We start from the raw sequence: 71,622 nt of genomic DNA on the forward strand, positions 1-71,622 counted from the left end.
TTAGGGCAAAAGTGTACAAAATACACTCGCGTCTCGCCATTTACATAAATCCCATGTAATAATTGGCGAGCCAAATGCCATGTATCGGGCACTTTACCATACTCCGGACTACTATTGAATATAATCCAATAGTATTTGCCCGACCCAGGAATCGAACCCGAGACCTCGTGGCCAATCATATACTCCCACCACAAAGGCAGTCAGAATCCAAAGTCCATATTACATTAAGATAACCGCACATTAAATAGATAATACAATGTTTACATACGCTTACATAATCGGCTATTCAAGGTTATGCAAAAATATTAAAGCCTGATTTATTCACCCGCACTTGGCCAGCGTGGTGGACTCAAGGCCTAACCCCTCCCTTAATACGGGAGGAGACCCTTGCCCAGCAGTGGGACAGTAATGGGTTAAATTTATAGCGCCATTTAACTTTGTGTCTCTGAATATAGGAACAAGTCGTTGCGCAGAATGTCAATGTAATAACATTATGCGTGAATAATCTCATTGTAGGTAATTGTCTTTTTGTTACAGTTAAGAAGATTATTGACCCTTAGTTTTTGCAGTCAATTTTGTTTGTAAGGGATAACGCTATGTAAACTATATAGTGCTGTCCTTTTCTCGCTTTCAGCATGCAATAATAGACACTGTACAAAAGATCTTTTCGAAATTACGTCGCGTATGCCAAAATGCTAGCGGGTCAGAATATATTATTAGTTATTTTTTAATTAATACAGATTACTACTAGTATTTCAAAATACTTATTTATAAAAATGATTCTATCATATTTAATGTGCGGTTAACTTTTAAAGCCAAAGTTTCGTTTATATTTGTAAACACGGTAACTCTAAGACAGACCTAAACAGTAGCTTTGTTCAGCAGTCTTTGTTCCCAGCCCTCTCGTTCAACGAACTTCAGGCGCAGACCACCAATAGGCTGGGTCACGAAGCCTCGGGGCTCCATCTTCACAGTCTTCGGCATACCCTCAGCAAGTTCCACTCGGTACTTCTTCAATAACGTGATGAAGCCAGCTGTTATCTGCATCTTCGCAAATCTCATACCTGGAAGGAAAAAGATTGGTGTTTTATTTTATTTGCATTTCTTATACTGTGATTTCAAAGGAGTAAATACTGTTCATATTTAGGCCGAAACAGCTGAATGAAATTGAATAAAATTTGCTCATAACTTAAAACCAGGAAAACATGGGATTTTTTCAAAGTCAAAGAGCAAGCAGGCATGGCTAGTAAAACTGAATTTGAAACATTTAAGTACCTTCAAAAATATTCTCACATGAGAATACGTTAGTAAAGTAGGGTATATACATATAGATATACCATGTAACGTAATGTATTCTATTTTAAAATGTATAACATTTTAATTAAACTGTCAAAATGGATTTAATTATCATTGGCAATTAAAAGTAAAAATATATATGTTTTTTTATAGACAACTACTGCGCCACTATTTTTTTGCGTGGAGACTCTTACAATAATACAAACAGCAAACACAAAACAGAAGTGAACCCAAAATAACAACTAGTAGATTGCAATTCTTTTTATCCATGTGAGAATCGAACTATCCTGACGCAATAGTTACACGAGAAAACCACGCTTTATCAAATCTATAGGCCGATTACAAAACGTCATTAAACTTTCTGCAATTCATAAGTGTCATGCTGACTTTATCACCCTGTCGTATATCGTAATAAATGAAATATTTTCGAGAATAACGTAAAAGTTGAATGATATTTCTGCATTCGTAAGCCTTATCAATTGTGGGACACTACAGACACGTTTTAAAACGTAGTAAATTTAAATGCCTACTACATACATACTACATTGACAGTTTGTCATGCGAGATATCGCGAAAGATGAGTTTGTTTTGACGTAGAAAAGGGTGTGTCCGTCTCATACCTATGCTGTGCTCATGCTATAGCGCGAATGACAACGGATTTACAACTATTATACGCGTTAGGGCCAGTTCTAGTGTCTTGATAAGTGTTGGATAAACTATTTGATAGTGTCAAAAAATGTATGAAAAATCATGTCGAAATTCCGCCTGTTAAACTAATTGATTATTATAAAGTTTAATCATCAATCTCGTAATAATAGATAGTAACTAATGTGGAATGCGTTTGTTTCCTTTGACGTCAAAACAGACAGTGAAAGCTTTGCAAAAAAATTAGCATTTGATTTACTATGAACTGGGAAGGACATACGTTACGTTTTTTCAGTAATAAAACTACGCACGTTAAGTCAGTTATTGTTTAAAACTATTCGATTCGTGACCTTCAACTACTTGTATGTACTTCACAAAAAAAATTACATTAGAACTACCCACATCCTGATTGGTTGACAACAATAGCGTATAATTTATTATGGTGATGTAACACGTCTCTCAATTTGGAGTTTGGACTACGCGAGCGCATGCCACAGAGTGGTAAACAGGAACATGACTCATTCAATGTTGTTGAAGGTCATCCTCTAACCGCATTAAAATATTGACACTAACTTATTTACATTAATGATCGAGACATGAATACTAAAATTGATCGCGTTATTATAGAATGTAGTAGAATATTCGACAAATTGTACAAAATTAAACCAACGCAATCATACATTCCCAAATGCTGAGTTCAAAAAATCTTTGAATGATGAATTTGTCTCATTATCCTTACACACAATTCGCAATTTTTTTGCACATTTTAAGCACACTGCTGTAACAACTTGGTCAGCGTGGTGGACTCAAGGCCTTACCCCTCCCTTATTCCGGGACGAAACCTTTGCCTAGCAATGGGACATTAATGGGTTAAACAACTAGGTACTACAAAATATAAAAAAATCATAAAAGATAACTTACCCAGGCACACTCTAGGTCCATCACCGAACGGCATGTATGTGTAAGGTCTGACATTGCGCTTGTTTTCTCCGTAGAATCTCTCCGGCTTGAACTTTTCGGGTTCAGGGAAGAATTCAGGGTTGTAATGCAAGTAATACACGGGAATGTGTACGCGAACACCTTTGTCTACTCGCACACCGTCTGGCATTGTATAATTTTCAGCCACCTCACGAGCCAACACTGACATCACAGGGTACAAGCGCAGAGCTTCATCGATACACGCTTCCAAGTACGGCATCTCCGCAACACACTCGTATTTCAACACATTGTCATTGCGACGCAAATACTCGTCCACCTCTTGCAGCACTCGTTCCTGTATCTCAGGGTGCTTAGCTAACTCGAACATCGTAAAGCTCAGAGTAGACGCTGAGGTCTCATACCCTGCACCAAAGAACACAAAACACTGTGCCACGAGGAGCCTGTCACTGACTTCCAAAGTCACTTTCTTTGCTGTCTCCGATTTTACGCTTGACAAAGCGTCTCCGGTAATGGTGTGACTGCTCTTCACCTTCAGCAACAGGTCCACGAAATCGTTCCTCGATGTCGGTTGGTAATGACGACCCTCGAAAATACCAGTCATTAATTGAGTAAAGAACGCCTCTATTTGCTTGGGGAACACCTCGAAACCCAAAGCGTAGAAGATTCCAGGCCAAATGATGCGTGTAACGTTCTTGTATGATCTGACTATATCAGTGTCAAACATTGTGTTGCCGATTGCTGTGAACATATTGCCTTCTGTTTGAACCATCGTATTTGTGTCAATACCAAATGCGCAAGAACCGATGCAGTCCATAGTGAACCGAGCCATGAAAGCTCTAGCTTCAATATGGTCGGAAATTTTGACCTCCTGGTCCACGAATTTTTCGAAAACGTGAGAGCACTTCTCGATCAGATGGAACATGTTCTTCATCTTGGCCGAGGAGAATAGCGGAGTGAGGTTCTGACGCAGCACTTTCCATTGATCACCGTAAGTGTTGAACAGGTTTGTCATGAGCATTTCGCGATGGATGTACTTGGACGTTTCGCGGCCACTGAAGTAGTAAAAGTCTTTGGTCATTACAGTCTTGATGAGTTCAGGGTCTTTGACGACTAAGGTAGGCTCTGTGCCGTAGTACGCGCCGAAGTACGGCACATCTGGGAACTTTTCACATAGTTCTTTGACGACTAGTCCGATGTATTTCTTGAATAGAAGATATTCTTTGAAGTTTCCTACGATGGGTAGTGGTTTGTCGTGTGGCACATTTTTTCTCTTCCAGTACTGCAGCCTCCAGTATGAAGCGCAGTAGACCGCGAGAACGATGAACGCGATCAAGGCGAGTATTAGTTGTAACGCCAACATGTTGGTAACTGTAATGATGTCATGTGGTGCGCGTACTGTTCATATATACGGCGCGTTATCAACGTCACGAATGTTATCAAGATTTAGTTCGGCGGAGATATGTTTAAATTTCGGTACTTATATGGTCATGTTTAATTAACTATTGTTACACAACATATTAATTATTGATAATCTTGCATCAGATGATAGAAAAATAGGCTACTCAGTGTTGGATTTTCCATCGTCACATTATTTTATTAGGTAATCAATTTGACTCTTGGCTCAGAAGAATGAATAAATGTTATATCTTACTCAAAAATAAAGTGTTTTGAGCGATATATCACGTTCTATTTATTGATAATATTTAAAAAAAAAAACTTTTATTACCAATCACAGAGTTTTTACAAGTTTGTTTATCTTAAGCCTAGTTAACATAAACACTATATAACACTAAACAGGTTTGTTTATTATTAGATTAAAAGTTAAATTAAGTCTAATATTTTTTTTCATTAGAAGTTTAGCATATTTTTTTCCATTATGAGATAACTTCATTATTGACATTTCCAAACGTGTCAAGAAAATTAAAAATAAATTATAAAATTCATTTCAGACCAATTGCGTAGCGAACCGAGCTCGCGTACCGAATGCCATCTAGCGACTAAAGTTTAAATACAATGTTGCCTTGGCATTGAATTAAAATTATGTAATAGAGGCGTAGAGCCGTTGGTCCTGCGCTTGACCTCTCGCCGCTCGTGTCGAATACCGTGCGTCGCATCAGGCCATGACAGTGATGTAATAATAATAGTTTTCTAGGCGATTTTCGGCTGCAGCGCTGTTTCATTGAACCCAGGCAACTGACCAGATTGAGGCGCCCATAGCCAGTTGCGCCCACCGGTCGGTAAACGATCTGAGGATTAAGCAACACTTAGCGCGGTCATTCCATAGATAGGTGACCGCATAGTGGTAATTGAGCTGGGCATCTCCGTGCTTCGGAGGGCACGTAAAAGCCGGTCCCGGCTGTTATCTACTAAAATAATAGTCGTTAAGCCACGTCAAAGGCCTCCCAGACGGCTTGAACAACTTTGACACTAGGTTGACCACTAAACATAGGACAAAAAAAAAAACTGAGCAGAAGTAGGTATCTATGGTGTCCAAGTGTGTGCACAATATACCCTTTATTCTATCACTATTATAGCCCACAGCCCGGATGACCGATACAACCTGCTAAGGGTTAGACAGAGACACGGAGGTCTATAATTTTACTGTTCTGACTCCGGACTACCTGTTTTTTCAACCAGGGGTACATTAGGGGACAAAAATCCTGCGACTTGTGTCGTCAGCAATATCAGGTTAATTAGTGCGACGTTATCAGACTTAGTTTGCCATGTCACGCCTCGGTCGTCGCCGAAAGTCAGACACGAGGCTTGCGATATCGCCATATACATATGAAGAGCGAAAATTCTAGACGAAATGTAGACCGTCGTGGGGCATCCGTCGGAATCTTTCTGGTGTAATAGTCCCTGCGACTTGAAATGATTCATATTGCATGAGTTTTCTTTGTCACTACTAACGACTATCAAAAATCGCCGAGCTATCGACAAAGTATGAACATCGGATCAGCGCCCCTTGCGAGTGTCGTAAGAACTAATTTTGAAGTACATTCTAACGTCACATTCTCGATAGTTTCTACTAGCGACTGTAGGAAAGCCCGCTACTGTAACCAGATAATTACTGCTTAACATACCTACTTCAAAATACACGGATAAAACTAGAAATTTATAAGTACAAAAAGTTTTCAAAGCGTAAAGCCACACAATTATTTATTTAATCATCATCTCGTAACGTCTCGCTTTGTGGTTTCACGGAACAGAGATAAATGTCTAGTTTACATAAGTTTTTATCTCCTTCTTATCTTTGTATATAAAAACACACCCCCCGCCATGACCACCAATGAGAATAAAACATAATAAACAAATCACTTTGTCGCTAAGGCAGCTATCTGCGACTGCTGATCACGAGGTCACAAGTTCGGTTCCCAGATTTCGCAAAGTGGTATTGGGTTTTTGTAATTCACATAAGTGAAATCACACCTTTTCCCCATAGGGAGCTTAGGACTAGTCGGGTTTTTCTGTAGCCCTACCATGAGTTGGCGTAGTTAAAAACTAGAGTAGTTAACGTGAGAACGCAACTACAACAGTGGGCTCAAATAGGGAAAGAATGAACGACAAAGCCAATCTACATTCACTGTTGTTTAATTTAACTACACGTTATTAAATATGGCGACCCATGGTAGCAATTTTGGTACCTTAACTATCCGCTAGAGGCGCTGTTCGAGTTTTACGAGAACTACAGTGTCTCCGGGAGACTATAGTTACCAACTCATGGTAGCGCTACTGATATATATTGGCATATTATTATTCTTATAAGTATCCTGGAGTTTGGTATCTTACCCCATAAAACTATAGGCTCGCTACTACATGGAACTATCATTATAAATGGCGGAACGTATATTTCATTCACTTCACCTTTCACGAATAATAGATAAAGAAATACGAAACACACACTCACACCTGAAACTATTATAAAATCGAAAATAGATCCGGCATTGTAAAGATTCAGTGCAATGACTTCGCAACACAGGTTACCGCACGTCAATGATATATGATTTAATGTTTTATATTATTACATCACTAAAAAAACGAAAGAACATCTGACTAAACAATTATTCTTTAAAATGCCAATCATCATTACTCGAGAACATTATTATCAAAGTACGATAAAGCAGTAATAAGTGTTTTGCTCCTCACCTTTGCATTAGGACTATGCAAAAACAGCATCGTTTTGATTCAATTCGTCTTCATGAGTGAAAAATATGCGAAGTCATGATTATAGTTTATAAATATGATTTATAAGCATGACTTGGCGTTTTTTTTCAATGCAGCTTTCATTGTTTAGTGTGGAATGTCAAGTGCTTTCAATTACGCTTAATACAATCTAGTAGCCTCTTCTATGTTATTGATAATATATATAATAGGCTTATATTATGCCAGTTAAACAGGTTTTTTGAATCTATATAACCAGTTTTATATTCATGCTAAGTTCGGAAAAAAATATGTCATTAATAACACTATGCAACAAATTTGAAAAAAAAACACCTGACTTACAGTATGTATAATTATGACTTATCACCTTAAAACTATTCGGTGTGTATAAATAAAGTTATTACAACACGTCAGATTTAGTAGTGATAGGCTTACTGATTTTGAAAAAATTGTATAAAGGAGAGACTAAAATTTTTATTATACATTAAAAAACATGTTTTTTTTAACGATTGGCTTTCCTCTTGTAACCAGTAGACACAGTATCCCTCTGGAGGCTCCAACAGTAGTCTGCAAGCATGGCTGGTTCCTATCTACCCTGATAACGCTTCTCATACTCTGCAATTTCTGGATGAAATCTTTCTCCATGTTCATCACTCACTGAACCCATGTCATTAATGAGTAATCTGAACGTTTGATGACTTGTGTACCCAGAAAACATATATTTTTATGACAATCCACAAAAAAGTGAAGCAGACAGTAAACAAATCAAGATTCTTCTTATCTCTCTTTTGTGACGTGATATATAAATATAAATGTGTTTTCTTTATTACACTAAGTATGCTTAATACGAATTACCATTCGGGATCAGTGAATTTTTTGGTGTTGCATAGTGTAATCACGGTTTGTAGATGTCCTTTGCCTTTTTTAAGCAAAAGAAGATATAATATATACTTTACATAAAAATTAAAGAAGATTTTACATAAAAAAATTATGTAAAATCTTCTTTATTCGTCTTGTTTTTATTACAGGCTGTGTACAATCGGCAAAAATATTTATAATATATGTAGGGACATTGCTTACGCCAAATGTAAATAATATATTTCAAAATATAAACTTTTACCGATAACCTGGGGTTTAGTCAACGGACCCTCCGGACGAAACGCATCGTGAGCCAACTAGATACATGCTTTGCTGTTAAGCTTTGCATAGATTTACCAATAACACTATAATTATAATAAAAACTATTTTACCTACCAATAATTATAATTATAATTATAACTTACTTGCAAATTAGCTATCCTTAGAGGTGCCCATAGCCGGTTACGCTCACCGGTCGGCAAACGATCTGTGGGTTAAGCAAACGTTGGCGCGGTCATACCATAGATGGGTAACCGCATAGTGGTACTTGAACTGGGCATCTCCGTGCTTCCAAAGTCGGTCCCGGTTGTTGTCAATTAAGATACGTCATAGGCCATGAGCGGCTTGAACAACTTTGACACTAGGTTGACCACTAACCACACGATAAGAAGAAGAAGAAGCTATCCTTACCCGGACAAAGTGAGCCAGTAGTCATTAACAATTATCAATGGCTTGAGATTAAAATCACAACCAGGTATCTGTTTCTACATACAGATGTTGACTAATTTACATTTTTTGTTGTAGTGGATTAAAAAGATATCGTAAATGTTTTTCTATAAGTACGTAAATCAACTCATGATGATATTTCAAAACTGATTCGTAGAAGTGATTATCGTGTAGAAACACCTGTAAAATAAGTTTTATTTTATACTGTAGACACGATTGACCAGAGTGTGTAAGAGACATTTATTTGCAAAGCTTCCAAAAAATTCAACAGGACGTTTATTTTTTGTATAGGAGTTATAAAAATAACTTCTTATATTTTTTTATATTACATACCTAATTATTTTACGTCATACTATTTATACCCGAAGTTCTTTAAGATACAACTCCGACATTTTAAATGTTTGAATTTTACAAACATACTTAACACGAACCCAAGAAAAGAAACTAGACTCAAATAAACAATTTGTTGACCAAACAAATATTAAATTTTGTTCCATGTGAGGTTCAAATCCATTGGGCATGTGTGTGTTGTTGTTGCGTAGAGATCGCTTTGGCGTCATGGCACACAGTTCAAATAGGAGAGTGGTCATCTCCGTATCGCCTTTTGCTTCGCTGCCACAGAGGTTTCAACCTAAAGGCGATTCGTGTCACTACATAGATAGAAGATAGAGACAAGACAACGACCGTAGACTGCAATCGAACTTGACTTAAGCGTACGAAACAGTTCGAAAGTGAGATCGAGATCGAGTAGTATTCATAGATCCGAGGTGAATAAGTTGCACTACAATTACAAATGGCGTACTTCACAGAAGGTAGTTTTAAACAAAGAATACTACCGACAACCCGCTAGCTATCGAGAAATTTTACACGAAATATCTGTTCAGCGCCTCTACCGGGCGCCGTCAAACTCTCTATACTCGACAGTACCGACTGAGAACTGCGCTACAGGTCGAGTTGATACGGTTACGATCTGTATCCGAGTTGATAAGTTGACTATGACCATTAATCTGGCACGTGTATACATCAAACGTAGGTAGGTGACGCGCAGAACGAGCCGTATAAATAAGAAGTGTTCGGACAATCAAGCATCACTGCAGCGTCCAACATGTTGACGTTACTACTAGTCGTTATCGCGCTCCCGCTTGTCATCCTCGCAGCCTACATCGCTAGAAGATCACAGTATTGGGCAAGAAAAAATGTGCCACACATCAAACCAGTGCCTATTTTAGGAAACTTCGCCGATTATATTCTATTCAGGAAGTCTTTAACCGATGTCGCTCGAGATATGTGTCAAAAGTTCCCAAATGTACCGTACTTTGGTTATTATTACGGCACAGAACCAGCTTTGGTCGTCCAAGATCCTGAGCTCCTCAAGACAGTCATGACGAAAGACTTTTACTTCTTCAGCAGCCGCGAAATATCCAAATATGTCCATAGAGAAATGCTTACGACTAACTTGTTCAACACTTACGGCGATGAATGGAAGGTGTTGAGACAGAACCTCACTCCTATGTTCACTTCTGCCAAGATGAAGAACATGTTCCATCTGATTCAGAAGTGCTCTCATGTGTTCGAAAGAATGCTGGACCAGGAGGTCAAAATAACCAATAAAATAGAAGCGAGGAGTTTCATGGCTCGTTTTACAATGGACTGCATCGGTTCCTGTGCGTTTGGCGTCGATACGAATACGATGGAGAAAGTAGAAGGCAATGTGTTTAGAGACATCGGTAATTCTATGTTTGAACTTGAGTCCAGTAGAGCGTTTAAGATGGTGGTACGCACTATTTGGCCTGCAGTCTTTTACGGCTTAGGATTAGACGCGCTGTCGCGTCAATTCGAGTCATTCTTTAAGCAACTAATGACCGGTATATTTGAGGAGCGGAAGTACAAGCCGACGTCGAGAAACGATTTCGTTGACTTGATACTGAATATGAAGACCAACAAGTCTGTTACTGGAGACAGTCTCACGAACAAGAAATCACCGACGGATAAGAAGATTACTTTGGAGATCAGTGATGATATTTTAGTGGCACAATGTTTTATATTCTTCGCTGCTGGATACGAAACGTCAGCCACTACTCTGAGCTTCACAATGTACGAGTTAGCTAAGCACCCTGAGATACAGGAACGAGTGCTGCAAGAGGTGGACGAGTATTTGCGTCGCAATGACAATGTGTTGAAATACGAGTGTATCACGGAGATGCCGTACCTTGACGCGTGTATCGATGAAGCACTGCGACTGTACCCTGTACTGGCAATATTAACCCGGGAAGTGGCTGAAGACTACACATTACCAGATGGTTTACGATTGGAGAAAGGTCTTCGAGTACATCTTCCCTTAAGTCACTTACATTACAACCCTGACTTCTTCCCTGAACCAGAAGAGTATAGGCCGGAGAGGTTCTACGGAGATAACAAGCGGGACATCAAGCCTTATACATACATGCCGTTCGGTGATGGACCCAGAGTGTGTATAGGTAAGCTATTTGTGCCATTAAAACTCTTTTGTGTCAATCTCTTTCAAAAAAGTCTCATATGAAACATTCATATCTTCTACCCTTGAAAGTGGTAAGATCCAAGTTGTACGCACCAAATTGGTTATCATTTTATTCAGTCAGTATGTATGTACCTTCGTTTTCAATTTATTATACATGTAATTAGCTATCTTAGCAGAATTTTATAACCGCCATATTAATACTAAAACCTTTAATGCCATCAATAAATAGATTAGAATAGATTAAAATTGAAAATAATGCCAATTTTTTTTTCAGGTATGAGATTCGCAAAAATGCAGATGATGGCTGGCTTCATCACTTTGTTCAAGAAGTACCGAGTGGAACTGGCTGATGGCATGGAGAGGAAGCTGACGATAGAACCCAAGAACTTTATAACACAAGCTAAGGGTGGAATAAATCTTAAACTCGTTGAACGTGACGGCTGGGAACAAAGACTATTTGCTAAAGCTAATTAGGTCCTGTTACTTATTTGCTGAACTGACTGAAAATAGGAACTGACGGAGACAAAAAGTCTACTCGCATTGTAATAAATTATTAAAAAATATTAAAATAACACTTCATTTCGGGAGAAGACCTGCCCAAAAGTAGATTGGAGTTGTTTATCAAATAAAAAAAATAAAGAAAAATCATTTTTTTTATTTCTTACTTTTTCACGTAATCATTTTTTTCATGTTAAATTTGAAAAAATATAATTAGCAGTGGAGAACTGAGGTCGTTTGAGGCTTGAAGAATGACTGTTATGTAGCCCCAGTCATAAGTTCTTATTCAGCTAACACACTACAAAAATAAAATAATGTGTATTGAATGTATATGTTACTGTAAAAGCCCGAACGGTGGTAAATCCTAAGATTTTCCGGTATAACCTAAGATTTACCAACTCGCAATGGTAAAAGTCCGAACAATTCTTTTATTTCGAACTTTTACCTATATTCACTTGATGATGTCGAGATGTCGCCGGAGCCCCTCCTACTACTACTAGGGCTCCTCCTACTGGGTGGTTAAAAAAAAATAACCACGAAGGCCTTCTAACCTAACCTACCCATGTCGCTGTGCCCAAAACTCCTTCTTTATAACTATGTCACAGTATATAATTATACCGTGAAATAGTTAGAAACATAGTTATGAAGGAGGATTTTTTTATATACCGTAACATAGTTTTTAAACTCCGGCTTGTTCGGACTTTTACCATTGAGAGTTGGTAAATCTTAGGTTTTACCGGCAAATCTTAGGATTTGCCACAGTTCGGGCTTTTACAGTAACATATACATCAAATTTTGGGGAAATTCAAGGAATCCTAATCAAGGAAGAAACTAATCTCAATAACTAACTTCGTTCAGATTCTCATTTACTCTAACCTTTAATACCCCTCTCCTCCTAACTAGGCGTCGACGCGCTGTCAAAGCTAAAAGTCCCACAGTTGCAAACCTTTCAGTAAACAAGTAAAGAAATATTTTTTTACGACTGTTTGAAATTTGTATTATCTCCTAGTCAATTGGAAATTCGGATATTTTCATTTTGTCGTACGTTGTCTATTGTCTACATTAATTGTTAAGAATGTTGTTTTGTCAATAGGATTTGTAGTTTTTATCTTGTTTATTTTCTCATTCAATAATGGCCCATGGGTTACAGTGAATCTTTTCTTATTGGGTCACAGTGAACTGCTACTTTTGTAGGTAAAAATACCTCGTAATCGGGTAAGAAAAATTAAAATCGGGCAAAACTTATATTTGATGACCAAAATCCTGAGCGGTTGATAGATCGACTGGTATGTATTCCATTTACAACGTCAACGTCTTCTAATCGTCATAATGTTGATAATAATAATGTTAAAATGTCTAGCTAGGCATGTTGACTGGAAATGGCACCAGAGTTTTGAATTTAGATAAAACTAATACTATAACAGGGCAAAAATGTGCTGAAGTATAGCAACCAAACGACAAAGATAATAGTATCCAAGTTCTCCTGTCTTGTGTATTTCTTTATAAATACTTTGTGCCACAGTGGATTCACTGACACCCAGGCATTAATTCACTGTGACCCATATCCGGGTCACAGTAGATCACTTACCATTTTTGAAATTTTATATAGTATATGTCGTCAAATGCCTTTTTTTAATAAACATTATATACCTATGTTATGATTTAAATACAGAGAGTCAAACTTTAGACCTAAACTTTAGAGATACATCGTTTCAAAAAAAAAGTGATCCACTGTTACCCACTCTCCCCTACATACATAAAATCGTGTCATTCTACTCATAAAATAACCCTTTAGTGTACCTACATGTATGTGGGCAAGGTTCTCCTCCCGGAATGAGGGAAGGGTTGGGCCTTGAGTTAACCGCGTGCGGTCGGGGACTTTGCATACAATTTCAAGAACTGTTCTAAAAAACTCATAGGCATGCAAGGTTGCATCACGATGTTTGTCTTCACCGTTGGATTAAGTAATATTCATTTCTAATACACACATAACTTCGAAAAGTCATTGGTTTGTGCCTCGGGTTCGAACCCTCGACCACTTGCGTGGGAGGTACAACATAAACCACTGGGCTATCACGTCTCAATGTAATAGTATGTTCGTACATACATTGAGTTTATTTATAGCCACAAGTATGTATTTGTTTGTCTCACAATCATTAATCTTTATTATTAGTTTTGAAGTAAATAATAATAATAAATTTAACCCATTAATGTCCCACTGCTGGGCAAGGGTCTCTTTCCGTAATGAGGGAGGGGTTAGGCCTTGAGTCCACCACGCTGGCCAAGTGCGGGTTGACTTAAAGATTATAAAGATATCACTTTTCTTTCTCATGATGACATTTCAAAACTGACCGTTAGTCGTAGAAATAAGCGCATTTGCACATAGTATTTAATTACTCTTTAGTTGTATTATACTTATATATTAACAATAACTCTCTTTTTCTTGTCCTTATCCTTCGTTACGTGGGGTCGACTCTAAAACCATGTTGCTAAGGGGATTTGGTTGATGTTTTATGACGAGACCTACTGGAAAGTGGAAGGGATTATTTTTTATTTCTAAACAATTAAAGAGATATATTGCTTTTATGTTTTTCTTAATTAAATATTATGATTGTGGGGTTTGAGGGCTCAGAAAATCTTTTGTGATATCTTACGACGACTTATCGATGCGACACATGACCAGATGGCTGGCCTTTTATTATCACAAAAAATAAAGTGATATTTAAAAACGATAATTATCTACCCATTTAAATATATTTGTTTGTGTTAAATATATTTTTCTTTCTCATGATGATATTTCAAAACTGACCCATAGTTGCAGAAATTAGCGCGCATGTACAATATGCTTAAGATACTTTCTAGACTTACTAGCTTTTCGCCCGTGTCTACCACCGTACGGAATTTCACTTCGGGGAGAAATTTCCAAAAATCTATCTGAAGATGGCTTAGTATGTGTAGAGGAGCACTAATAACACAACTTCAAACCAGATTTCGACTTTATACGGACAGAAGTTGCGGCTGTGCGTTGTCAGTCACACCATAAAGAAAGATTTTTTGATTATTTATGACACAATGCTTATGACCAGAAAAAGATGCTTTCCAGGTTTTTGTTCGTTTGAATTTATTCGAAAGAAGGAGATTGAATGAGTGAAGTATAAAGTTAGTCTTGCAGTTAGTTTTAGAAAAGTACAAACAAAATTCGAGAGTATGCTATTATTTTAACTACACAATAATTATAATTTAAATTTGTTGCAGTTGGAAAGCTCGTGGCTCGTAGCAACTACCGCATGGATCGATCTCTGACGTTAAGCTACGTTTGGTGAGGTTGTTCTATAGTTGACTCAACAGTGATCATCTTATACATATCGAGTTCCCCCACGTTTCGGATGGCACGTTAAATTGTGGGTCCCTGTTGTCATTTTGTGGAGGTCCGATAACCAGTCTCACCATATAAAATACTGGTATTCAGCTTCATCTGATGAGAATGGAAGCCGACTCCAACATAGTTGGTAAAAGGCGGGGCTGAATAACTACTTAAATGTTCGTATTATTTTCGTAGTTAATTAAGTTCATTGTATATTTGAAAGTTTCACCAATTATATTGTTTACCACAAATCCAAGAGCTAAATCATCAATTTACTTGTCATTTATACTAAAACAAGCTCTTCACAATTACTGAGAATACTCCCTACACAAATCAGAGAAATAAATCTGTTCTTACAAATGATTATAAAGTATAAGATTAAAAAAATAATCTAGGTTTTATCATTTACTGTCATAAGTGATTCTTTGTTACTGGCCAATTTAATGCTTTGAAATCGAGTCCTAGATTTTTAAAGATAAAATTCCCAGTTTCTGAATGTTGTTATCGTTATATCGCGAAGATTTTATATGCATACATAAAACGAATAAGAATTTACTTTCTAATTAATATTGATCCATGTAAGGGTCGAAGCTATACTGCATCCAGGAACTATTATACTGTGTAGAGACCGCTTTATCCAATCACGTGGAAGAAATGTAACATCACCGAACACGAAATAAAGATAATTTAAAATGACGCGCAGAACGAGCCGTATAAATAAGTAGTGTTCGGACATTCAAGCATCACTATAACAGCGTCCATCATGTTGACGTTACTACTAGTCGTTATCGCGCTCCCGCTTGTCATCCTCGCAGCCTACATCGCTAGAAGATCACAGTATTGGGCAAGAAAAAATGTACCACACATCAAACCAGTGCCTATTTTAGGAAACTTTGCTGATTATATTCTGTTCAGGAAGTCTTTAACCGATGTGATTCAAGAGCTCTGTCAAAACTTCCCAAATGTACCATACTTTGGTTATTATTACGGCACAGAACCAGCCTTGGTCGTCCAAGATCCTGAGCTCCTTAAGACAGTCATGACGAAAGACTTTTACTTCTTCAGCAGCCGCGAAACATCCAAATATGTGCACAGAGAAATGCTTATGACTAACTTGTTTAGTACTTACGGCGATGAATGGAAAGTGTTGAGACAGAACCTCACTCCTATGTTCACTTCTGCCAAGATGAAGAACATGTTCCACCTGATTCAGAAGTGCTCTCATGTGTTCGAAAGAACCCTGGACCAGGAGGTCAAAATGTCCAATCATACCATAGAAGCGAGAAGTTTCATGGCTCGTTTTACAATGGACTGCATCGGTTCCTGTGCGTTCGGCGTCGACACAAATACGATGGAAAAAGTAGAAGGCAACGTATTCACGAGCATCGGTAACTCTATATTTGATATTCAGTTCAGCAGAGCGTTTAAAACTATTGTACGCGTTATTTGGCCTGCAGTCTTTTACGCCCTCAGATTGGAGGTATTTCCGAAGAAATTGGAGTCATTTTTTAAGCAACTAATGACCGGTATTTTTGAGGGGCGACAGTACAAGCCGACGTCGAGAAATGATTTCGTTGACTTGATACTGAATATGAAGACCAACCAGTCTATTACTGGAGACAGTCTGACGAACACGAAATCACCGACGGATAAGAAGATTACTTTGGAGATCAGTGATGATATTTTAGTTGCGCAATGTTTTATATTCTTCGGTGCTGGATACGAAACGTCAGCCACTACTCTGAGTTTCACAATGTACGAGTTAGCTAAGCACCCTGAGATACAGGAACGAGTGCTGCAAGAGGTGGACGAGTATTTGCGTCGCAATGACAATGTGTTGAAATACGAGTGTATCACGGAGATGCCGTACCTTGACGCGTGTATCGATGAAACTCTGCGACTGTACCCTGTACTGTCGATGTTGACTCGTGAAATGGCTGAAGACTATACTTTACCAGACGGTTTGCGATTGGAGAAAGGTCTTCGAGTACATCTTCCTGTGATTCACTTACACAACAACCCTGACTTCTTCCCTGAACCAGAAGAGTATAAGCCGGAGAGGTTCTACGGAGATAACAAGCGGGACATCAAGCCTTATACATACATGCCGTTCGGTGATGGACCCAGAGTGTGTATAGGTAAGCTATTTGTGCCATTAAAATTCTTTTGTGTCAATCTCTTTCAAAAAAGTCTCATATGAAACATTCATATCTTCTACCCTTGAAAGTGGTAAGATCCAAGTTGTACGCACCAAATTGGTTATCATTTTATTCAGTCAGTATGTATGTACCTTCGTTTTCAATTTATTATACATGTAATTCCTACCAGAATTTTATAACCGCCATATTAATACTAAAACCTTTAATGCTATCAATAAATATATTAGATAAATAAATTAATCCTGGGGAAATTGTTCTGTAAAACTGAAAATAATGCCAATTATTTCTTTTCTCAGGTATGAGATTCGCAAAAATGCAGATGATGGCTGGCTTCATCACTTTGTTCAAGAAGTACCGAGTGGAACTGGCTGATGGCATGAAGAGGAAGCTGACGATGGAGCCCAAGAGTCTTATAACACAAGCTAAGGGTGGAATAAACCTCAAACTCGTTGAACGTGACGGCTGGGAACAAAGACTATTTGCTAAAGCTAATTAGGTCCTGTTACTTATTTGCTGAACTGACTGAAAATAAGAACTGAAGGAAACAAAATCTTTGCATACTTGCGTGGTAATAATATATTGAAATAACACTTAATTTCGGGAGAGGACCCACCCAAAAGGTGGGTCACAATTGGGTTACTAAATAATGTTAAAAAAATAAACAAGAATCATAATATAATTGTTGCGTATTCATTTATTAAATCATTATTCATTTATTTCTTTTTTATTTAAAAACTATAGCATATGATTGGGTATAATAAGTATTCTAACGAGTGTGTCATTGGACAAAGTTTTTTTATATTTAAGTAGTTGTAGTTTTAAACTTTGAATTGAAATAAAAATAATTCGGCAAAGTACAAATATGAAAACTATGGAATGTAAATAAATTGTTGCTTAGTTGGCTGGTGACACATGATAATAATATCATCGGAATTGCCCGTTATATTGAACATTAAATTCGTGACAACATATATAATTTAATATAATTGTATAATGCATATAACACCAGTAGAAATTAGAATTAATTCTAGTATTGAGACATATTGTAAGCGAAAACTTGTGCCTTAAAAATGTTATGAATTACTTTTTCTACTTATTGTAGTAGCCGCAAGTTTTCCAAAAATAATAAATAAAAATAAATAGCTCCCGGACTAAGAATTGCTAATATGTCGCGGGGACTTTAAAACGTATGAATTACGTGTATCGTATGTTTAGATAACAATTTGCAAGTGACAGATATAATTCGACTAACATACAAATCGAATGAGCAAAAATGTAGAAGGGAAGTTTACGGAAGTTCATCTTTGACTTCAGACTTGGTATATTGTTATTTAAAAAAGACCCTTACTATCCCACTGCCGGGCAAGGGTCTATTCCCAGCATGAAAGACAGGCCTTGAGTCCATCACGCCGGCCAAGTGCGGGTTGGGGACTTCGCATACCTTCAAAATTTCTGAAGTACATTTAGCGGTAGTTTATCTACTCAATAGCGTTTAAACTCATTAAAAAAACGCTATTGAATAGATAAACTACCGCTAAATGTGCTCAGAAACCGGGGGCTAGTAAGCTATTAAGTAGCCTTGGTAAGCTACAAGTTCATAAATAGCCACAAGTATATATTTGTTTTGTACTTAAATTGATTAATTTTATTTTTAGTTTTAAAGATTATAAAGATATCACTTTTCTTTTTCATGATGATATTTCAAAACTGACCGTTAGTCGTATAAATAAGCATGTTTGCACATAACACTTTATCTATACTAATCTATACTAATATTATAAAGCTGATCTATACTTACTAATATTATAAAGCTGAAGAGTTTGTTTGTTTGTTTGTTTGAACGCGTTAATCTCAGGAACTACTCGTCCGATTTGAAAAATTCTTTCAATATTAGATAGTCCATTTATCGAGAAAGGCTATAGGTTATATATCATCACGTTACGGCCAATAGGGGCAGAGCAGCAATAAAAAAAATTACAAAAACGGAGAAAAATTTGACCCATTCTCTCTAATGTGACGCAAACGAAGTTGCGCGGGTCAGCTAGTTTACTATAAAGTCCATTTATACGTATATAGAAACAATGATTATCTTTTTATTGTCCTTATTCATTGTTACGTGGGGTCGACTCTGAAAAACATGTTGCGAAGGGGATTTGGCAGACGTTTTATGACCGACAGTCTGATTTTAACCCTATCTGATTATTTTACGTTGAACTGGATAGTGGGAGCGAATTCTATTAGTAGTTGTAAGCTATCAAAAATATATCGTTAATATATTTTTCTCAATATGATATTCCGGCCATCTGTCCGTGGGGTTTGAGTGCTCAAAAATATTTTCGAGTTGGTAATGTTACGGCGTCTTATCGATGTTAAAAGTGCAACGTGGTTTTACAAATACTAAATATTTTAAAATAATAGTAAATATATTTGTGTTTATGAGTTCTAAGAGATAAAAAATGTATCGTTTATTTTTTCTTTCTCATGATGATTTTTCATAACTGACCCTTAGTTGCAGAAATTTGCATGCATGAAAATGTACTTAAGGTACTTTATTGTCTTGCTAGCTTTCGTCACGTGGCTTCGACCACGAGGAATTTCACCTCCTTCGCACGCTTGTGACTTCCATACCGCCCAAAAAATAAGCTATCCTGGTTTTTGTTCGTTTAAATTTATTAGAAAGAAGGAGATTGAACGATTGAAGTATAAATTTAACCTTGCAGCTCGTGGTTAAATAGCGACAACCGCAAGAATCTGAGATTAAGCTACGCTTGCCGAGGTTGATCTGTAGTTGGGTCACCACTGATCATCTTATATCGAGTTCCTTTATGTTTTGGAAGGCACGTTAAATTGTGGGTCCCTGTTGTCATTTTGTGGAGGTCCGATAACCAGTCTCACCATATAAAATACTGGTATTCAGCTTCATCTGATGAGAATGGAAGCCGACTCCAACATAGTTGGTAAAAAGGTGGGGCTGAGTAACTACTTAAATTTTCGTATTATTAGCGTAGGTAATTTAGTTCATTGCATAATATTATCTTAGATTTTTTAAACAAGGTTTTTTATCCGAAGGTGTAAGCTGAGTGTATAAACTATTTGAAAGTTTCGCCAATTATATTGTTTACCACAAATCCAAGAGCTAAATCATCAATCTATCTTGTCATTTATACTAAAACAAGCTCTTCACTATTACTGAGTAAAAACCCAACACAAATCAACCCTTAACAAATCATTATAAAGTATAAGATTAAAAAATAATCTGAGTAATAGTTTTATCATTTACTGTCATAAGTGATTCTTTGTTACTGGCCAATTTAATGCTTTGAAATCAAGTCCTAAATTTTTTTTAAGATACAATTCTCCGTTTCTGAATTTTGTTACCATTATATCGCGAAGATTTTATATGCATACAAAAAACGAACAATAATTTACTTTTTAATTAGCATTGATCTATTAGGACGGGGAAAAAGTATTTTCATATTATAATATGTATGAACTTGTAATAAAATCTTTTCTCTACACAAAATCCTCGATATTTGGGTACCTTACGAGCTCACTGAAAAAAAACAAATGAACCGTGTACTCATTTGCGATTCTTGAAGCCAAAGAGATTTTATTACAAGTTCATACATACTATATATAATGCAAAAGAAGACCTCCGTGCCTCGGAGAGCACGTAAAGCCGTCGGTCCTGCGCCTGACCTCTCACTGGTCGTGTCGGTTATCCGTCCCACCAAACTATGAGAGTGATGGAATAGAGAGTGTACCTGTGTATTGTGCACACACTTGGACACTATAAACAAAGTCCTGCATAGATGGCCAGTTTCAATGAAACTGACCGCCGTAGCCGTATATCGGCTAGGAGGACATTATAATGCAAAAAAACTTTTCCCCGACCTATTATGCAAGGGGCGAATCTATATTGCATCCAGGAACTATTATACTGTGTAGAGACCGCTTTATCCAATCACGTGAAAGAAATATAACATCACCGAACACGAAATGAAGATAATTTAAAGTGACGCGCAGAACGAGCCGTATAAATAAGTAGTGTTCGGGCAATCAACCATCACTACAGCGTCCATCATGTTGACGTTACTACTAGTCGTTATCGCGCTGCCACTCGTGATCCTCGCAGCCTACATCGCTAGAAGATCACAGTATTGGGAGAGGAAGAATGTGCCTCACATCAAACCAGTGCCAATTTTAGGAAACTTTGCTGATTTCCTTCTGTTCAGGAAGTCTTTAACCGATGTGATTCAAGAACTCTGTCAAAAGTTCCCAAATGTACCGTACTATGGTTATTATTACGGCACAGAACCAACCTTGGTCGTCCAAGATCCTGAGCTCCTTAAGACAGTCATGACGAAAGACTTTTACTTCTTCAGCAGCCGCGAAACATCTAAATATGTTCATAAAGAAATGCTTATGACCAACTTGTTCCACACTTACGGCGATGAATGGAAGGTGTTGAGACAGAACCTCACTCCTATGTTCACTTCTGCCAAGATGAAGAACATGTTCCATCTGATTCAGAAGTGCTCTCACGTGTTTGAAAGAACCCTGGACCAGGAGGTCAAAATGTCCAATCATACTATAGAAGTGAGAAATTTCATGGCTCGTTTTACAATGGACTGCATCGGTTCCTGTGCGTTCGGTGTCGACACAAACACGATGGAGAAAGTAGAAGACAACGTATTCATGAGCATCGGTAACTCTATATTTGATATTCAGTTCGGCAGAGCGTTTAGAACAAATATACGCATTATTTGGCCAGCAGTCTTTTACGCTCTCAGAATGGAGGCGTTCCCGAAGAAATTGGAGTCATTTTTTAAGCAACTAATGACTGGTATCTTTGAGGGGCGACAGTACAAGCCGACATCGAGAAATGATTTCGTTGACTTGATACTGAACATGAAGACCAACCAGTCTATTACTGGAGACAGTCTGACAAACACGAAATCGCTGACGGATAAGAAGATTAATTTGGAGATCAGTGATGATATTTTAGTGGCACAATGTTTTATATTCTTCGCTGCTGGATACGAAACGTCAGCCACTACTCTGAGTTTCACAATGTACGAGTTAGCTAAGCACCCTGAGATACAGGAACGAGTGCTGCAAGAGGTGGACGAGTATTTGCGTCGCAATGACAATGTGTTGAAATACGAGTGTATCACGGAGATGCCGTACCTTGACGCATGTATCGATGAAGCACTGCGACTGTACCCTGTACTGCCAATGATAACTCGGGAAGTGGCTGAAGACTACACATTACCAGACGGTTTGCGATTGGAGAAAGGTCTTCGAGTACATCTTCCCTTAAGTCACTTACATTACAACCCTGACTTCTTCCCTGAACCTGAAGAGTATAGGCCGGAGAGGTTCTACGGAGATAACAAGCGGGACATCAAGCCTTACACGTACATGCCGTTCGGTGATGGACCTAGAGTGTGTATAGGTAAGTTATTTGCGCCATCAAAACTCTCTGATGTCAAACTCTTAAAAAAATCTGACACTTCAGTTCTTCTACTTTTGAAAGTTGTGAGATTCAAACAGTAGCTACCAAGTTAATCGTCATTTTATTCTGCCAAGTTGTTACGTAATTAGCTAACCTAGCAAAATCTTATAACCACCATATCAGTAACAAAACCTTTAATGCACCAAAAAGATTAGATAAAGAAATTGTGCCATAGATTGAAAATAATGCCATTCTTCTTTCTCTCCAGGTATGAGATTTGCGAAAATGCAGATGATAGCTGGCTTCATCACTCTGTTCAAGAAGTACCGAGTGGAACTGGCTGACGGCATGGAGAAGAAGCTGACGATAGAACCCAGGAGTCTTATAACACAAGCTAAGGGTGGAATAAACGTCAAGCTCGTTGAACGAGACGGCTGGGAACAAAGACTGTTTGCTAAAGCTAATTAGGCCCTAGATCTTATATTTGGAAGCTGACTGAAAGGTTTACGTCCCAAATTTTCTCCTATATACTCATACTCTCAAACATCCAAGGTTTAAGTCACCTTCAGTTCCTATATTCAGTCAGTTTGTTCCCCCCACACTTGGCTAGCATGCTGGACTTCGGATCCAACAATATCTCTAATTTGGGGAGAACACCTTTGTTTTGCTGTTATATAATAAATATATGAAATAATCTTAACATGTTTAAATGTATTTTTTATTAGGTACATCAATAAGCACATTTGTAAAAAAAATAGGTTGGTAAAGATGATTTAGATTTTTTTCAAGTATGAAACTATCCCAAAAATTGTTTATAATAAGAAGTAAACAAAAAGGTGAAATAATTTTAAATTTTAGGTCATTGTCAAGTTTATGCTAAGTACTGGAATCACCTTTAGACAATTTCTTTCATATTTATTTAGTACATTAAAATTTCGAGCTGGAATAAAAAATAATATGACAAAGTACAAATATGAACAAGAATGATTAAATCAATAGTTCCATTAAAATTCGCCAACTGTGCAGGAGTTTGTTTATAGTGTCTATTTTTGTTTATACTGCGTTATACAAAAGTACACCCTCTATTGCTACACTTTAGTAACTTTGTAGAACAGTAACTAATACGACCGAGAAATTACAAAGCTCTCCGAGGCACAGAGGTCCATGACCTAAACTTTCTACCTCAAGAATAGCTTTTTTGCCCTAAGCGGATGCAAAGACCTCCACTGGTAGTGACGCATGAATCGAAATCATCATTATACTGAACTAGCTGACCCGCGCAACTTCGCTTGCGTCACAATTTTTTTCCCCGTTTTTGTAACATTTTGCACTGGTACTCTGCTCCTATTGGTCGTAGCGTGATGATATATAGCCTAAAACCTTCCTCGATAAATGGACCATCCAACACTGAAAGAATTTTTCAAATCGGACCAGTAGTTAATGAGATTAGCGCGTTCAAACAAACAAACAAACAAACTCTTCAGCTTTATAATATTAGTAGTATAGATATTAAAACCGGAGCAACGTACTTTTGAACTAAAACGTGCCGCTAGTAAAACATGCAGTAAGCTTAATGTAAATTAAATACGTATTTTTATAGTCTACTTACCCTCGGTTTCTGAGGTGCATTTAGCGGTAGTTTATATATTCAATAGCGTTTAAACTCATATGAAAAAAAACTTTATTGAATAGATAAACCACCGCTTAATATACTCAAAAACTGAGCATTAATCAGTTTCTTATAAAAAAAATTCGTAAGTAATCAGTTTGCAAAGATGATATCCTTCATCCGTTGAAATAAAAAAAAATGTTTACTTAATAATATTTTTGTACATGTTTACATCGACATAATAAGCGGTACATTATTATTATTATTATCAGCCCATATTGTCCCACTGCAGGGCAAAGGCCTCCCTTCCCTCTTTCCATCTATCTCTGTCTAAAGCTATTTGATGCCAATCTTTAGTATGAGAGTCCAACTCATCTCGCCATCTCTTTCTGGGCCTACCGCGTTGGCGGTACATTATGTTCGTAAAAAAATTGCTAGTGTTGTGATTTATACTTATAGTTAGAGATGCCTCTACGACCTACGTATGGATCCGTCTTTTATAGAATAAAGATATTCGGGCATGCAATCCTGGCCTATCTATCCAAGCCACTGTAATCTTCACCAACTACTTTTCCACAGTTGCAGCGTTCCACAGTCTCTCAACCTATATCCCAGACGCCTATGCCATTAACCCCCATCACTGCCCAAATTTTCTTTTTAAATTTCCCAATATAGCCGTGGGTGCGATTCCCGCACGGGACAATTATTTGTGCGATACACATATTATAATTGTTTGCATGTTTGTAAAAATCCCCGCGACCAAAAGTTGTGATTTAAGATTTAACAAACGAAATCTATGCGTGATACTACTACTTAATTTTACTATATTTACGTTGTACTTGTTGTGTGTAATTTGTCTGTGCAGTATGCAATTAGTTCTTAGTTACCATAGTATAAATTCCACTTAGTTTGGAATCAAATTACCGTGATTTAGTTGTCCAGTGTTATTTTTTTTATCTCAGGATGTTTATTGCAAAGAGAAAACGTGTAAGTAACTATAACTTTAAAAAAAACTTAGACAAATGCTTGATCATCATTATTATACTGTGCAAAGTTCGTTTTGCTTATCCGGGCACAGCCAGGCGGACTAAATCACTGATAAAATGACACCTAATCACAAGTAGGTATCTAATATCTATCTATTTTTTACATACGGTAGTTGACGAATTGTTATTTTTAGTTCCAGAAGATAAAATGATATTATTTATGTTGTTAGTGAACGTAATCAGTTATTACCTCACGATGACAATTCAAAACAGACTGCTCATTACGAAGATTAGTACATTCGTACAAAGAAACTAAAATAGCGAATCATTTTATTATGTACTATAGCGGATCCCGCAAACTTTGTATCGCCTAACAGACGATTTTGAATAAATCTATGCTAATATTATAAAGCTGAAGAGTTTGTTTGTTTGAACGCGCTAATCTCAGGAACTACTGGTCCGATTTGAAAATTTATTTCAGTGTTAGATAGTCCAGTTATTGAGGAAGGCTATAGGCAATATTTCATCACGCTACGACCAATAGGAGCGGAGTAGCAACGAAAAATGTTACAAAAACGGGGAAAATTTAGATACGAGTACATTCTCTCTTATGTGACGCAAGCGAAGTTGCGCGGGTCAGCTAGTAATTCATAATTCTCCTTAAATTTTCTTATTTTTATTCTTTACTTTATTCTCAGAAGGAGTCATCCCCGTACTTTAAAGAAAATTATAAAAAAAGAGTTAATGAAATCGGTCCCGCCGTTCATGCGTGTTGGAGTGACCAATTATTACTCGGGACTACCGACTCCTGGACATTTTGAAAGCGTGCGTGAGGTCGCAAACAACACGTAGAGGCATTTTTACACGGTTTCAATATTTCAAAAATGTCTGACTGATGTATAAATAATTGCTACGTGGTCTGGGTAGAATATGCGGCTGCTGATTATAAGGCTTTTTTATCCGAAGGTGTAGGCTGAAATGTATGAACGTAAATCCTTGAGAATATGAAATTAGAGAAATTTATCTGTACTTTTTTCGACCTAGGAAAGGAATCACAGACCTCATGCTGCGGTCAAAGAAATTTTGCTATATTTACGGGAAGATAAGAAAGTATACGATTCAGAAATAATCTAGATATTAGTTTCGGCATTCGTTATAATGATAAGCTCTATTTATATATGTAATTCCCGGCGACTGTTCAGTGTGAAGTTCGCACAAAAAAAATCTGTTGATGTTTACACAACATTTTTTTAAGACACGACACCTGCTCTAAGTATTAATCATACATTGCGGAACTGTTAAAAACATACAAAAACAAACACGAAGGAAAAACTAGACATGAAAAAACTATTTGTTGATAAATAGAATTTCAATTTTGTTCCGTGTGATGGTCGAATCCATGGCATTCGCGAGTTGTTGTTACGGCGTAGTGACCGCATAAACCTAGCACGTGTAAGAAACGTAGTATCACCGAACAAAACAAAATAAAGATAATATTTAAAGTGACGTTGATAACGTGCCGTATAAATAAGTAGTGTTCGGACATTCGAGCATCACTACAGCGTCCATCATGTTGACGTTACTACTAGTCGTTATCGCACTCCCGCTTGTCATCCTCGCAGCCTACATCGCTAGAAGATCACAGTATTGGGAGAGGAAAAATGTACCACACATCAAACCAGTGCCTATTTTAGGAAACTTTGCTGATTTCATTCTGTTCAGGAAGTCTTTAACCGATGTGATTCAAGAGCTCTGTCAAAAGTTCCCAAATGTACCGTACTTTGGTTATTATTACGGCACAGAACCAGCCTTGGTCGTCCAAGATCCTGAGCTCCTTAAGACAGTCATGACGAAAGACTTTTACTTCTTCAGCGGCCGCGAAGCATCCAAATATGTTCACAGAGAAATGCTTACGACTAACTTGTTTAGTACTTACGGCGATGAATGGAAGGTGTTGAGACAGAACCTCACTCCTATGTTCACTTCTGCCAAGATGAAGAACATGTTCCATCTGATTCAGAAGTGCTCTCATGTGTTCGAAAAATTGCTGGACCAGGAAGTCAAAATAACCAATAAAATAGAAGCGAGAAGTTTCATGGCTCGTTTTACAATGGACTGTATCGGTTCTTGTGCGTTCGGTGTCGACACAAATACGATGGAAAAAGTAAAAGATAACATCTTCACGAACATCGGTAACTCTATATTTGATATTCAGTTTAGCAGATCGTTTAAGATGGTTATGCGATCTATTTGGCCTGCAATATTTTACGCAATGGGATTCGAGTCGTTCCCAAAGAACGTGGAGTCATTCTTTAAGCAACTAATGACCGGTATCTTTGAGGGGCGACAGTACAAGCCGACGTCGAGGAATGATTTCGTTGACTTGATACTGAATATGAAGACCAACAAGACTATTACTGGAGACAGTCTGACGAACAAGAAATCACCGACGGATAAGAAAATTAATTTGGAAATCAGTGATGATATTTTAGTGGCACAATGTTTTATATTCTTCGCTGCAGGATACGAAACGTCAGCCACTACTCTGAGCTTCACAATGTACGAGTTAGCTAAGCACCCCGAGATACAGGAACGAGTGCTGCAAGAGGTGGACGAGTATTTGCGTCGCAATGACAATGTGTTGAAATACGAGTGTATCACGGAGATGCCGTACCTTGACGCGTGTATCGATGAAACTCTGCGACTGTACCCTGTACTGTCGATGTTGACTCGTGAAATGGCTGAAGACTATACTTTACCAGACGGTTTACGACTGGAGAAAGGTCTTCGAGTACATCTTCCTGTGATTCACTTACACAACAACCCTGACTTCTTCCCTGAACCTGAAGAGTATAAGCCGGAGAGGTTCTACGGAGATAACAAGCGAGACATCAAGCCTTATACATACATGCCGTTCGGTGATGGACCTAGAGTTTGTATAGGTAAGTTATTGTAAAATATTAGGCGTATGAAACTGAATGCTAGTGACAAAGACGAAGATTTTCGTTAGTATTGGGCTGACATTTGTAGTATAATATTTGATAAACGATAACCCACGACCTTTCATATGAAGATAAAAGAGAATACGTCACATATATTATCATTTATATTTAACACGTTTTTTTCCTCAGGTATGCGATTTGCAAAAATGCAGATGATGGCTGGCTTCATCACTCTGTTCAAGAAGTACCGAGTGGAACTGGCTGATGGCATGGAGAAGAAGCTGACGATAGAACCCAAGAGTCTTATAACACTCGCTAAGGGTGGAATAAACCTGAAGCTCGTTGAACGAGACGGCTGGGAACAAAGACTGTTTGCTAAAGCTAATTAAGTCTGTATAGTGATTTGTTGAAAGTAGATGAGTATGAAATTGTATGCCGGTTAGGTATGCTCTCTCTTTGTATATAAATTATGTTGGTTAAGCAATGCCATACAACGTGGCAATGCGGCCAGAATTCTGAGAACGTTCCCGATGGACAGCGACGTGGAGGAGTACTATGACGCGTTGCGCGCTATCTTTTGTTATTATTCTTTTTTATCTATTTGTACATAGTAGACTTAGTTTATATTGAATGTTGCGAATAATATAAATTGTAATTATATTTCCTTATACTTTTGAAATTATGTTAGTTGTGCGAATGTTTACCTGTTTTTGTATGTGTATGTTGTTGTATAGCATAATTATGGATATTTTAACTGTTCATCTCTAAATACTCTTAGGACTATTGTCATATTTTGAATTGTTGTATTCCTCTTGTTTTGCAACTGATGACGTATTATTACTATTTGTAATTTGATGGTCTGATGATAATACTAATTTAATTAAATAATAAATGATTTATTACAAATATGTTTTTCTTTTACATCGTGTTAAGGTCAGTGACCTATTACGCCTCAAAATGCCGATCGAAGTGTATGAAATACACTAGAGTTTAGCCATTAACAATGTTAGTCCCATGTAATAAGGGGCGAGTTTATTGCCATTTAAAGGGCACGTAACCAAACTGCGGTCTACTCTTTAGAAAAAATCTAGTTTAAATTAGGAACCGGTACTTTCCCCTCACCGAAAATCGTAGCGTACTAATTTATTGTGTCACATCTGCCGAAACTTTAGCGCCAAACCGTCGCTTACGTACAAGTCTTGCTGGAATTAATGGTAAGTTGGGTCACATATCGCAATAGAAAATATACGTACTTGATCAAGCGGGATTCTCCACACTCGGTTTTAATGATTATCGAGAATTTGACATTTAAAATGTAACTAACAATTGGTTGTCGGGCGACACTTGTTAGTAGCGCTGATCCGGTTGTCATACAAAATTATTAGATGGCCGGTTGATAATCTTCTTCTTATCGTATGGTTAGTGGTCAACCTAGTGTCAAAGTTGTTCAAGCCGCCCGAAGGCCTTTGACGTGGCTTAACGACTGTTATCTTAATTGACAACAACCGGGACCGACTTTTTACGTGCCCTCCGAAGCACGGAGACGCCCTGTTCAGATACCACTATGCGGTCACCCATCTGTGGAATGACCGCGGCAAGGTTTGCTTAACCCACAGATCGTTTACCGACCGGTGAGCGCAACTGGCTACGGGCGCCTCGCCGTTTGATAATAGGCCACAATTACGTCATTATAATTAAGATTGTTCTTATCTTTAATTCATTAAAATGTACTAATGTACATTTTAATGAATTACAAAGTAATCTTTGTACAAAAAACGAGCACTTTGCTTTATGTTTGTTGTGCAGATGTATTTACTAAGAAAAGATGATTTATTTTGGATTTATAAAAAAGATTTTCTGCCGTTTTTAGTTTTTAATAAATCGTTTTACGTCTTGGCTCGGGGCGAAAGCTTTTTGGCCAAAAGTTTCAAAAAGTTAAATAAATTATTTATGTCGATCGTATCCAGATTTCGAAAAAGCGTGAGTTATGCTCTTGCACATGGCAAGTTACAAAGGCCTTAAGCGATCTGCATGAATTTATACAAGCTCTTAGTCTCCTTCACAAAATACACTTGATTATTGCCACGGGTCAGGACTTCTTGAAGTAATTTCAGGTCTGCCCATCTGACCTCCACAACCTAGTTACTTGGGTTATAACACAATACCCTTCGGTAAGACTGGTTGTTAGACTTTCAAGCTTCTGATTACTGTTAACGACTGTTAAAGATCTTCATAATTGACATCCGGGACTCACAATTTAACGTGCTCTACACGGAGGAACTCGATATGTATGAGATGGTCACCAATCCAAGAACAACCTCGGCAAGCGTGGCTTAACCTCAGAGATCGATCCTCGCGGCTGTTGTTATCTAAGCCACGACCACCTCACAGTACAAATGTCACTAGTTTTCGTTAAAGATAAATGGTAATAAGTTAATCGTAATACATGAATGTATATTATTTCGGCCAGAACAACACTTTTGTCAACTGAAATTATTTCTTTAGATCCTTTATCAACCTTTTCGACACGAGAGAATGGCATTTAAAGTCGAAGAACAGGATACAGGACATTTCACTGCTTTGAATTTTCTTGAAGCAGGGTATCTGTTCTCTAGACTACAAAAATTGTATTATTAAAGTTACCGCGTATTTTATAATCGACACATAAATCATTTTATTTTTGTTTTTCAGTAACGTAACGATAATTTTCTCACAACAAATATGTAAGATTTCTCCCTTTTGTTGGTATCAAAGAAAGGTAAATTGCGATAGAAAGAAAAAACAATATCCAAACAAAATCGCTCATTAATATTATTTAATAATTCATAATTATTGCGTAGTTTGTAACTCAATATTACTGGTATTTAAATTTTATCTTTTTCATGATCACATCACTTCGAATCATGTGATATCCCTCCCCTTTTTCTTCATTATAGTTTGACTACAAATTAAGAGATTTTTTAATCAGATTAAATTATTAGAGTTCTGTATATACCCAATGTCAGCTGGGAACCTTTTTCTTTTTCTTTAACGTGGCTAATGCATAAATCTGCCCACCAGCACTCTGGGTTAAGTGCAAGGATAAGTGGGACTCTACCGCAACATACCGCCACGGTAATACCCACTAAACCACGACGTGTATCCTCACGGCCGTATGTGACATATCAGCGGCAAACCTGGCATCCTCTACTAAGTTTTTGGACACCAAAGGCCCTAACGAAATTGTGTAGGTAAAAAATGAATTATCTACCGATAGTAAGCTCTAGAGGAGCTTACTATCGGTAGATAATTTACGATTTAACAAAACAAGTGCTCTTCGATCATTGCACTTATTTAGAGTGGTGTTGATATGGAGCTGTATAAATATGTGGAGTTCCGGTATTCAAGCACCACTACAGTGTCCATCATGTTGACGTTACTACTAGTCGTTATCGCGCTCCCGCTGGTCATCCTCGCAGCCTACATCGCTAGAAGATCACAGTATTGGGAGAGGAAAAATGTACCACACATCAAACCAGTGCCTATTTTAGGAAACTTTGCTGATTTCATTCTGTTCAGGAAGTCTTTAACCGACGTGATTCAAGAACTCTGTCAAAAGTTTCCAAATGTACCGTACTTTGGTTATTATTACGGCACAGAACCTGCTTTGGTCGTCCAAGATCCTGAGCTCCTCAAGACAGTCATGACGAAAGACTTTTACTTCTTCAGCAGCCGCGAAACATCCAAATATGTTCACAGAGAAATGCTTTTGACTAACTTGTTCAACACTTACGGCGATGAATGGAAGGTGTTGAGACAGAACCTCACTCCTATGTTCACTTCTGCCAAGATGAAGAACATGTTCCATCTGATTCAGAAGTGCTCTCACGTGTTCGAAAAAATGTTGGACCAGGAGGTTAAAATGTCCAATCAAATAGAAGCAAGAACTTTCATGGCACGTTTTACAATGGACTGTATCGGTTCCTGTACGTTTGGTGTCGACACAAACACGATGGAAAAAGTAAAAGACAACGTATTCACGAACATCGGTAACTCTATATTTGATATTCAGTTTAGCAGATCGTTTAAGATGGTTATGCGCTCTATTTGGCCCGCAATATTTTACGCACTGGGATTCGAGTCGTTCCCTAAGAACGTGGAGTCATTCTTTAAGCAACTAATGACCGGTATCTTTGAGGGGCGAAACTACAAGCCGACGTCGAGAAATGATTTCGTTGACTTAATACTGAATATGAAGGCTAACAAGACTATTACTGGAGACAGTCTGACGAACAAGAAATCGCCGACGGATAAGAAGATTACTTTGGAGATAAGTGATGATATTTTAGTGGCACAATGTTTTGTATTCTTCGCTGCTGGATACGAAACGTCAGCCACTACTCTGAGTTTCACAATGTACGAGTTAGCTAAGCACCCTGAGATACAGGAACGAGTGCTGCAAGAGGTGGACGAGTATTTGCATCGCAATGACAATGTGTTGAAATACGAGTGTATCACGGAGATGCCGTACCTTGACGCGTGTATCGATGAAACTTTGCGAAAGTACCCTGTACTGTCGATGTTGACTCGTGAAATGGCTGAAGACTATACTTTACCAGACGGTTTGCGATTGGAGAAAGGACTTCGAGTACATCTTCCTGTGATTCACTTACATTACAATCCTGACTTCTTCCCTGAACCTGAAGAGTATAAGCCGGAGAGGTTCTACGGAGATAACAAGCGAGACATCAAGCCTTATACATACATGCCGTTCGGTGAAGGACCCAGAGTGTGTATAGGTAAGTTATTGTGTAACATTATGGATAATAAAATATTAAACTGAATGCCAGTGACAAAGGCGCAAATTTTCCTTAGTATTGGGTTGATGCTGATAGCATAATAGTTGAGAGACGGCGAGAAACCCACGGCCTCATAAATAAAATCTATGGCCGCTACAGTCGATACAATTTTCTAAAAAAGTAATTTTAACACGCTTTTCTCCCCAGGTCTGCGATTCGCAAAAATGCAGATGATGGCTGGCTTCATTACTCTGTTCAAGAAGTACCGAGTGGAACTGGCTGATGGCATGGAAAAGAAGCTGACGATGGAGCCCAAGAGTCTTATAACACAAGCTAAGGGAGGAATAAACCTGAAGCTCGTTGAACGAGACGGCTGGGAACAAAGATTGTTTGCTAAAGCTAATTAAGTTTGTATATAGATTTGTTAAAAGTGTGAGAGTATGAAAATTTGTATATAAATGATGTTCCCCAATTATTCGATGTTATGTTTATTGTGTGAATATTAGTACTTAGTTTTGTATGTGTATACTGTTATATAGTTAAGGATATTAAGTTGTTTAGAGCATATTTTTTTTTTCGTAATCGTCTTATTTTTAAGTCAATTAAATTTTGTATTTAAATTAATGCTCTTTTTAATTTTTTTCGAGTTACAGACAGTTGTTGGGCTGTGGTAGCTAAAATTATTTTTATAAAACATACATATAATCACGCTTGTTTTACTCGAAGTCATCTTCTTCTGTCGTGTCAACGACTCACCATAATACATAAATACATTAATTTGTATACATACTATACATATATATTTATTTATGTACTAACACAGTTGTTGACTAGAACTGGCGACTTCAATTGCGTTATCCGTCGCCAAGTTAAGGTCCTCAGTTGTGCAGGTTGTGGGACACAGAGGGCACTGGATCAAATGTGCCATGGTTTGTGATGGGGGGGTTTGGTGAGTCATTGTTTTTGGGAAGATTGGCCAGCATAGAACCTGCGTTACCGGTCTATCTGTTTCCAGGGCGCGCCGCGGGGAGGCTCGAAGTTGAAAGCAGAGATGTATGAAATTCACTCACGTTTTATTCATTTAATTTTAGTCCCATGTTAACATTGTTTAACATTAACAACGTTAGTCCCATGTAATAGGGAGGAGCCTATCGAGATTTTTTTTTATCCGTTAAAGTCCCACTGCAGGGCAAGGGTCTCCTCCCAAATAAGGGGGAGGGGTTAGGTCTAGAGTCCACCACGCTGGCCAAGTGCGGGTTGGAGACTGCATACCTTCAATAAATGTAATAAGCAAATATGTTTTCCTTCACCGTAAGAGCAAGTTATAATTATTTCTACTACACACAAAACTTCGAAAAGTAATTGGTGTGTTGCCTCGGATTCGAACCTGCAACCACTTGCGTGGGAGGTGCCAACTTAAACCAGTCGGCTTAGGTTTTACCCGATGTACACATATTCGGTTGTTGCGCCGATAAATGCCGAACCAGTAGCTCAATTCTCTACTACTATCGACTAGCGACAACCGGGTTGTCATCGAGAAATTTTGTATGAAAATCTGATCAGCGCCTCTGACGGGCGATGTAGGAATTATTTTGGCAGTACATTCTAATTATGTCAAACTTTCGATACTCGACAGTACCGGCTGTATAGAATCGCGCTACAGGTGTGTAGCAAGCCTGACGATTAATGTTGGATGATAAGACGAAACCGAAAGATACTAATTGCAGAATGTAATTTAATTTTGATAAGGCGTTCCGGTGTATTTTTGATTTCTTTACTTAAACCTTTCAAAGATAAAGATTTCAAACCATCTTCTAAAATCCCGAGGAGTTGTGGTGCGTTTTGATGCAGAGTTTTGATGTATGGAGCCAAAGTGTTTTTAGATAAAGCCAACGAATTGTCTGTACAGTTATTTGCATAAAAAACTTGTTTGTTTGAATAAATTTGTAGGTAAACTAAATCATTAAAAAGATTTTTTACAAAATAGTAGGTCCTGTAAAGAAACAATTAAAAAAACTGTTTGTCTGTTTGTACCCGTTAACCTCTAGAATTACTAAATCCGAACGAATCTTTGTTAGATAACTATTATATCTGAGCAACGAAACCGACTTATGAGCAAAAAAACGTAAAACAAATTTAATTTAGCAGTTATAAAACAATTGTTCCACGCATATATGTACGTGACGGTGGAACATTCAACTGCAAATATAAGTTTGTCGCAGGACAGATAAGATAGACATTCAATAAACTTTGGATTTGCGGAACCAATTTTAAATGGACTTTAATTGGAAGAAATTTCACAAAACAAAAAGTTGACGGTATTTTGCTAAACATTTGCTACTTTTTATCCCGGAAGTCCCGTGGGATCGGAATGCACGTAGAAAAAAATGGGATTTTATAAAAAACGTCTATGCAATCGAAGCTGCAAGCATCAGGTAGTACGAAGTAGACAGGTTTCATTTTAGGATACAATCTAAGTTTCATTCTAAGTCCTTTTATGGGTTCTATCTCAGAGTCTATTCCAGTGTCTCTTTTAGGCCTATTCCAGGTTCCATGGCTCCACCCAATACAGGATTTCCCTTTCTTGATTGCGTTCCAGATCAGGAGTGGTCACACACATACACTCACACACACATACATACACACAAAGCATACAAAACTATATCTCTGTACATCAATATCCTGTAAGTTTTATAGTGTTAAATCATTAGAAACGAATTCGGCCTAGACCGTCCTCTACGGATGATAGTTGCGCAAAGTAAAGCGCTTGAATAACAACCCTATTCAAAATCATGTACATTTTTCTCCCTGAAGATCTAAGCGTACAGATAGCGACCAACCTGCCAAATACCCTTGTCTAGTTGACTATTATGACGCCAAACTTCATAATAAGCTAGGTTCGCATATCCCTATTAAAAACATCACCAATGACCATATTTATTTTATTACAATTAAGTTTGTTCTTATCTTTATTTCTTAAAAAAATAACATAACTGTATTTAAAACTAGTCTTATTTCTTATTTCTTATCTGTTTCTGTTTCATCATCACTATAAGGCATATCGTATGCCTGCATATTTTCTATTAGCTGAAGCCAAAAGTCCTACCAGCCATTTCGGTACGAAACATGACTCAGGGACATACAGGAGCTTACTATCAGTTGTAAATTTACAATTTCACAAACACGTGCTCTTCGATCAAAACAAAATCACACTGGTGTTGATAAGGAGACGTATAAAAATGTTGTGTTCGGACATTCAAGCATCACTACAGCGTCCATCATGTTGACGTTACTACTAGTCGTTATCGCGCTCCCGCTTGTCATCCTTGCAGCCTACATCGCTAGAAGATCACAGTATTGGGCAAGAAAAAATGTACCACACATCAAACCAGTGCCTATTTTAGGAAACTTCGCCGATTATATTCTATTCAGGAAGTCTATGTACGATGTGATTCAAGAAATCTGTAAAAAGCTACCAAATGTACCATACTTTGGTTATTATTACGGCACAGAACCAGCCTTGGTCGTCCAAGATCCGGAGCTCCTCAAGACAGTCATGACAAAAGACTTTTACTTCTTCAGCGGCCGCGAAACATCCAAATATGTTCACAGAGAAATGCTTATGACCAACTTGTTCAACACTTACGGCGATGAATGGAAGGTGTTGAGACAGAACCTCACTCCTATGTTCACTTCTGCCAAGATGAAGAACATGTTCAATCTGATTCAGAAATGCTCTCAAGTGTTCGAAAAAATACTGGACCAGGAGGTCAAAATAACCAATAAAATAGAAGCGAGGAGTTTCATGGCTCGTTTCACAATGGACTGCATCGGTTCCTGTGCGTTCGGTGTCGACACAAACACGATGGAAATAGTAAAAGACAATATATTCACAGGCATCGGTAACTCTATTTTTGATATCCAGTTCAGCAGAGCGTTTAAAACAGTTATACGCAATATCTGGCCTGCAGTCTTTTATGCTCTCAGAATGGATGCGGTCCCGAAAAAAATAGAGTCTTTCTTTAAACAATTAATGACTGGTATCTTTGAGGGGCGACAGTACAAGCCGACGGCGAGAAATGATTTCGTTGACTTGATACTAAACATGAAGACTAACAAGTCTATTACTGGAGACAGTCTGACGAACAAGAAATCACCGACGGATAAGAAGATTACTTTGGAGATCAGCGATGATATTTTAGTGGCACAATGTTTTGTATTCTTCGCTGCTGGATACGAAACGTCAGCCACTACTCTGAGCTTCACAATGTACGAGTTAGCTAAGCACCCTGAGATTCAGGAACGAGTGCTGCAAGAGGTGGACGAGTATTTGCGTCGCAATGACAATGTGTTGAAATACGAGTGTATCACGGAGATGCCGTACCTTGACGCATGTATTGATGAAACTTTGCGAAAGTATCCTGTACTGTCGATGTTGACACGGGAAATGGCTGAAGACTATACTTTACCAGACGGTTTGCGACTGGAGAAAGGCCTACGAGTGCATATTCCTGTGATTCACTTACACAACAATCCTGACTTCTTCCCTGAACCTGAAGAGTATAAGCCGGAGAGGTTCTACGGAGATAATAAGCGAGACATAAAGCCTTATACATACATGCCGTTCGGTGATGGACCTAGAGTGTGTATCGGTAAGTTATTGTATTACATTATGGATAATAAAATATTAAACTGAATGCTAGTGACAAAGGCGCAAATTTTCGTTAGTATTGCGTTGATTTTGGTAGTATCATAATATACAGCGACCATGAATAAAATCTAAAGCCGCTACAGTTGAGACAATTTCCTTAAAAAAATATTTTTTAACATGTTTTCTCGCCAGGTATGCGATTCGCGAAAATGCAGATGATTGCTGGCTTAATCACTCTATTCAAGAAGTACCGAGTGGAACTGGCTGAAGGCATGGAGAAGAAGCTGACGATGGAGCCCAAGAGCCTTTTGCCACTCGCTAAGAGTGGAATAAACGTCAAACTGGTTGAACGAGACGGCTGGGAACAAAGACTGTTCGTCAAAGCAAACTGATCCCGTTTAGTAATTTGTTGAAAGTAGGAACTAGGCATTTCTTTGGTAGTATGTTCAAGTTGGTAACTCTTTTTGTTTTATAATCTTTTGGTCTGATAATATAATATTGTTATGTCTATCAAATATGTCTTTTGTTTGAATTGTTTTATTATATACATTTTTATAAATTAATTATTTAAGTATATTAAATTGGTTACATTTGTACTTTTGTTTTTTACTATGTCTCACTTGGCCTGTGTGGTGGACTAATGGTCTAGCCCCGGTGAACTCTTGCTTAATAGTGGAGCAAAAATCAGTAAATTCTTTAATTTAATTTTGTACATATCTGTCTTTGATATTTACACAAGAATATTTACAATTTCTAATGGATGTCTATACTAAACTATGTTATCTATACCAATATTATAAAATTGTATAATTTGTTTGTTTGGTTGGTCGAACGCGCTAATCTTTGGATGCGAACTTAACGCACTACTGGTGCGAATTATAAAAAAAAATACTGTTGGATAGCCTATTTATTAAGGAAGGCTACAGGCTATATAACAGGCTTAGACCAATATGAGCGGAACCAAAAATGGGGAAAATTGTGACCCATTTTATCAGTGATGCAAGAGAAGTTGCGCGTGTCAGCTAGACTATTGTATACAAAATATAAATTAAAAAAATAAATTTAGTTAGTAGATGCTCCTATCATCCTTCCAATACGCAAGATTTGTCTTTTTCGAAAAGAAGAAATTAAGAGAGAAGGTTAATGTTTGATATTCTGTTCACTAGCTCCTTAATACCTAATTATGGTTTGACAAAAGTGCATTCGGTAGTGGTGGCAGCAGCTTCATACACCGTCGATGATTTGCAATAAAAATATGGTAAAAACCAATCGGCGATTAAAAAGAGTCACCAGGTGTTCCTTGCGAGCTTTTCTCATTGGCCCTACTTTTCGAACTGGCGGTGAATTCGCTTTCTGTATATTTCACTAATATAATATAAATAATAAATCTAACCCATTAATATCCCACTGCTGGGCAAAGGTAATGAGGGCTCCTCCCGTAATGAGGGAGTGGTTAGGCCTTGAGTCCACCACGCTGGCCAAGTGCGGGTTGCGAGGTTTCCTCATGATGTTTTCCTTCACCGTTAGTGCATGTGATAATTATTTCTAATACATACATAATTTCGAAAAATCATTGGTGTGTTGCCTCGGGTTCAAACTAACTGTAAAATTTTTATTTGCTGGGAACAAAAATGTAATTTGGCAAGTGATACCTTATTTGCCGGAGTACTATTAAAAAAAATCTTTAGTTTAATTTAAAGAATGCATAGTGCTTTCCTAGATTGACTAACTATAGACCTCTTATTTTGAGACTCTTGTGCCTAGTAGTAGGTTAGTAATATGTTTTCGCTTTGCCCAAACCAATATGTTTTAGTTCAAAAACAAGGGTTCGACTATGGTATCTAATTAATTATCCGAGTGTCTTTGATTTCTGCCTACTGCAAATTACCCCTTCTTAATAAAGGGGTAGGCAGAGACCAGAGAACGCGTCTTGGTACGATCTTTTCCTGCTGCGTTTGCATGATTTAGGCGTTATTTAAAACAACAAATCACAATGATTGTTTTATTTCATATACATATTAATATGAAATAAAACAATCATTGTGAATTGTTGTTTGTTGTTCCGATAATGTTCCGAAAATGTATGTTCCGAGATATCAGTGACATTCTTTAAAGAGTAATAGACTTCGTCATGGACGTAAACGCCAGGTGTGCTAATAATACATTCTAGTAATTATAGGAAACATAAAAATAGCTAAACCTAATACATATAAATTACACACACAGGAAAGACATACGCCTGTATGGACTGCCTCCGTGGCGCAGTGGTTTAGATAGCCACGCCGCCGCTACCAATGCATCGGGAAGTCATGGGTTCAATTCCCACACGGAACAATTATTTGTGGGTCGCACAAATAATTGTTTCGGGTCTGGTTGTACTTTGTGTCCGTTGCTTGTATGATTGTAAAAGTCCTCGCGACACAAGAGCAATTCTTAGTGCGGGAAGTGATTTTTTAAAGGATATATGTATAGTCATAATCGAAATATATCAGGCGGTCATAACCAGGTGCGCTCACCGGTTGGTAAACGCCCGTGGGCTAAGCAATGGTTGGCGCGGCCATTATATGGATGGGTGATCATTTAGTGGTATTTTAGCTGGGCATGTATTTGATCTCGGGTTTTCTATTATCTCGGATCTCATCAAAATCGGTTGAACAGTTTAGCTCTTAGGTAAATTGTAACCGATTGACAGATAAAAATTTGCATTGTATAAGTAATATACAGTATATCTTGCTTTGCTTGACTTTAACGACAAGGTTCTCTGCTGCCAAAATGTCAAGAAAAATGAGGTAATTATGCCTGTAAATGAGGTAATTTAGTGTATGTGTATTAATCTTTGTGTATTATGAGACAATTAATATCGTGGAAAACGTATATTTACTACAGATAATGAGACAATATTTAGTCCAAGTGCATAATTATTTTAAATGACTTATTAAAAAAACGTGCAAGCTATGACAAAGTGTATGTTTTGAACATGTAAATACATACTAAGATGAGCCCGCGGCGGTACACGTAATTTTTTATACATATGGCAATACCACTCGGCTATAGTGATAGCCGAGAGGATTTTATTACCATTAGGCCGGGACTCCACCAAAGCAGAGATGTGTGCGGTGTGCTGTGTGCTGTGCGAGAAGAGATGTTTTTCAGCTCGCGGGACTCCACCAAAGCGGAGATGTGTGATCTCTCGTCTCCACTGCGCGTCGTCCGCGCACAGCTCACATCTCCGCTTCCATCGCGACATACAAATATTACACATCTCCGCACAGCGATCTCCACTGAAGCTGAGCGGAGAGGAGACGTGTCAATAACTCAATTCTATTGGTTGTTTAAAAAACATCTCCTCTCCGCTCGTCTCGTCTCCGCTTTGGTGGAGTCCCGGCCTTAAAGGGGCCCCAGCCACATTTTGTTTTAACAAACAAATAAATAAATATTATTGGACAACTCACACACGGTCATTTGATTCCAAACTAAGCAGAGCTTATATTATGGTAACCAAATAACTGATAAACATACTTATATACTTCTAAATACATACTTATATAGATACATTAACATCCAAACAATTACATTGCAATAAAAACATGTGCTCTTAAATTAACCGTTTAAGTATTACGAAGCAGAATTCAGAGTAAACAATCCAATCAAAATTATCTTCAAGTGGCCATTTGTATATTTGCTTTGTCACCAACACGAGTGAAAAATTACTGTGATAATTGCGTACTTAATAAACATAATATGTTAAACCATAGATAAACGTTATTAACCAATAGTATCGCTTAATTGACTATGAATGTCAATGGAGAAAGGATAGTGAAAAATTACCATCAACTGCGGCATTTTTACTTTGCTAAACTTTGCCAATAAACTACGGTACTTTTCACGACCCGGGACATCACGACCACACGAATCGAACGCCAGATATCCTGATCAACAGAAAATTCACTACCAACCGTGCCACGCCTTTTACAGCTTTCAAGTTTAATACAAGTTACGACAAACGGAAAATCTGATCATAGTTCCACACTGAAATGCAAAATCTGCAACCACCTGGCGAATTAAATTATGAAATTAGTCAACCATCAATATATCAATTATATTGATTAAATGTCTCTAAGCTTTAAATTCCATAATCAGCTTTATTTTAAGTAGTTAATAGATTATTTGTTCACATCTTCACGATGTAAATAGCGATATAGGGCTTATGAAATCAATAGGAAATCATTTAAGTGTCATATCTGTCTTGACTTTTGATTGTTATCAAGTCACTACGGAAAAATAGATCAACATCAGCGCCTCTAGTGAAGGTATATGGAACAAATTGAAAACCAATGCAAGTATACAGTCAGGAACAGTAGTAGCACCGTTCTATATCACTTTCGACAATTGACAACACACTAGATATCGAGGAATTTTGAAAATCTAATCAGTACCTGTAGTGTGCGCTGTAAGAACTATTATTGCAGTACATTTCAAATCTCAAACTCTCGATATTCGGTAGTACTGGTAAAAAATGGCGCTATGGAATGTGCTGTTACATTGTCAGTTTGTCACTTTCACCATGTGATATTCATGATTTGGACTTAAAATATTAACTAAACCGTATAATGTTATAGTTTCCTTCAAATTAAACCAACGATAACTTCTCCATAATCCCAATCTTAGTAAGATAATTATTAACATATTTTTATTGTTTCTTTTCGTGTAGAAATTTAAATTTTAAACGGATCTTTAGTCGCGTTGTGTCTCAGTGTAAGCTGACTCTTAGCCCCCTTACGCACTAGCGGTTAACCGCGGGAGCGGCTAGCCGCGCGGTTACAGTTAAATATGCAACTGCCTGACAAAATTGTTGGCGGTTATGTTGCGGTTCACAGGCGGTTGTATATTAAACTATAACCGCGCGGCTAGCCGCTCCCGCGGTTAACCGCTAGTGCGTAAGGGGGCTTACTGTTATCTTTACCGTGTAAAACTTGCATCACTCTAATATTCATTCTAACTGCACGTTTGGCGCAGTGGTTTAAGCGATCACCTCGCCGCAACAACCGTAGCGCCGCGTGTGCTGGGTTCGAATCCCACTCGGGACAAATCTTGGTGTGATGAGCACGAGTATTTGTTCTGAGCCTGGATGTCAATTTATCTATATAAGTGTGTATTTAAATCATATAAGTATGTTTATATTTTGAGGCGCCCATAGCCAGTTGCGCTCACCGGTCTGACATAGATCTGTGGGTGAAACAACCGTTGGCGCGGTCATTCTATGGATGGGTGACCGCATAGTGGTATTTGAGCTGGGCGTCTCCGTGCTTCGGAGGGCACGTTAAAAGTCGGTCCCGGTTGTTGTCTACTAAGATAACAGTCGTCCATCCATGTCAAAGGCCTTACGGGCGGCTTGAACAACTTTGACACTAGGTTGACCACTAACCATACGATATGAATGAATGAGTATGTTTATCAGTTATTTGGTCACCATAGTATAAGCTCTGCTTAGTTTGGAATCAAATGACCGTGTGTGAGTTGTCCACTGATATTATATTATTATTAAATATTCATTAATTCAATAATCATGAATGAAAACCAAATGCATATCATATCAGCTCATTGACCAAAACAAAAAAGCAACGCAATAAACATTCTATTGCTTTCAAATTGCTTTGTAAACATGATTGTACATAATTTTATCGTATTCTAGTATCAGATTATAAATGAAATAATACAAAACATGTTGGTAGGGGACTGAAAACAGATTAACGTTTAGTTATCATTTTCCTGTTGAGGCTGTTACATAATCAATGTTTTGATATTTGTAACCATGTTTGGCGTCACATTAGATAGTAAGCTACACTTAGATCTACATATAGATGCTATAATAGCTAAGGCGTTCAAAATGTACGGTTTCATTATGAGATCCTCCTCAAAATTTATTAGGCCAACTACTTTTCTCCATCTTTACAAAGCCTTGGTAAGATCTCAGTTGGAATATGCTGTGCCAATTTGGAATCTGTTTTATGAAAAATACAAGCAAGGACTGGAGTCCGTTCAGAAAAAGTTTATGCGTACTATGCAATACAAATGTTTCCATAATTACCTGCCATACGAACAACTTCTAGAAAAATATAATATGTTAACACTTGAAAATAGACGTAAACTGCTCGAGTCGATGTTGCTCTACGACATATGCAATAATAGATATGATTGCCCGTCTCTAGTTAATCAGATTTGTTATAGAATACCTACTAGGACGCATTGCCGTAACCCCTGTAAGCTATTTGCTACAGCGCGCTGTCGCACTAATGCAGGTAAACGTTCTCCACTATGCCGTATAGTTCATTCTTATAATGTTAATTTCAACTTCGTAGATATTGCGGCGATTCGTCCTAGCGCCTTTAAATGTGATATCATGAAGCTCCTAGTATAGCTCTTTATCATCTCTGTTTAACGCTTAAAATATTATTGTATGTAAGCTGTGGTAAACAGTGTTGGTGACACAATTGTCAGCACCCTATAAACATTATTCCTTGTCTATAATATGTATTGCTGTCACTGTTTGTTTACCCAAATAAATAAAAAAATTATTTGGGTAAACACAACATTTTTTTCGTACCTCATTACTTAGCACATTTTTCGAATATATAATACTAGCTTTTATCCGCGACTTCGTCCGCCATTTGCCCTTGGGAATGCGTCATTTTCCCGGGGTAAAAAGTAGCCTATGCCCTTTCTCGAGTATCAAAATATCTCCATACCAAATTTCATGCAAATTGATTAAATAGTTTAGGCGTGATTTAGTAACAGACACACAGATATACAGACAGAGTTACTTTCGCATTTATAATATTAGTATGGATTATATTTTAGAAAAGACAACTCTGGCATTAATAATTGATCTTGTGTCGCGAGCCTTTTACAAACATACAAACAACAGATACAAAGCACGACCAGATACGAGACAATTATTTGTGGATCGCTCAAATAATGGTCCCGTGTGGGAATAGAACCCGCGACCTCCCGACGCAATGGTATTGGCATGGTAACCTAAACCACTGCGCCACGGAGGCAGTCAAAATTATATATTATTATTATGTTATGATATTATTACAGTCATGTTGAAATGACTGAAAAATTATCTGTCGCTGACATTTTTTCGTAGCTGTGATTACTTCACATTTTTTGGCATATACTTTTGCCTGTGATTCCAGTTTTTACTTGCAAACTTTAACGCACAGACATAATACGAATATAAGTATAATAAACCTCCTCCATCGTTAGGAGAAGACCCTTGCCCAGCAGTGGGACAGCTACGAGTAAAAAAAATGTATAATGTATGCTATACAATATAGGTATGAATGAAGACTATACATTTATCTATATACATACTTATTGTCGACTTCAATGAATATATTATAGATTGTTGTCATCATATATATATTATATCAGTCTAACATAGAGACAAGATACACAACTTTACATAGTCATTCATATTTGCACATTATTGTTTTCTATCAATGCGACAATTTATCAATACATTTTATTCATTGCGCATTTTAGTAAGTAGAGATAACTGGTGACTTTCTTTACTGATTAAAAAGTGCAAGTATTAAATGATTATACAGTTTTTATAGTTTACTAGCTGACCCGCGCAACTTCGCTTGCTTCACCGAAGAGAGAATGGGACAATTTTCCCCGTTTTTGTAACATTTTTTGTTGCTACTCCGCTCCTAATGGCCGTAGCGTGATGTTATATAGCCTATAGCCTTCCTCAATAAATAGGTTATCTAACACTGAAATAATTTTTCAAATCGGACCAGTAGTTCCCGAGATTAGCGCGTTCAAACAAACAAACTCTTCAGCTTTATAATATTAGTATAGATTTTTAAATATATCAGTATATATAAGCTCAAAGGTCTTTCACGAATGACAGTTCATTCGTGAAAGACCTTTGAGCTTATCGGTAAAGTAGAAGTTATAAAAGAGGATTTTTTTTTAACAATTAGAGATCAATTAATCTGAATGACTTTTATTTGTCTAGTTTAGTTCAAAGCCGCGCTGATCGATCTCTGAGGTAAAGGAGAATGCTCAAAAAAAACCCAGGCTGTACACAAAAGTTATGTAACTCAAAAAATTAGTTATACTGTGAAATTGAATTCCCAATGTTTACCTCTATCAAATTCGATGGCTGAACATACTATTTTGCTATAACTTTTCAGTAGGGGTTTTCAATATATTTTTATATTTTCTAAATAAGTTACCTGTATAAATGTTTAATCTTTTTTGAGTCACACATTTTTAATATAGGTATGTAACTGAGTTACAAATTAAAAATATAAAAAAATATATTTTTGAAAAATGAGTCATCATCACCAGGTCATATATGTTCCCCACCGAGGGGCACGAGCCTCCCCTCTTAACAAAGAGGGGGATCAGGCCTTAGTCCACCACACTGGTCTAATGCGGGTTGGCAGACAATTGGAGGGCTATTATAAGGTAGAAAAGTGTTGTCATGGTGGTAGATTGCTAGCCTATGAAGCACCAAACCCTTCCATCCCTCTACTGACTTTTGCAGTATGCACGGGAAGAAATGCAGCTGGCACCTTTTCTTTTTTTTCGCTCTCAATCCAGCATGGGAGCAATGGGAGAAATGAGTGATACTGTGTAATTAATTCCAGATATTTACCTCTATCAAATTCAATGGCTAAACATATTATATTGCTATTACTTTTCAGTAGGGGTTTTTAATGTATTTTCAATATTTTTTATCATGAATATAAAAATACATACCCGCCCACACTACTAGCTGGCGCCCGTAGTGCGGTTTCGATACAATTATATTATTCAAAAAATAATCATTGTGATGAATGTTTGAAAAATATTTATTTTTTAAATTCACCTTTTAAATAGCAAAAAATAGTATTTAGCCATCGAATTTGATAAAGGCGAATATCTGGAATTGAATCACTCAGTATCACTAAAATTCTGAGTTACACGCCGTTTGTGTACAGCCTGGGTTTTTTTCCCATACATTTTGAGCATTCTCCTTTGCGCTTGCCGAGTTTATTCTGAGGATGGGTGACCGTCTTATACATATCGAGCACATTAAATTGTGGGTACCGGCTTTCATTTTCAAAGATCTTTGACAGTCGTTAACAGAAGTTAGAAGCTTGAAAGCCTGACAACCAAACTTACCAAAGGGTATCACGCCGACGCGGCAAGCAAGACCATATTCATTTAAGAAGAGCCTACGAAAAAAATCTGAGTTTTACTATAAATTTGGTTGCAGTTACATTTTGTGTAGGCGTTCGGACAAAAGTTGCGTCAATAATAGCAAACAGTTTTAAAAGTATATATATTGCTAAACATTTTCTGAAGGTACTTTCTTTTTATATCTACTATGAAGTAAATCCATATACTATAACATTTGTGGAGCGGCGATTAAGGTGACACTTTGCGCTTGGGCCCTGGATTTGAATCTAATACCGATCTTGATTTTTCTAGTTTATATTCTCAACAAGCCTAGAGTTTGTTAAAGAACCTGGTAAATGACAATAGGATCGCCCTCATTAACAACTAAAATTTTATTGTACTAACATTATTAATGGCAAAACGCAGATCTATTCCATACATCTTGGGGTATAACAGCCGCTTCTATTAATTACATGGAACTAATATGTCCTGCTAGCCGATATTCGGCTATGCGGTCAGTTTAATTGAAACTGGCCATCTGTGCAGGACTTTCTTTATAGTGTCCAAGTGTGTGCACAATACACAGGTACACTCTCTATTCAATCACTCTCATAGTTTGGTGGGACGGATAACCGACACAACCAGTGAGAGGTCAGGCGCAGGTTACTATGGAACTAACACTATTACGAGAAAACATGGGCTTATTTCATAGGTACACCTCTCATTTATAATGATATCATGAATGTAGTTCTGCATTATCTATTTGTAAGTGTATATCCAGTTTAATACTAGTTTTCACGTGAGCCACGTGCGTCGTGCACATTTGTTTATGTATGTATATAATGTTTCACTTGACCTATAGATTGTAAATAAACAATATCGCTGGCGAATAGATATAATTTACATTGATATTATAATATTTCGAATTCTTTGGACGTGTACAGTTATGAGCGAAAATATGTATAACACAGTCGTAGTTTCAATAGTACTTCTTTGTAGGAAAATACAAAAATGTTATTAAACAACGAATACAAACGTTTTAAAAGACAACTCCCGCAGCAACAATTGGTCTTGTGTCGTGGGGAATTAAAAACGATCATAATTGTAACAAAAATACCTTGAAGTTAATGAATAGTAGTAATTTTAGTATTTAACCGATAAAAATGCAATTTAAAATACATTTTTTTCTTTTGACTGTAGGGTTATGAGCATAAATAATTATCAAACATCATGCAGCGTATAATCGTTATTTTTAACGAACCAAAGGCAAAGTTACTTCCACTGTATTTTAAGTTTTATTTTTATTTTTTATGCAAAATCTCGCGATTTACGCAGGTTTCATATCTTACAGATATTTTTAGCCATAATTGCTAATTTAATACAGAGGAAGGTTTGCCGGACCGGTTCACGGCTTAAAAATAACATGGAGACAGTAACAAACTCGCGAATCTGGTAAAAAAAAAATGAATTTTTGCAAAAAAAAAAACCTCACCGAGCCGCGCGGATTACTTGGTACAGGTAGGTACTGTAATTTTTAAAGGTACGGATAAGAATAAATTAGATACAATACAGATACGATTCATGAACTCTGGCACAATGATAATAGCTTGGAAAACGCCTTAACACTGCGCCACATACGACGGTATTATGGCACGTAATCATAAGATTAATTAAAAGTAAAAAAACAAAGTTAGTTTCATTAATATCAAGTAAATTGTAGGTACTTAAGTAAGTTTTTTTTAACCCATTAGTGTCCCACTCCAGGCCAAGGGCCTCCTCTCAAACGAGGGGGAGGGGTTAGGCCTTGAGTTCACCACGCTGGCCAGGTGCGAGTTGGGGACTTTTTATGCCCTCAATAAATGTATATTAAACAAATTTTAGGAATGCAAGGTTTCCTCACGATGTAAGTATACAGAAAAATATTTTTTTCGCTTAATCTTGGGCTATATGAATCATAGGCAGTATCACCTATAAAATATCACCAGCTGTTATGAGAAGACCCTGTATATAATAAACATAATTGGACAAGTTACACACGGTAATTTGATTCCAAACTAAGCAAAGCTTGTAGTATGGTAACCAGACAACTTATAAACACCATCATACATATCTAAATACATATTTATTTATGTAGATAAATGTATTATATTTATATAATAAAGCCTCACCATTTCGGATACACAAAAAGACTCAGGGCTCGTTTTTTAGAAATCTTTTTAATCACAGTCATATCTAATGGCAATCGGTAACCAAAAATAGACGAATGTTATCAAGATTTTAAATATTGATAATACAGCAATAAACCTATTCAACCGTACCAGATAACTAAGCGAGTGCAGAATCTGAAGATAATATTATCGTAATCTAAGTTTAAAATCTTCCAAATTTATCACACATTAAAGTAGCAGATACTTACCGTGGTGCTAAACAAGAATAAAACGATACGCACACCTTATTTTCGATTATATTCATAAGGACATAAAACCACGCCTTTTTTGTGTAAGTAAAAGACTACTACTAAATTCTTTGGCGTCTTTCACATCCATACATCTTTTCATACAGAGTAAAAATAATGTAATAATTTATACAAATTTTGCTGATGACTGTACATCACCAAGTCCGTAATAATGTGTTAAGCACAAATAAAATATTGTTTTTTATCATTGTCACGGAAAAACGATGCTTTTTATCCACTTTTTTATGATTTTTTTGTGTTATTTATTATTTGAAAATTGGTATATTATTATGTAGATATAATAATAATATCACTGAATCTTCGACTTATCTTTCGTAATATTAGGGTTCCGCAAGGCCATATTTCGCATTACATATAATATCAGCTTAGCCTTTCTTCAAACTACGTTGGAGTCGGCTTCCAGTCTCGCCGGATGCAGCTGAATACCAGTGTTTTACATGGAGCGAGTGCGTATCTGACCTCCACAGCCTAGTTACTTGGGGTATAACACGATACCCTTCGGTAAGACTGGTTGTCAGATTTTCAAGCTTCTGACTATTTAAAACGACTCTCAAAGATCTTCGAATTTTACGAATGCCTAATTAGTTTCGACCTGCGACTACGTATAGTTAAAAAGGTGCAATTACTGATACTTACATAAAACAATCTTAAAAAAAAAAATATGGTCAAAAAATTTAAAATTGTAGACTCTATCGCCTAGGAATCCCGTAAAACAATCATGTTATTATGTGCGTGTCTTAATATGTTTCAGTTTCAGATGTATTTTGCTAATTCTGGTGTCATAAAACTTTAAGTTGTAAAAATTGAGACAACTGCTATAAAAACATTTTTTCCCCATAGAAGTTGGCAGAAACCAAAAAACTGCTATACACTAGGAAAGTACGTTTTTGATATTTTTTGCTATTCATTTCTTATTCACAGTTATCAAGTCAAGTCGACAGAAATATGTAGAAATTAAAAATCACAAAATATTTATGATTTCAAAATAATATTTTCATTGGCATACGGAACCTTTGTGTCAAGAATCGCTCGTGACTTGGTTCATTTATCTGTACATGTTATGTGATTCTGTAAGTTTTTATCAATAAGACGCCACAGCACGCCAAAGTGTCGGGCTGGCTCAGTCGTCGGCCAAGCGTGCTACAAAATGAGCGCTCTAATCGTCGCTACCTCCTTACTGGCCATCATAGTTTATTTAATATATGTATTAGCGAGCAAAAAGTTTAGTTATTGGGAGAAGAAAAATGTACCTCACGTGAAACCGCTGCCCATCGTAGGAAACTACGCGAAATATATTCTGTTACAAGAATATGTCGGTAAATTAGTGCAAAGGTTGTGTCAGCAGTTCCCTAACACTCCTTACTTTGGCGCGTACTATGGTACCGAACCCGTCCTCGTGGTCCAGAGCCCGGAGCTCCTTAAACACATATTCACTAAAGACTTCTACTACGTGCACGGCAGGGAAGTTTCCAAGTATTGTTCCAAGGAGATCATCACTCAGAACCTCTTCTTTTCGGGCGGTGATAACTGGAAGATTGTGCGACAAAACCTCACTCCGCTATTCACTTCCGCAAAGATGAAGAACATGTTCTACTTGATTGAGAATTGTTCGCATGTGCTTGAAGACACGCTTATCAGGGATACTAAACTAAACGACGTGGTTGAAGCGAGAGACTTAAGCACCAGGTTCACGATGGACTGCATCTGCTCCTGCGCTTTTGGCGTCGAATCTAACGTAATGGCTGCACCTGAAAACAATCCATTCGCGTTCATGGCCGAGGAGATATTCAGAGCGAGTAAATACAGAGGTTTCCTGCTTATCTTTAAAGCTATCTGGCCGGCGATCTTCTATGGAATCGGCTTACAGTGCTTCCCGAGCTCTATTGATACTTTCTTCTCCCGCCTGCTGAAGGGCGTCTTCGAGAGCCGCGATTACAAACCATCTAATAGAAACGATTTTGTTGATCTTGTATTGAATTTGAAGAAAGAGGAAGTTATATCCAGCGATAGTTTGAAGAGCGCGAAGACTGGTATTACTGAAACGGTGCAGTTGAAAGTAGACGATGACTTGTTGGTGGCGCAGTGTGTTGTGTTCTTTGCCGCTGGTTTTGAGACATCTGCTACGACACTTAGCTTCACTCTGTTCGAGCTGGCGAAGAAACCCGAAGCACAGAAGCGAGCTGCTGAAGAAGTGGACGAGTTCTTGCGTCGTCACAACAACAAACTGAGCTACGAATGTATCAACGAGCTGCCGTATCTTGAAGCTTGTGTATACGAGACTATTCGTTTATACCCCGTCCTTGGAAATCTGACGAGAGAAGTAATGGACGACTATACTCTTCCGACTGGCCTGCATCTGGAGAAGGGTGTTCGTGTTCACATACCGGTGTATCATCTGCATCACAACCCTGATTATTTCCCGGACCCAGAGACTTATAAGCCTGAACGATTCCTGCCTGAAAACAAGGATGACATCAAGCCATTCACTTTCCTGCCGTATGGAGAGGGACCTAGAATCTGTATTGGTAAGTTGCGTTCTTTGCTTTGTCACATGTGTATAGGAAAAATCATATCTTTTATGACTTTTGTTATCTGTTATCGTTTTGCGAAACACATATTTTGTTGATCTTGACTTTGAGGCGTGAATTTATGATAATTTTTGCGCCCAAAATTATTACGTAAGATATTATAATGTCACGAACATGTTTTATTAGTGTTATTTATGAATCAGGGCTTGGTTTTTGGACTGGACTGCCAAAAATAGAATTATAAGTTAATAACTCGTTATTTATAGTGGTTATGTAAAAATGGTATCTGACAAGTACGATATTATGGCTTTTTTTGGCATCATACCATATATTTAATTATCAATATTTAATAACCAACCATTTTGGAGAAAACTGTCGTAAAGTTACAAGTCAAGGTAATAGACTGATGTTAATAAATTACGGATTAAGACAGACTTGTCTCATATAATTAGTCGTTGTATAAGACCACTTAGTCAATGAAACGTGAATCGTGCGCGTCTTCATACATTTTGTAAAAATAATATTATTAAGTCAATCTTTACTAAAGCCTAAACTCGGCATTACCTAGTCGTGTTGTAAAGAATCGTCATAAAATGATAAAAATCGATATAAACTCCATGTATTATCAATAGTTTAAAACTTTTCGTTATTTTTCAGGTAAACGTTTCTCAAAAATGCAAGTCTTAGCTGGCCTCGTCACATTCCTGAAGACCTACCGCGTGGAATTGGCTCAAGGAATGCCAGAGAACGTGGAATTTGACTGCAGAACCATCCTTATTCAACCGAAAGACCAGGGTCTCTTCTTGAAGGCATACAAACGTGAGGGCTGGGAACAGAGAATGTTTGTTAGGTCCTAAATGTATGGGTATGGTGTATGGTAAGAAATATATGTCGCCAATGAAGAGTCAATAAATAATAACTGCAAACGTGAAATTTTATATGATTTAACTTAGATAGCAACTATGTTCATCATAAATGACGTAGTATTTGGTGCAACAACTGTAGCTCGATTATCTACTACTATCGACTACCGACACCCGAACTGTCATCGAGAAATTTTGTATGAAAATCTGATCAGCGCCTCTGGCGGGTGTCGTAGGAAATATTTTGGCAGTACATTCTAAATGTCAAAATTTCGATAGCTAGCCGGTTGTCGGTAGTCGATAGTAGAAGAGAATCGAGGTACTGTTCAGCTTGTTAATAAAAAGGAAATTAAACCGAAATTATTGTCAGCATTGTGTAATATTTTATAACGAATAAGTTAAGTTTTATTTAATAATTAAACAAAACTTTATAATAAAACAAAATATTAAATATTGATTCTTCATCGGCGATATTACAGTCGTCAATGAGGAAGGTAAAAATGCCAAACGGCAATTTTTCGTTTATTAAGATAAATACAAGTTAAAATATCGACTATTCCATAAGCTTTCTGCTTCTAAAAATGGTAGAGCAACGATATTATAAGTAATATAATTTAAGTATTTTTATTTCTTATCGGGATTGCAATCCTAAATTTAATGTAGTTATTATTATTTTCATGAATCATGTACTGGAAATCTGATGATTGATTTAACTTTCCCTTTCACAAAGGGACTATTATCAGTTCTCTACAAATCCTGGCTTTTAAGAAGTAAAAAACAATTAGCCTTATTTTATGTAAAATACTAGAGTATATTTTCGGCATTATTCAGAAAAATGATCTAAAATAAAAATTGAGAATGTGTTTCTTAAATAAAATTAAATTTTATAAAGTATTTGTTATGTATACCTAATTGTAAATGTATAAAAAATAAAGACTTTTAATCATAATACTTTGTTTTTACTTATTCATCTTGTATACTTTTTTACTTCGATGAAGAGAGGATTCGACTTCCACTAAAATGTTTAGGGCAGTTTGTGAATAAGTGTCGGATAAGCCATCTGCTAAACAAAATAACAAGAAATGTTTGAAAACAACGGTCGGATTAAGCTATCTAACCCCCGGTTTCTGAGGTACATTTAGCAACAGTTTATCTATTCAATAGCGGTAAAACTCATACAAAAAAACCTCTATTGAATAGATAAACTACCGTTAAATGTACTCAGAAACCGGGGGTAAGACTTTCCAGAAGTTGTTCTACCGGCTATAAGTGGCTACAAACAATTGTTTCAGATCTGACTTTTCTATGTGCCTAAAGAGTTTCTCTGACTTACATTTAAGCTATATAAACCCAATTTAATATTAATTAACTATTGCATGGGATTCTAAGCTCAAGTAGGATATATTTTTTTCTAACTGCAACCAGAACCATTAAATGTCTTACCTGCCTTCAAGATTGGCATTTGACAAATGGTAAAGCAAGTTATTATATAATTCAATTCAAAAAAGCCAAGGTCAATTATTTATCAAAATTTAAATAATATTAATTCAAGTATGATAAGTATTTGTATATTTAACGAGATATTCACATGTACTGTTTTTACAAAGCTTGAATATTACTTCCCCGTACATGTACCTACTTAATTGTACAATTTTATAAGTCATAGGTTTTTTATTGCTTCTTATACCATTTTGAGTATAATACATGTTTTCAAAATGTATAAAAAAGTACTCGTCAAATAGTGTTAACAAAAAGTGAATGCGAATTCAAAATTAAATTGATTGGATATTTTGAAGCACATCCGCTTACTTATAGTGTCTAGATAAGGACAGATCTCTTATGTATTGATTTTGAATTAGATTTCAGTTTTAATTTTCAGTAAGCGTTTTTGCTAGAATCTTTGCACTTACAGTTGGTACTAGGGGGCAATTAGGTATCTTAGTTGACAACTATTAGAAAGCCACTATGCTGTAACCCAATTATTTTCTATTAGCAAGTATCGACAACCAGACAGACACAAATTTGGTATGCAAACCTGATCAGCGCCTCTAGCGGACGTCGTAGGAACTATTTTGGCACTACATTCTGAATGTCAAACTCTCGATACCCAATGGTTCCAATTGTAGAGAATCACCTTGCTGTACATTGTTTTCTCTCCTAGATAATAGTGATTAAGCCGTTATGTCGAAGCAGCAATGTACTGAATAGTGACCATCAATTTGACGTACAACTGATATACGTAATACTAGTAAGCTACAATACTGTGACTGTAAAAAACAAGTTTGCGTCTATTGTATGTTGTTATATCTATTTATTACGAATATACTTCGTGCCATTTGGTACGATTACAATATTTGATTAAGGTATTCGTAGATATTTATATTAGTACTTGGTAGATAACAAAAAACCACATGTGTTTTGTATGATTACATCTTTGTTTTTTATTGGAAGGTTAAGTAGGTAGTTATGATATAAGTCTAACAAAAAAAGGAAAGGAAGATTCCTCTAAAAATAAACTGTGAAAAGCTCGATTCTTAAATGAGGTGATTAAATTAGATGTAAAACAACAGATTGTTGAACTACTGTTACAATTTCTTCAGAATTCATCGTATTGTTAGGGGTCAACCAAGAGCCAAAATTGTTCAAGCCGTAAGGCCTTTGACATAGCTTAACGACTGCTGTCTTAATTGACAACCGACTTTTAACGTGCCCCCCGAAGCACGGAAACGCTCAGTTCATATACTATGCGAGCACCCATCTATAGAATGACCGCGCCAAGGGTTGTTTAACACTCAGATCGTTTACCGACCGGTGACCGCAACTAGCTTTGAGCATGGTAACATCGAACGTTTTTGGAAAACTTCTCTACTTTATTCGACACCAAATCGTTCGTTTGTCGTGTAAGTAACATCCGTAAACCTATCTACTAATAATATCTATCAATAGCATGAATCGATTATTCTTGTATCGATCCATCGATAGTCATCACGTACTATAGTACCAAATATCGATATCGATCAAGGATCGGCTATCGATCGATTAGTGTTGTAACGCTGTAACACCGATTGACTAGTAGAGACTATACAGCAGCTGCTAATGTGTCGCATGAATATATGTTACTGTAAAAGCCCGAACTGTGGTAAATCCTAAGATTTTCCGGTAAAACCTAAGATTTACCAACTCTTAATGGTAAAAGTCCGAACAAGCCGGAGTTAAAAATTATGTTACGATATAAAAAAATCTCCTTCTTCATAACTATGTTTATAGACATAGTATTGATGCATAAATGCCTCAATAAATGAATGATTTTTTTTAATTCATTTATGCGAATTCCCACACTTGGCCAGCGTGGCGGATCCAAGGCGTAATGAGAGCTTTGCCCAGCAGTGGGACAGAAATAGGTTAAAAAAAGCAGTGAAACTGTCCAAAATGTATAATTTTTATTATCAGTAGCTATAATTACAATGCCATAAGTAACAGATAGTGATAACAATGTATCTGTACATCGAAAAAGATAAAAAACATCAATTTATCGCGATCATTAATTGATTAGTGTTCATTATCGAATTAGACACTGGAATTTGCTAAGTCAGCTTACAAAATCAGCTTCAATATTTGATTATTCAATAGATAATATTCTTAACATCACACCTGTTGGACCCGTGTGTGAACGCAGAAGTGCAATGAAATACACTCGCGATTTGCCGTTTACAATCTTAGTTCCCATGTAATAGGAGGCGAGCCTATTGCCATATACCGGGCACGTTATCAAACTCCAGGCTACCATTGATAAAAATTCTAATACAAATTAGAGAAGCCCATAGCACTTTGCCCGACCCGGTAATTGAAACTGATAATCAGCAGTTGGATAAACTAGTGGCCACAAAAGTAGTCAATAATTTTACTTGAAACTATTAGGAGCAAGGCACAACACTAGGTTGCGTCGACAGTCTGACACAGGGATGTGGCTTGGCCCTTACTTTTGGGAGACTTCAATATTAAATGTTTTTCTCCACTCACTACACAGTTCAAAGCCTTGTACAACCTACACCAGTCATATTCTGTGCTAGTCGTATCCAGAGCAGCCATTTACTACCGGCTATCGACAATCGAGTAACTAACGAGTTTTGTTTGAAAAACTGTCTAACTAGTGTATTTCTCAAGGATACTTCTCGCTAAAGCTCTTGTTTTATTCGTAGAAAATCAGCATATAACAGTTCAATAAAGGAAACAAACATTATAAAAGTATCTACGTATCGTAGATATGTATCTAATGACAACACAGAATATGTCGTTAGCCAACACCTACTTCAAGATTAGATATAAAATTTTTTAAGCAGTATTTGAAACAAAGACAATGACAAATATTATTATGTAATAAAATAAAAGGTAATCTGAAAAAGATATGTATTGATAAGTGCAATTCAGGAAATGATATCTATTTCATGCGTAGGAATCTTTTGTGCCCGGTTTTTGAGTAGGTACATTTAGCGGTAGTTTATCTATTCACTAGCGTTTAAACTCATATAAAGAGAAGGTAGGTCTCTTTTCAAGAAAACTGTATTGTGTCCCCTTGAATTATGACACAAATAAAAGTTATACAGCTCAAATGATTTAAGATTAGATTAATTTTCATAACCAATTACTGATATAGAATAATTGTGTAATTGCTGATACCGATGTTTGATAAACATTATAATCAGAGCCACGTGTATGAAATTCAAAAATGTTTGTAAAGATTTTTTTTAAACTGGGCGAAGCCGGAGCTAGCTATAATAAAATAAAAATAATACAAGCAATTTGAACAAATATATGCTAGTCTTAGGTAATAACACTACATTTTTTGAAAAATCTTGACAGCAATATCTAGTTGGGTTGGTTTTACTAATGAGTAGGTCAATATTTGACACGACGCTAAACAAATCCATGTGTTTAATAAGTATATATTATGTATTGTATTAGTATATTTAAATAACAAATATCTTATTAAGTTTATATGGCCAGACGTATGTTCTTTGGTCTCTGCTTACCCCTATGAGAATCATTAATGTATGATGATATAATGTACATTAGTTAGTTGTACGTTAGTTAATTTGAGGCCATGACATTTTAGGGAACACATGTTAAGGATTTCATTTGTTTCTTTTACGGATAACACAAACCTCCCAGACTAAGTAGGTATCGCTCTTGTGTCTTGGGGTCTTTTCGTAAATAAACAAACAACGGACACAAAGCACAACCAGACCCGAAACTTACGTGTGGGAATCGAACCCAGGACCTCCCAACGCAACGGCCGGTGGGGTGACCTAAACCACCATTTCTTAAAAATGTAAGTTCATACACTTATTTTCTAAGAAACTTCCTCTGCTCCCATCCTTCTCTTTTAGAGATCTTCAAAAACAATCCCTGGTCTCTCGGCTGAATGAGGAACGTTCTACAATCAAACCGAACAGTCTTCGGCATGCCATCAGCTAGCTCCACGCGGTAGTCTTTCAAGATACTGATCAGACCTGCTAATACTTGCATTTTGGAGAATCGTTTACCTGTGAAAAACAAAGGTGGGATTAAGGTTTTTTTTTATATATCAAGGTCATCATGGCTTAGCCTTTCTTCCAAACTATGTTGGAGTTTGTCGTATGATTAGTGGTCAACCTAGCGTCGAAGTTGTTCAAGCCGTCCGAAAGCCTGTGGCATGCTTTAACAAATGTCATCTGATTCACCACAACCTTTATAGACTTTATACCTACCCTACGAAGAACGGTAACAATCAAGCCTCTCAATACTACTACTACACTAAGATGTCATCCATCTATAAACTATCCGCGTAAAGGTTGCCTACCCTACTGATCGTTTACCGACCGGTGAGCGCAACAAGCTGTGAGCTCCTCATTTTAGTAGAACATCTGATCAATTTCGTTCGTATATCACCAAAGCAATATTTTGACGTTTGACATTTCAACTTGCTGCCATTCATAACAGGATTACCAGTATAGCAGATAACCTTTGACTTATTTCAACAATGAATCACTTAATTAAGAAGATTTATTGTGTTTCATGATTTATCAATTAAATAAACAAAATGGTTTACGTCAAATTCTGATAAATATAAAGTAAAAGAAAACATCGTGATAAAACTTTCGCATGTAATGCAATGTTAAGTCCCCATCCTACACTTGGCCAGCGGTTTGGACTTAAGGTCTAGCCCATCCCTCATTCTGAAAGGAGACCCTTGCCCAGCAGAGACCAATGGATAACATTTAATTGACAACTAGTAAAAACAAACGTAAACATGTAAGTTAAGCTAAGTCCTGCTTGGCGCTTTATTTAGTACGCAAAATATTTTTGCATGAGAAAGGCGTGAAATTAAGATTTTTTTTATCTCTCGGACATATACGACAACTGATAAGGTATAAAAAACTTTATAAATAGCATTATTATCTTACCTATACAAATTCTAGGCCCCTCTCCGTAAGGCAGGAAAGAATATGGTATAATCTTATCCTTATTCTCAGGGAGGAATCTTTCAGGCTTATACACCTCCGGCTCCGGGAAGAAATCAGGGTTGTGATGAAGATGGTAGACCGGTACATGGACTCGAACACCTTTGTCTAAATGCAGGCCAGTTGGAAGAGTATAGTCTTCCATTACTTCCCTAGTAATGGTTCCTAGCACTGGGTACAAACGCATGGTCTCGTTCAAACAAGCTTCGAGGTACGGCAGTTCGTATACACATTCGTAGCTCAGTTTGTTCTTGTGACGACGCAAGAACTCGTCCACTTCTTCAGCAGCTCGCTTCTGTGCTTCAGGGTTCTTCGCGAGCTCGTACAAAGTGAAGCTTAATGTGGTAGCAGACGTCTCAAAACCAGCGGCAAAGAACACAACACACTGCGCCACCAACAAGTCATCGTCTACTTTTAATTCCACTACCTCATTTAAACCAGTCTTTACGTTCTTCAAACTGTCACTGGTTATTACATCTTCCAACTTCAAATTCAATACCAGATCAACAAAATCATTTCGTGATGTCGATTTATAATTTCGGCTCTCAAAGACACCTTTTAATAACCGCGAGAAGAACTCGTCTATAGCGCTGGGGAAACATTTTAATCCAAGTGCATAGAAAATTTTCGGCCATATTGCTTTAAATATAATCAAAAATCCTCTATAGTTAGTAGATTGGTAGATAACACTAGCCATGGTTGCGAATGGATTGTTTTCTGGTGACGTCATTGTATTTGACTCTACACCAAAAGCACAAGAACAGATGCAGTCCATAGTAAACCTCGAACAGGTCTTCCTCGCTTCGATGACGTCATTCATGGTCACTTCTTGGTCCAACATATCTTCTAACACACGAGCGCATTTTTCTATCAAATAGAACATGTTCTTCATTTTGGCTGAAGTGAACAGCGGCGTGAGGTTTTGCCGCACGATTTTCCATTTGTCACCGCTGGCGAAGAAAATATTCTTAGTGATGACTTCTTTACCAGAATAGTCAGAGGTTTCTCTTCCATTGAAGTAGTAGAAGTCTTTCGTTAAGATTAATTTGAGAAGTTCAGGATCTTGTACTACGAGAGTCGGTTCCGTGCCGTAATATGCTCCAAAGTACGGTTGTTTTGGAAACCGCTGACATAGTTTGTGCAGCAGTTCTCCCACAAATTCTTGAAGCAGTATAGTCCTTGCATAGTTTCCCAATACGGGTAAAGGTTTCGCATAAGGTACGTTCTTCTTCTCCCAATAATCGAAGTTCTTCGTACTCAGTACGTATAGTAAGTAAACAATTATAATAAGTAAAGAGAGCAAAATGAGTACGTACATTGTTGGTAGCGTTGAACCGATAACTGGAGTCAATGAGGATAATATTAAACTAGTTATAATAATATTAGTTAGACTTGTGATTCAAGGGTTGCTTATAAAATTAAGCATAAAGAACCTTTAACTGGATACCTATACAGTTTTCCTGTAATTTTAATGTATTTTTGCAGGTAGTCATTAATGACTCTTCCTAGAAGTAGAAGCGACGGCTGACGTAGGGGTTTGCAATATTACAAATTCCTACAAATCTTTTTCCATAAACACTTGAATCTTTACAGCAGACAAGTATCGGTATACATCCAGCTTTCTGAAAATACTCTTGGGTATCCAATATCTATCTTCTTAGGGTTCCAGTCATCATCATCAAAAAAGCAGCTATTGAAAAACATCTTGTATTTACGGAACCCATTGAAATATAAACAGATCAAGGTTAAACTCAATCGGTGAACTCAATATTGACACGTGAAGTTGACGTGTCATACTGAGTTCACCGATAGATAATACATTGAACCTAATATTATAACAAGTTGGGAAAAACCCAAACACATTGTTTGATTCCTTTTGACGAAGTTGGGCAAAAATACGTCTATCTGCAAGTCGAGCAAAAGGTAAACTATGTTTAATATTGGCATGATAATAACTTATGTAGTAACTCAAGACAGAAGGTCCTTTAAGTAGAGACTAAATAGATTAATCGACGATTTACGGCAGAAAGACTGAGGTGCGAGACTTGGGGTTTTTTACAGAATGTTTTTGATGGCATTCAATTAACCATCACAATACATATTACATGGCGATTATGGCTAAACCACGATAACATTATCAAACACTCTTGATTCCAGAACAGGGAACTCTTTAAAAACTATTGAAATAAGTAAAAATTTTAATACACTTATTTTAAGTGTTGCCAGACTTTGCCGCTCTAACCACAGAGGTAGTCATAGTCTCCACATTTGGATACTATGACTGGATGGATACTATATTATGACAATGACTTATATTATAAACTTAAGATTTTACGTGTGATCTCGTAACGCAACAAAAATGTACAAAGCACAAGTTTATATAATGTACAATAAATACGTTTTAAATGTAATTGTCGAGTTTACACGCGCAATGTGTGAAAATGTGTGTTATGTGTAACAAACAATTACAAACTCAATAAACCAATATACAATAACATAACATGTAGAGACCTCAATATTAAACCATATCTTTTTCGGTAAGTGGAGACCAAACAACGCCTCTTCCTAAGATAGGCAAACTTATTTGTGTGGGTTGTGGAGGTCCGATAGACAGTCGTTCCATGTAAAACATTGATATTCACCTGCACCCGGTGTGACTGGAAGACGACTCCAACATAGCTGAAAGAAAAGCTAGGCTGATATGTGTATGTCTTTTAAGGACTCTCTTAGCGTAGTCTTCTCCTAGCGTAGTCTTCTCCTAGCGTTTCCATTTAGTCTCCCCCAGTAAACTTTTTTCGGTATTTTACTTTTTGATAAGTATCAAAACCACTGATATAAGAATCAGAATGTCATTTCCTTCTATGTTTAAAATCGGATTAAAATCAGAAATTGTTATCTTTATTGTAATTATCAGTTATTATCATGTGTCCTCTATCACATTGTCAAAAAAGAAAAATCATATAAGATAGTAACAGTATAGTAACAACATTCTTAAGTATCATCCATACTTTTATAAAAGTAGGCAAGATACGAAGTGTACACTTCAAAATTTCATGTTTTTTCCTTATGAAAGTCCGACTCATTTTGTCATATTTTTATGAGGCAAACGGACTAAGAATCGACTGCCTGTGTGGCGCGGTAGTGTGTGCCACTGCTGAGCAGAGGCCACAAACTTGAATTCTTATTCTAACCAAAAAAAATATTTCTGAGTTGTTCTGCCAAGATTGCTTGGTGAATTGAGCGGAGCGGAGCTAGGAAGTGTACCTTTGCATTGTGCATACTTGGACTCTATGTACAAAGTCCTGCGCCATTGCTGGTTTCCATCAAACTGGCCAGATATCGGCTGGGTATCGGCCATAAGGAGAAGGACATTATTACAATATACAAATAACTATGCGTGCTTGAATATAGTCACAAGCCGCTGCAAGGAAAAATAATAAAAAAGCTAAAGATGAAGAGGAATGCAGGTGATGAAACGGATCATCTCCCAAATCTCCTGTTTTAATAATTTACTGCCTTATAACGGGTTCAGAAATACAAAGAGATGCAAGATGACTTGGACTTTCTAAAATAAGATTGGCTACTAATAGCCTTTGATAGATAGATGAAAGAGGTGAAGGGAGATCAAGGCAGGGATTTACCCTGCAGAATAACAGTGGAAAAATAATAATAATGGAAACTTTTGAATGAGTTGCATGTTTGCAAAGTAATCTTTGTAAAGATGCAAGTCATATCCCTACAAATATGCTCCATCTTTAACTCTGTATACGACAGATGATCACAAGGCGTTTGGCTTCGATTCGCGGGACAGACAGTGCTATGGGTTTTTTATCTATACTAATATTATAAAGCCGAAGAGTTTGTTTGTTTGTTTGTTTTTTTGAACGCGCTAATCTCGGGAACTACTGGTCCGATTTGAAAAATCCTTTCAGTGTTAGGTAGCCCATTTATCGAGGAAGGCTATAGGCTATATATCATCACGTTACGACCAATAAGAGCAGAGTATCAGTGCAAAATGTTACAAAAACGGGGAAAATTATGATTCCCTTATGTGACGCAAGCGAAGTTGCGCGGGTCAGCTAGTTAAGTATAAGAATATATTCAGTAGCATTGTGGATACGTTCCCGGAACATCGTAATAGACTCCCCCTTTTTCAAATCGTGATTCATGGAGGCATTTCACTTCTGTTTATACTGCCAGCCTAACATATATATGCAAAGTTAGAAATAACTTTTAATAAATATATTAAATTCTACTCATATTGTACTTATTATCTCATTAAATCTATCTTCGTTACGTGGACACTCCTGCGCAAAAATCATTCCTATCTTTGCTATGCCTTGATACTTCGTTTAAAATATCAACATCTAATCTTGAGCTGCTGTTTTAAATCAAGATCCATATTATCGGATCACTTCATTGTCAAAAACATGTCGTATAAAATCTAACTTGTTTTATGTAAAAACGCATCTATACTAATATTATAAAGCTGAAGAGTTTGTTTGTTTGAACGCGCTAATCTCAGGAACTACTGCTCCGATTTGAAAAATTCTTTTAGTTCGTAGCGTAATGATATATAGCCTATAGCCTGCCTCGATAAATGGGTTATCTAACACTGAAAGAACTTTTCAAATCGGACCAGTAGTTAGTGAGATTAGCGCGTTCAAACAAACAAACAAACTCTTCAGCTTTATAATAAACAGCTTTATTTTGGTACTAGCTGACCCGCGCAACTTTGCTTGCGTCACATAAGAGAATCATAATTTTCCCCGTTTTTGTAACATTTTGCACTGGTACTCTGCTCCTATTGGTCGTAGCGTAATGATATATAGCCTATAGCCTTCCTCGATAAATGGGCTATCTAACACTGAAAGAATTTTTCAAATCAATCCAGTAGTTCTTGAGATTTGCGCGTTCAAACAAACAAACAAACTCTTCGGCTTTATAATATTAGTATAGATTTCAAATCAGACCAGTAGTTCTTGAGATTAGCGCGTTCAAACAAACAAACAATCAAACAAACAAACTCTTCAGCTTTATAATATTATAGTATATAGTATAGATGGTAATATTTTGCAGATACATTTAAGTGTATGTAACAGCAGATTAACTAGAGTTTGTCCGCTAAGATACTGACTATATTACCTACTGACTATCAAGGTTTAAAAATAACAGATAATTTTATTTGTATAACTATGTATGTACATTGTACAGTTACGTATGAATGAAAAGACGCAAGCACGGGTCAAAAAGAGTTATCTACTTTAATTCGTAACTACGACTTATTTTTGGGATACAAACTTAATACAAGATAAATTATTCGTAAAAAATACAAGAAAAATCAGCATTATTTTCTGCCCGCGACTTCATCCGCGTGGAAAGGTTTAAGATTTATTTACATATAAAGTAATATATTTAATTAATTCAGGATAAATATTACTATTTGTGTATCAAATTTCATCAAATTCAGCTCAGTAATTCTGTCGTGATGGAGTAACAAACATCCGTCTAAACATCCAAGCATTAGCATTTATAATTTAGTGCTTCATAAAGGAAATTTATTTTCACATGTCATTCACTTTAACGACTGTTTTTGCAATCCCACAATCTATACTAATATTATAAAGCTGAAGAGTTTGTTTGTTTGTTTGTTTGTTTGTTTGAACGCGCTAATCTCGGGAACTACTGGTCCGATTTGAAAAATTCTTTCAGTGTTAGATAGCCCATTTATCGAGGAAAGCTATAGGCTATATATCATCATGCTACGACCAATAGGAGCAGAGTACCAGTGAAAAATGTTACAAAAACGGGGAAAATTATGATTCTCTTATGTGACGCAAGCGAAGTTGCGCGGGTCAGCTAGTGTCTTTATAAATCATACACCTAATAAATTATAGTTAAGTGATTGTTAAATTGCTATACAATTATGTTTTCATGATTTTTAATGACTATTTACAGGATACATGTGACTCTCACGTTGTCTTTGATATTTATGTTTGTAACTGCTCGTTTGGTACAGTTGTTAACGTGATCAGGACGCAATAAATGTAGCGCTGCGCGTTGTGTGTTCGAATCCCACCCGGGATAAGTATTTTTGTGATGAGCACGATTATTTGTTCTGAGCGTGGTTGTTAATCTATACTAATATAATAAAGCTGAAGAGTTTGTTTGTTTGTTTGTTTGTTTGAACGCGCTAATCTCAGGAACTACTGGTCCGATTTGAAAAATTCTTTCAGTGTTAGATAGCCCATTTATCGAGGAAGGCTATAGGCTATATAACATCACGCTACGGTCATTAGGAGCGGAGTAGCAACGAAAAATGTTACAAAAACGGGGAAAATTTTGATCCATTCTCTTAGGTGACGCAAGCGAAGTTGCGCGGGTCAGCTAGTGTATCTATATGTTACTCTGTAAAAGCCCGAACGGTGGTAAATCCTAAGATTTTCCGGTATAACATAAGATTTATTATTAGTTATTTGGTTACCATAGTACAAGCTCTGCTTAGTTTGGAATCAAATGACCGTGTGTGTTGTCCAATGATATTTATTTATTTATTTATTTATTTATTTATTTTCTTTTTTCCTAACCTTTTATTTCGAACTTTTACCTATATTCACTTGATGATGTCGAGATGTCGCCGGAGCCCCGCTTTGCGGGGTTCCTCCTACTGGGTGGTTAAAAAAAAATTACCACGAAGGTCTAACCTAACCTACCCATGTCGCTTTGCCCAAAACTCCTTTTTTATAACTATGTCACAGTATATAATTATACCGTGAAATAGTTATAAACATAGTTATGAAGGAGTTTTTTTTTATATATCGTAACATAGTTTTTAAACTCTGGCTTGTTCGGACTTTTACCATTGAGAGTTGGTAAATCTTAGGTTTTACCGCAAAATCTTAGGATTTACCACAGTTCAGGCTTTTACAGTAACATATATATTGAGTATGTTTACCAGTTATTCGGTGACCATAATTTGTGGTAATCAAAATTTGAAGCGTCGTTACCGTTTTTAATATTGAGCAAAAAAATATGAAAGAAACACTTTTATTTATGGTTGTTACAGCGGCAACGGAGATACATTATATGTGAAAATTTCAACTTTCTAGCTATCACGGTTCATGAGATACAGCCTGGAGACAGACAGACAGACAAACAGTCGGGGCTTAGTAATTAGGGTCCTGTTTTACCCTTTGGGTACTGAACCCTAAAAATAAGATTGTACATACAAACTGCAAAAAGTACAATTATAGAGCAATCTCATTATAATTGTATCTACAAGATTGATTACATAACCTGTTCTTAAGATTGCCGCGAGACATTTTTTTATTAAGAATTTGTCGTGTCAAGGGTTAATAGCTTTATTATCAGTGAGTCTAACATAAATAATATTTAATTAGTATTTTATAAGATAAGTAGATTACAAGCACTTTTTTTAAGTGTCGTAATAATTTTATACCTACTTCGTTGCTGAGAGGTCTATATGTAAAGTTGAAGTCTTAACTTTGTGCAAAAACTTACGACAAAGGATGTTAATGTTTTGAATGCTCTTAAAATTATGGAAAACCATATTATTATATGCGAGGGTGATAACATAATGCTTGACTGTCCTGGATTAAAATTTACTCTACTCTAGAGCTAAGTACCGGTATTTTATGTGCACCAACTGCATATCGGAACTTCATAAACCAGATACCTGGTTTATAACACGATACTCTTCGGCAAAATTAATTTAGACTTTCAAACTTCTGACTAATGCAGGTTAAAAACTTGAGGGTCATAAATAGTAAAAAATAGGCTATAACGTGATAGTTTTGTTGAAATCATTTCAGTACTTAGTACTTACGTGAAAAAGTCAAAAATACCTACTCACAATAATTTTTCGAGTAAATATAACATTATTTTAGATTGACCCATGCTCTAGAGTCATTTTAAATATTCAAGTCTGTATGAATTCGAAATTCACGTGGCCTCCAAAAGGATCGTCTCGATCATAAAGTCTTGTGATTTACGATTTGTAAATATTTATATACTTACTTATTCATTACTAGTATCTCAATTTTTGTCAGACCAAATAACTACATAAAATAAATTTTAACCCATTAATGTCCTACTGCTGGGCAAGGGTCTCCTCCCGTAATGAGGGAGGGGTTAGGCCTTGAGCCCACCACGCTGGCCAAGTGCGGGTTGGGGACTTTGCCTGCCCTCAATAAATTTATTAAACAAATTTTTTGGCATGCAAGGTTTCCTCACGATGTTTTCCTTCACCGTTGGAGCATGTGATAATTATTTCTAATACACACAGAACTTCGAAAAGTCATTGGTGTGTTGCCTCGGGTTCGAACCTGCGACCACTTGCGTGGGAGGTGTCAACTTATACCGCTCGGCTATCACTGCTATATATTTCATATAATAACTATATATTTCAAATAATATTATCCATATCTCAATAAACCTAGATAACTTTTTCTGCCCCTGTGAAAATTTAAAAACTGATATCTAATGAATGCCCGGTTACGCACTAGTTGTACACGCGGGAATGGCTAGCCTCGCGGTTACGGTGTAGTATTCAACTGCCTGGCAATTAATGGTTAAGTGCGTACAATCATAAGCGGTTGCATGCTAAACTGTAACCGTGTGGCTAGACTCCCGCGGTTAGCCGCTAGATCGTAAGGGGGCTAATAGCGACCAGTAAAGTTATATGTATGAATATTGAATAAGCATGAATTACAATAAAAAATCCCATTTTTATCAACAAAGCTAATATTTAATCTAAATGCACGATGTGACACCATGAGATAAGCTGTACCTAGTTAGCCTACATATGCTAATTGCTCTTTTAGGTAGCCCACTTGCAACGCAATAGTATCTATTTTATTTTTATTTATTGTGTCGTCAGCGGTCAACTTAGTGTCGATATAACCATAGTACTCTGCTTAGTTTGGAATCACAATACCCGTGATCGTGTGTAAAACACACGACATACAACAACAGTTAACAGTCAAGTCGTTCCTGCAATTCCTTCGATATGACTATTATCTTTGCAGACAACAGCCGGGGCCGACTTTTTACGTGCCACAGATCGTTTACACAAAGGTAAGCGCCACTGATTATGGGCGCTTCATGAATCAATGAAAAATGATAATAGTTCTACTGTATTAATAGCGACAATAACTAACTCCATCTAGTTTATAAACTATATCTAAATAAAAACGCCTGATCGATGCGAATTTTTCAAAAGACCAGTCAAACGCATTGCTCTAAAAAATCAGTCAGGCGCAGCGAAGTAAGTTCAAAGGTATCTCGTGTACTAGAATTTTTAATGAACGTTGTTAACTATGAGAAAAATTGCTTCAATAACTTGTTGGATAAACTACTTTTTTAGTAGAATGAAGAAAATAAATATAATAATCCAATGCTTATCATTATCAAATGCCTGATATTATTAGGTATGTATAGTTTTATCAAAATGAAATATTGATAGTCTTGTCTCTCTTTTACTATTTCTTTTCTATTTTAACCAGCCCGAAGACTTGTCAAAATTGAATTTTAAAGGTAGCAAAATTTAGTTTTATATGTAGCATACTCTATCAATTTATTCAGCCTACTCCTATGCCAACTTTTGAAATAAATCCTGTAGTTAAAACTAAGATTCTCTTGAACATATCTTTACATTATGTGTTGTAACTAGTAAAACACCCTAGGGAGTGTAAACAGAAATAAACTCCTAAAACAAACATTACAAACTTAAGCCCGCAAGTAGTAATTTTATGGAGGACCAACCCAAATGTTCTCAACTAATGTATCTTAGTTCTTTAAAAGTGAGAAGTTACGGTTTTACTTCGACTAGACTGAAATACTTCTTGGCACAAACACTTTCTTAAAATGTGTTTAAATCCGTAAAAGTTCCTTTTTTCTCTTTCTAGATACCAAATGTATTAACAATCATTCGATTTGCCAATGAAAATGCGTAACCTAGTAAATATAAATGCTTGGCTTTTGGGTCTTTGAAAACATTACACTCTTCTCGGGTTCGCGATTCACGCAAAAATCATAGTTGCACACGACTAAAGCAAGAATTGTAATAAAGTATTTACTAGGTACTATTATAGTACCCGTAAAGGAAGTGAGTCTAATATCAGATTTAACACAGGTGTTTTACCTACAAAATTGTAATTCCAACAAATAAATTAGATAACATAATCACATCAATTACTTGTTTCAGAGATAAAATACGTACAATTACTATTACCTACATTTGGGGTTCGACCCGCAACATTGAAAACAAAATAGGATTGATTTTAAAGCGTCGTAAATGTCAGTGTGTCATATAACTAGGTCATTCATTTCGGTAGAATTGGGTCACAGTTCACGTTGACCTGCAGTAATTGTAAGTTTCTGACGTTATTGGGACGTGGGATGAACATGTTGATTACCGTATTGTGCAAGCGCCTGATGAAATTGTAATAGAAGATTGTTGCTTGAGAAAATTTTAGAGATATTTTTTTGTAGGCACCTTTCCTGTTATTACATTTCTTCTTATAAAAAAAATACAAATATGAAATGATTCTTGCCAAATTATATGAAATTAACAATAAATAGCTTTCATACTTCTATTAGTTTTTATTAAGTAATACAATAAAATAAAACAAAAAACTTCAAAATTTTAAGACGTCAAGCTAATTTCGCAAAAAATACGGCTTACCTTACAAAAATGATCGGTGTCGAGTGACTCGGGCTTCTTGAATATAATACGAGTGGCTATCTTAGATGTTGATCAGCTTTTGTGGAGTACTCATCAAGGTTCAAATAAAAGTACCTTACAAGAGGCTTTATCTTTTGTGAGTATTTTTAGCAATTCTTCTTACCTATGTACAACACTAACAATATTGTTATTTCTTGGCTTTCGTTGTGAATTGTTACGTTTTCCTTCACCAATGTTCGCTTCGGTAACGCATATTCAACTGCATTTATCGTTAAAATGATTGGTGCTGTGCTTCAATAAGTGAGACTTGACAAATCGTACGTAGAAGCTCTACCCCGGCTCTAATCAATTGAGAGATACGTCACGAAAGCAATCAATAATACTTAATTAATAATTTAAAATATTTTAAACCAATTCTACTATTTTTATTAACACACACTCAAAAGAAAGAAAAATAATTTACAAAAGGTATCCAGCATCAAAACCAAAACTAACATTGCTGTAAGCGCCTATCATTTTTTTCACCGCAATACTCACCTACGCATATTCATTCGCATTTTCATAAGGCGTTAAGCGATAGCTAAGGGAAGTAGACAATAAATCAGTTACGTAGAACGGTTGTCACAGCAAGGGGTGGCACGGCTCACTACACGATCGCTTCCAAGCCGCTGCGTCTGCCTGCGCTCGACACTATACAGCCTATTTGCGGTATTTATAGACCACGAGCCAAGTGGATAGATTATTAAAATTTACACGCGTTAAATGGTTTAGCTTGTATTAGTATGGTAGGATAAATTTCAGTTAAGTTTAAGCCTTTTACAATACCATTTTTATATGAAAGGGCAATTAATAAATTTGCAATTCAACCCTTCAATTTATAGAAATTGTAAAGGAACAACAACAAAATAATTGTTATTAATTTATAGGCGGATAAAGAGATTTTTATTATTTAGGAAGGCGATCATGAAATAAAATTTAATTAATAAATTATTTTATGTTTATTTTCGATGCTTGCTAACTTTAGGCTAAACAGAAAAAGTAACTTCTGGAAGTAAGTCAACTTGTCTACAACTACAACAATCATCATTTACCATCGGTTTCTGAGCTACATTTAGCGGTAGTTTATCTATTCGATAACGTTTTTTATATGAGTTTTAACGCTATTGAATAGATAAACTACCGCTAAATGTAGCTCAGAAACCGGGGGTAAATGATGATTGTTGTAGACAGCTACTTGCAAATTTCTGTGTCGTAAAAGCATCCGAAAATCTGTTCATTTCTAAATTGTAATAGCGTAAACGTTACGAATGATATGTGAACCTAAAACAACAAAGTTATTAGCATAATACAGTGTGTAATTCGGTAGCATATGAACAAACTCTTAAACAAACTTGCTAGGGTATAAATCAGCGGTTAGGAGAGGCTTAACGGCCTGTCAACTTGTGAACAACTAACTTATTAGGGACTTTTAGTAGCACTTACACACGCACTTATGGCATTAATGGAGTATACAAATGTTTGCTTATTCTTAGAAATTAGTTTTGTGATATACGATAGGTAGTACTAGTTATTTTGTTCCAGTGTGGTTTTTGAACACCATGGGATGGTCTTATTGTTATTTGGTGAGGTGACTATTGTGACTAATTGACAGATTTGGACGTGGAAACCGCGCTATGACAGCATTTCTTAAAACTACGGTATAAATACATATTGTGTCGCTGGCTTTTGACCGAGTATTGATTTAAATGAAAAAGCAATCTGAATTAAGTATTACCTATAATTAGTTTCACTTAAAAAAACAGT

The 71,622-nt window shown here is 36.7% G+C and overlaps 9 protein-coding genes across 9 annotated transcripts in view; 7 read left to right on the forward strand and 2 right to left on the reverse strand.

Moving 5' to 3' along the window:
• Positions 1-6,724, reverse strand: part of LOC142981877 (cytochrome P450 6B5-like) — a 9,109-nt gene extending 2,385 nt beyond the window's left edge. Inside the window, exons 1-3 of the mRNA XM_076128017.1 lie at positions 6,670-6,724; positions 2,863-4,275; positions 1-1,064 (exon numbers count right to left, since the gene is read on the reverse strand). The exon at positions 1-1,064 is cut by the window's left edge and continues 2,385 nt beyond it. Coding sequence (XP_075984132.1) covers positions 862-1,064; positions 2,863-4,275; positions 6,670-6,709 — 1,656 coding nt within the window. The 5' untranslated portion in view covers positions 6,710-6,724 and the 3' untranslated portion in view covers positions 1-861. The remainder of the gene's footprint in view (positions 1,065-2,862; positions 4,276-6,669) is intronic.
• Positions 6,725-9,691: 2,967 nt separating this feature from the next.
• LOC142981649 (cytochrome P450 6B5-like) lies at positions 9,692-11,694 on the forward strand. Its single transcript, XM_076127689.1, has 2 exons — positions 9,692-11,102; positions 11,397-11,694. The coding sequence occupies exons 1-2, from the start codon at positions 9,731-9,733 to the stop codon at positions 11,594-11,596; spliced, it is 1,572 nt and encodes a 523-aa protein (XP_075983804.1). The 5' UTR covers positions 9,692-9,730; the 3' UTR covers positions 11,597-11,694.
• A 4,048-nt stretch (positions 11,695-15,742) lies between these two features.
• LOC142981396 (cytochrome P450 6B5-like) lies at positions 15,743-17,822 on the forward strand. Its single transcript, XM_076127291.1, has 2 exons — positions 15,743-17,122; positions 17,440-17,822. The coding sequence occupies exons 1-2, from the start codon at positions 15,748-15,750 to the stop codon at positions 17,637-17,639; spliced, it is 1,575 nt and encodes a 524-aa protein (XP_075983406.1). The 5' UTR covers positions 15,743-15,747; the 3' UTR covers positions 17,640-17,822.
• A 3,396-nt stretch (positions 17,823-21,218) lies between these two features.
• On the forward strand, positions 21,219-23,304 carry LOC142981397 (cytochrome P450 6B2-like). The gene is made up of 2 exons (XM_076127292.1): positions 21,219-22,601; positions 22,870-23,304. Exons 1-2 carry the CDS (start codon positions 21,227-21,229, stop codon positions 23,067-23,069), a joined length of 1,575 nt encoding a protein of 524 aa, XP_075983407.1. The 5' UTR covers positions 21,219-21,226; the 3' UTR covers positions 23,070-23,304.
• Positions 23,305-26,695: 3,391 nt separating this feature from the next.
• Positions 26,696-28,731, forward strand: LOC142981505 (cytochrome P450 6B5-like). The gene is made up of 2 exons (XM_076127472.1): positions 26,696-28,138; positions 28,328-28,731. Exons 1-2 carry the CDS (start codon positions 26,767-26,769, stop codon positions 28,525-28,527), a joined length of 1,572 nt encoding a protein of 523 aa, XP_075983587.1. The 5' UTR covers positions 26,696-26,766; the 3' UTR covers positions 28,528-28,731.
• A 2,808-nt stretch (positions 28,732-31,539) lies between these two features.
• Positions 31,540-33,500, forward strand: LOC142981736 (cytochrome P450 6B5-like). The gene is made up of 2 exons (XM_076127832.1): positions 31,540-32,916; positions 33,124-33,500. Exons 1-2 carry the CDS (start codon positions 31,545-31,547, stop codon positions 33,321-33,323), a joined length of 1,572 nt encoding a protein of 523 aa, XP_075983947.1. The 5' UTR covers positions 31,540-31,544; the 3' UTR covers positions 33,324-33,500.
• Positions 33,501-36,168: 2,668 nt separating this feature from the next.
• LOC142981734 (cytochrome P450 6B5-like) lies at positions 36,169-38,106 on the forward strand. Its single transcript, XM_076127830.1, has 2 exons — positions 36,169-37,568; positions 37,760-38,106. Exons 1-2 carry the CDS (start codon positions 36,197-36,199, stop codon positions 37,957-37,959), a joined length of 1,572 nt encoding a protein of 523 aa, XP_075983945.1. The 5' UTR covers positions 36,169-36,196; the 3' UTR covers positions 37,960-38,106.
• Positions 38,107-50,324: 12,218 nt separating this feature from the next.
• LOC142981566 (cytochrome P450 6B5-like) lies at positions 50,325-53,551 on the forward strand. Its single transcript, XM_076127570.1, has 2 exons — positions 50,325-51,748; positions 52,409-53,551. The coding sequence occupies exons 1-2, from the start codon at positions 50,371-50,373 to the stop codon at positions 52,606-52,608; spliced, it is 1,578 nt and encodes a 525-aa protein (XP_075983685.1). The 5' UTR covers positions 50,325-50,370; the 3' UTR covers positions 52,609-53,551.
• Positions 53,552-56,072: 2,521 nt separating this feature from the next.
• LOC142981793 (cytochrome P450 6B5-like) lies at positions 56,073-60,435 on the reverse strand. Its single transcript, XM_076127901.1, has 2 exons — positions 59,058-60,435; positions 56,073-58,157 (listed from the first exon to the last, which is right to left on the reverse strand). Exons 1-2 carry the CDS (start codon positions 60,430-60,432, stop codon positions 57,958-57,960), a joined length of 1,575 nt encoding a protein of 524 aa, XP_075984016.1. The 5' UTR covers positions 60,433-60,435; the 3' UTR covers positions 56,073-57,957.
• Positions 60,436-71,622: the final 11,187 nt, after the last annotated feature.

Source organism: Anticarsia gemmatalis, chromosome 20 (genome assembly GCF_050436995.1).
Source record: "Anticarsia gemmatalis isolate Benzon Research Colony breed Stoneville strain chromosome 20, ilAntGemm2 primary, whole genome shotgun sequence".
Taxonomy (NCBI): domain Eukaryota; kingdom Metazoa; phylum Arthropoda; class Insecta; order Lepidoptera; family Erebidae; genus Anticarsia; species Anticarsia gemmatalis.

Excerpts from the sequence above, each read along its gene's own strand:
- LOC142981649 (XM_076127689.1), top strand. The coding sequence starts at position 9,731 with ATGTTGACGTTACTACTAGTCGTTATCGCGCTCCCGCTTGTCATCCTC. Across the intron at positions 11,103-11,396 it reads TGGACCCAGAGTGTGTATAG|GTATGAGATTCGCAAAAATG; the intron begins GTAAGCTATTTG and ends TTTTTTTTTCAG.
- LOC142981396 (XM_076127291.1), top strand. The coding sequence starts at position 15,748 with ATGTTGACGTTACTACTAGTCGTTATCGCGCTCCCGCTTGTCATCCTC. Across the intron at positions 17,123-17,439 it reads TGGACCCAGAGTGTGTATAG|GTATGAGATTCGCAAAAATG; the intron begins GTAAGCTATTTG and ends TTCTTTTCTCAG.
- LOC142981397 (XM_076127292.1), top strand. The coding sequence starts at position 21,227 with ATGTTGACGTTACTACTAGTCGTTATCGCGCTGCCACTCGTGATCCTC. Across the intron at positions 22,602-22,869 it reads TGGACCTAGAGTGTGTATAG|GTATGAGATTTGCGAAAATG; the intron begins GTAAGTTATTTG and ends CTTTCTCTCCAG.
- LOC142981505 (XM_076127472.1), top strand. The coding sequence starts at position 26,767 with ATGTTGACGTTACTACTAGTCGTTATCGCACTCCCGCTTGTCATCCTC. Across the intron at positions 28,139-28,327 it reads TGGACCTAGAGTTTGTATAG|GTATGCGATTTGCAAAAATG; the intron begins GTAAGTTATTGT and ends TTTTTTCCTCAG.
- LOC142981736 (XM_076127832.1), top strand. The coding sequence starts at position 31,545 with ATGTTGACGTTACTACTAGTCGTTATCGCGCTCCCGCTGGTCATCCTC. Across the intron at positions 32,917-33,123 it reads AGGACCCAGAGTGTGTATAG|GTCTGCGATTCGCAAAAATG; the intron begins GTAAGTTATTGT and ends TTTTCTCCCCAG.
- LOC142981734 (XM_076127830.1), top strand. The coding sequence starts at position 36,197 with ATGTTGACGTTACTACTAGTCGTTATCGCGCTCCCGCTTGTCATCCTT. Across the intron at positions 37,569-37,759 it reads TGGACCTAGAGTGTGTATCG|GTATGCGATTCGCGAAAATG; the intron begins GTAAGTTATTGT and ends TTTTCTCGCCAG.
- LOC142981566 (XM_076127570.1), top strand. The coding sequence starts at position 50,371 with ATGAGCGCTCTAATCGTCGCTACCTCCTTACTGGCCATCATAGTTTAT. Across the intron at positions 51,749-52,408 it reads GGGACCTAGAATCTGTATTG|GTAAACGTTTCTCAAAAATG; the intron begins GTAAGTTGCGTT and ends GTTATTTTTCAG.
- LOC142981793 (XM_076127901.1), bottom strand. The coding sequence starts at position 60,432 with ATGTACGTACTCATTTTGCTCTCTTTACTTATTATAATTGTTTACTTA. Across the intron at positions 58,158-59,057 it reads GGGGCCTAGAATTTGTATAG|GTAAACGATTCTCCAAAATG; the intron begins GTAAGATAATAA and ends TGTTTTTCACAG.